Genomic DNA, 72,089 nt, shown 5'->3' on the forward strand with positions numbered 1-72,089 from the left:
TGAAAGTAGAAGTGAAGTTAGTACTGTAAAATTAAAAAAATATTTTTAATCAATGAGCCAAGTTCTTCAAGAAGCAGTTGTAGAAGTAGGCTGTTAATTTAAAACTTTTTATAGAATTTCTTTAAAAACACAATTGTTAATTTGGCGATACAACACTTAAAGAATTGAAGGATTTGTTACGTCAAGCTCTCAGCTATCATAATTTTGATCTAGTTGCGCTTCTATGTCATTTTGATTCATGTTGCTAAATTAACTTTCAAAAAATTCTATGGCTGGCAACAGCATTTTTATTTTTTAAGTTTTTTATTTTCATTTCTTTAAGAACAACTTAAAAGAATAATTTTATTTCTTTAAGTTATTTTTTTAGCAAAATGTTTTTTAACCTAACAGAATTCTTTGCCGACTGTTTTCTCTATTAATGAAGAAAATAAAGCAAATATTTAAGTGTTGTGAAAATAATCTTATTTAGTTGTACAAAGTACTTCAACCAAAATTTGGGAGCCACGTAAGAGAATTATACATATTAGATCAGAAACACATCATTAAAAGGCAGAATGCTTTGGTGTAGAGCCCCTGAATTAGACAGGCCGACTCATCATCTATTTTTGCTCCAAAGAGCTAACATAAGCACAATATTAACATAACGTTAACTTTTGAACTTTTTTGCTCCAATATTGCTTGATAGGTCAGCTCTGATAGTATAGGAGCCTTACTTTGGTGTTTTCAAAACGTAAACAAAACAAAGCAAACGTTGCCACCGGCGGAAAAGAAATACAGCCAACATTTGGGAGCCACGTAAGAGAATTATGTATATTAGATTATAATATAAACGCATAAATTAATATAAAATTGGATATAACAAATATTTCGGACATTCACCAAAGCGAATATGTGATTGTTGACATTCACCGGTGAAAGTCGACATTCTCCAGATTTCGGTCATTCACTGTAACATATATATATTTTTTAATTTATGCTTGGAATTTTTATTGGACTCCATATACTCTTTAAAATAAGACGGTTTCCGTGATGAAAACTCGAATAAAGAGCTTTTTCTTATAATATTAATGGACTCTTAGCAATTTTCTTAAGTTACGAAATTAGACAAGAAAACGTGTTTTCTCAGAATAAACATTCCACTTCTTCGCATTCGGATTAATGTCGTGCAAATATAGGGAGTAGCTTCTATCTAGGAATTATGGTCCGAATATATTGGTCAGGAGGGTAGTCTAAAGGTTGGAATCATTTTGAACGAAATGTATCGAATAATTTTTCAAATTTTAAAAATATGAATTTTTCTAAAATTTGATATTTTGTAAAATATTTGACCCATTTTGCTCAAATTTTTAAGTAATAAAAGTAATTAACATTTCATAAAAACCTACTTTCTGATAAAGGTTTTTCCTAAACGTGAAATTACACAACGTTCAAAATGTCGACACAGAGCATTTCCATTTCTTCACTATGGCAAATATCCTAGCCCAAAAAATGGTTTCCAAATAACGCCTACATTTTTTGGCCTATCGCCTCCCTCCCTCTAAATGTTAACTGCCATCTTACTTAGCTCTATTTTCTATATATTTATTTTTTTAAGAGGATATACATATATTTATTTTAATTGAATGCGTTGATAATTAAAATTTGAAAACTCTATTGTTTAACTTAACAATGAATTTTTTGTGCTTTCAGTTGAATCATGAATTTTCGTCAGTGATCCGCATTCAAGAAGATTCTTTGTTCTATGAGAATCTGGCTGACAGATCTTCACTTAATTTTAATTTGTTTTACATAATTCTTCATCTGAACGATTGGTTTCGTTTAAATTCTCTATTTCTACATTCGCTAACTTTTTATCATTATTTTAATTTATTTCCTTTTTAAAAATCATCGCCCCTAGTTCCTGGCGTGACAACACTGGGGGTGGGGCAGAGGGAACAGTCTGAAAATAAAGTGAGGGGATGAGGAATATATTTCGCCCCTCCTGAAATTTGAACATTAGCTGCGAAAAAAAAAACTTTTTTCTTCTATTTTGAAGTTATTTTCTAAAGAATATCCTTATTTTCTTTTGAAACTTAATTAAAGGGTCAATAATAAGTCTGGCCCCTTCTGAAATTAGAAATAGAGAAAAAAAAAAAGCCTTTTTTTTCCAACTTCAAAGCGATCTTTTATGTAAAAAACTTCATTTTCTTCTGAAATTTAAGTAAGGAAGTGAATAACGTGCTTCGCCGCTTATGAAATTTAGATATTCATTAAAATAATATTAAGTTAAATAGATAATTTCAAAAAAAAAAATATTCAACTTTGAAGTTATTTTTAAAATTTTAAACTTTATTTCACTCGGAACTTTGAATGAGAGGGCGAATAATTGGCTTAGCTCCTTCTGAACTTTAGACATTTGTGAAAATAAAGCAAAATTAAATTGGTTATTTTTTTTTTTTTTTTTAAAAAAAAGAACTTTTTTACTTCAATTTAGAAGCTATTTTTCGACAAGAAATCTTTCTTCTGAAATTTAGTTATGGGCGAATGAAGTATTTTGCTCTTTTTGAAATTTAGACATTAAAACAAATAATATGTCAAGTTTAATTAACAAACTTACTAGAGAAGAAAAGAATTTTCCACTTAGAAGTTCTAAAACTTGACTTTCTTCTGAAATTTAAGTAAGCGGGTGAATAATAGGCTTTGTTATTTCTGAAATAAAGACATTCAAGAAAATAAAGTTAAATTGGTAATTCCAGAAATTTTTTTTTCCAACATTGAAACTTTTTTTTCTTTACATGTGATAAAACTTATTGTTATTAAATGAAAGAAACTCTTTTAAAAACAAATGCGCCCCCCCACGCCCCCATGAGCAATTTAATTTCTTGAAATAAAATATTTGATTGGCATTCATGTTGCCCAAAAAAACAATCATCTAATTTTTACTTCAATTCAAGAGCATTTTAATTTATTGATTTTAAAATGCACTTCTGTATTACGTAATGTGATTAAAAAAAGTCATCACGTTTCCCGAATATTTATATTTTTTCAAATCTATGTTTTGATTTAATACTTACCTCACCTTTTCAAAGTAAGATTTTGGTATTCTTCGGCTTTGAAATACATTTTTTTTTCAGGAATTTTAATTTTAAGCAGCAAACATGTTACTTTAGTTGACTGATAAAAAGTAATGTATCTGAAACATGATTGTTTAATTTAAAATAACCATAATTGCCATCAGTCAAAAAAAATGTTGTGTATCTCTTTTCTCATATCTATAAGAAAAATTTTATTTCAAAGTGGTAAGTGTAAGTCGCACTTTTTCTAAATTCCACCTTTCCGTCGCAACTATTAATTAAATTGATATTAAAATAATTTTAAATAAACTAAAATAGAATTAATGATTTTAAGTACCAGAATGTCATTTTTCTCATATTATTATTTTAAAGAAAAATTTTGTCAGGTTTTACAAATCATTCAAGGGCGCGTCTATGTAAGACACTGATATGGAGGCAAGTAGTAAAAGAGGCCTGCAAGAAGTACGTTCCCATACTAAAATGTATTAACAAGACACCATATTTACTTTAATGTTAACATAGTTTCTTAAAGCAAAATGGGATTTATCTGGCCTCTTAACGGCATACCTATCTGTGATTTAAAGTATAAAATAATTGAAACAAAAAAAAATTTTATTAATTACAATCGGATAGTAAATTTTAAAGGGACATATTTAAAATATTTTTAAATGAATTGTTATTTTAGATGAATAACTGTTATGTGACTGCACAGCAACATTTCATAAATACTCGAGTATTTGATTTTATTTCAATGATTATACTTCAATTATCATTAGTAAATGTAATGAGTAGTATAAGTAAAAGAATGACTACTTTAAATTAATTATTTTTCCAACAACATTCTAAAATTTACATTCTTTAGATATTTTTAGCCTAAATTTCATTCCTATAATAAGGAAATCAATAAGGATAATAAAGAAATCCTTATATAAAGTTCATGCTAAAAAAAATTATAAAGCCGTTTCGGAGTTCTGCTACATAGATTGACAGATAGCGCCACTATAATTGATAGAATAGGCTGTTTCTAAATTAATCGTAAATTGATAAGGAAGCTTTTACAATTGTTTTAATATTTGCTATTATTCTGGCTTGAAAAAACATAGCTAACAACCCTTCAATTAAAAAAAAAAAAAACAATTTTATGCATATAACATGTACAAGCTATTTCGAATTTATTGTATGTTTACTAATAAGATTAGCTATTTTTAAAGATAATTTGATGGCTTCTTTTACATATTATGAAGTCTGCACAGTGAAATGTTTTAAATTTTCACTTTGAAAAAGTGAATTAGCGAAACGTTTTTCTCCTCTTTAAAAACAATTATTTTTTACTCTATTTAATACAATTGCTTGTCCTTAATATCGATTTTTTTCGCTCTATAGTTGATAGTATTTTAATAATCAGATTCTACTGATGTTAAATACAAAATTAAAAAAAATATTTGTTAACGGAAAATTTTCATCAAAATTTTGATTGTGCCATCTAGAACGGTTGATACCCGAAGACTCAATATTGAAATTCATTCAATTATTTAAATGTTAGTCTAGTAAATATGTAAAAAAAAAAGAAAAACATTTACGTTCCTTCACTGGAAGTTATGGATTTCTTGTATATATATATATATATACTATCTGTATTCAAAACCAATCCCGAGACGATCAAACTAAAAGTTAAGAATTAAAATTTTGTGCTTGCACTTATTACGCACAATTTATATTGCTATGCATGTAAGTGAAATACTGTGTCCTTTTAATTTTTTCTCGTTCAAGCGAATGAGTACAGTAATCAAAAGGGCTATTAAATAAATAAAAAAAAACATGGATTGATGATTAAATCGGCAAAAAATAAACCAAATGTCAAAAGTGATGATTAGATTGCCTGGTTAGAAAATTGCGAATCGTTATTATACGGATTAAAAATATCACGTTTTTCGAAGCCCCGGGGAAAAGAATAACAATATCTGTTAAAAGAATAAACCTTTTAGATTTGCTGTAATGTTAGCAAAAATAAAGTCGCACATTTGAGTACAGAATACAAAATAGGATTAAAAAAAATAAAAATATTAACTTGGATTTACAATAAAATTGACACGATAGCACATCAAAAGTACTCGCTTCGAAATAATTATTATAATAAAGTTTGCTTAATTTTTAAAAAAAAAATTTTTTTTTATTGTTTAGCAGAGACTTAGTTTTCAATTCTATATTCATTAATTAAACTTAATGGTTCTGCTCAATAACCATTTACAATTTTTTTAAAATTTTATTTAATTTTCTGTTATTATGAAATTCTTCAAATATTTTTCGTCGTAGAGATTATTCAGCAATAATGCGAAAAGCTGAAATTTATAAATGTTTAAGAGAATTTTTTGCAGCTATTTTGTACTAATTATTTTAATTGAAATGTTCATTATACGCAGTTTTATAATAATAATCGTAAAATTCATTGAACAATTGAGTATTACATTTTAAAATGCCAGTATAATTTAATAATTATTTCATTTTATAACTGCAAAACGGTCGATAAGTAACTTCGTTATAAAGTTTTACATGATACGAGAATATTATACGATTGCTTTATAATGAAAGAACAACAATTTAAGTTTAAAACTTTTTGTGGAAAAAATTTCTACTGTCATCGGTGTTAGCGATTAGAGAGTCTTTTATCGTATAAATATTAAGTCAGAACTGTTCCCTTTTAAATAAAAATTAATTTTGCTCCGGAAAAAAAAATTACTTGAATTTTATCGATAGAAATTCCCTAATTATAGCAGCAAAAACTTTTAAATTTCTAATCAAACTTTCCTTCATTATAATTTTGTGTAAATAATTATTATTAATAATATAAATGACTATTGAAAGGAATTAATTAAGAATGTCCAATTTTAATCAATCAACTGTTTACGCAATCAGATTAATAATTTTTTTCATAATTTACAAATGGAGAAAAAGTCTTTACAGTTTAAAAGCGAAGAGAAAAATATAGTTGAGATTAAATTTATAAAGTAAACACAACCTGAAGGAGATTGAAGTAATGGCATTAAAATCGAAATTTCAAAAGAAAAAAAATCACGTTTTAGTGTAAAATCACGTTTAGCAGTAAACAAAAAATCTAAAACTAACTTTTGATCTAATGATCAGATGTTTACGTTTTAGGAATCAATCTTAATGGATCGAGAGGGTGAATTCAAATATGCCGCTTAATTATAGCAGACAATATATTTTAAGTTCAGAAATCAGACACTAAAACGAGCCTACTTTGAGAAATTTTTTTCCTGCGTATTCGGATTTTTGATCCCCAGTATATAGGGGTTGCCGCAATCTGTAAATATTATCCCAATAGTTTGGTCAGGAAAGCAATGCAATGTTAGGACCCCTTAGTGTTAACTTTACTTTTTGCGCATTTCACCATATCTTGGGAACTTTCAAGTGAATTGAAAATTTTTTACACTCAATGTTTTAATGTTCATTTAATTTAGAATTTCCTTAATTCCCTACCACTATTGTAAGATATTTACTTTTCACCTAACTTGTAAAATTAAAAAGTTTAGAATTCTTTACAAAATCACTCAGGCGAAGTGATTGCATTTTATTTAAATCTTATTTAGAAGGTATTTTTCTAAAAGTATTTCATTTAAAGTTTTTATCTAATTTTTGTTTCTTATTTATCTATAGTTATTGAAAGTTAAGTTGATATATTTTAAGTTGAAATGAATGTCGCCCTGCTTTGCATAGTTCAAAAATTATTTCAAAGGAAACATAACATTAAACACTCAGGACTTACAATTATAAATCAATCACTACATTTATTTATTAAAAAACACTCTTATGAACTGATAATAAATTGATTTAAGTCCTAAATGTGAGTTCTATAATATATAATTTATTTAAACTCAGTATAAACATCTGACCTCTGTTGTCGCCAATGGCTCAATTTTAAAATATAGTTTTTCTTTTACAAACTTTCGGATATTTTCATATGTAGGATAGTATTAAGTTTGAGAATTAAAAATTTTTGTTTAAAAAAGTTGTTAAAAATTATAATTATTATTAATACTTGACAACAGGAAGTTTTTAATTAAAGGCTGAAAATTTTTTTAATTCTGTTATTTTTTTAATTACCTAATTCATATAACAGTATTTAGGAATCTATAAATTTATGCTACGTATGATCGTTGCAGAATAACCTGTACACAATATATGTAAATAAAATGTATTTTTAAAATTGTGCATTTTCTATTTATTGCATTTATTATTCTTATACTGAAAGAGTATCAAGGTATCTATGACCTCCATAATAAATGAAGTATTTACGGACTTTTATATATATTAAGGAATTGAATCAATTTTTCACGAAGTTTAAGATCTCATCCCATTGAAAAAAAAGTTATTTAATAAATATTTTTTTACAATAAATGCTTCTAGTAATAAAACAAACGCGATATAGGTCATTGAAGAAAAATCCCTTCATTTGTACATTTTTCCCTTCCTGAAATTATTTCACATATTTCTTTTTTCACTAGCGAATTTCCGATTACTTTAAAAATATCGATTTTTTCATTTGCAAGAAATTTTTACTTTAAAGCGTGATAGATAACATTCTTGAATACTCCAATTTTTTTTCTAATAAATAATATGTCTTTGTTAATTTCTAAAAAAAAAATGTTCATAAAAAAGTTTACATTATTCTTTTATCAGGATTGATTTAACAGAGAAAATCACTAAAATAAAACAGGTTATGTTTTCTTACAATAAAAGTTAAATAGAATTAATTCTTCAAAATAGCGTTCCAATAAAACATGGTATTAAAATGTTACGTTATTTTTTGTGATTGGTTCATTAATAAATTATTTTTATTTCTTCACAAACACAATTCTTGTAAAAAAAAATTAAATCTGTTATATCAAAAAACTAGATCGTTTTATAAAATACAAATTATTGCGCTTAATAAAATATAAATACAGTTTATTTGTAACGTGATCCTAAGAATAAAAAGGTTATTTTCTTTTTTAATTCTCTACTAAAATGAATTAATGAGCTATTTTTATTCATCATGGCTAGTCGAAGAGGAGAAAAAAAATATCGAATTTCACTGTTAATGCAATTTCGTTCTCCCCCCACATTTACGCGTAATCCATCGCCAATTCCACTTGCAATCTCCTAGTTTATAATCTACGGTATGTTTTGTCAATTAGCAAACCGGCAGCTGGTGAGTCGCTTGTTTTGCAACCATATCATATTCAATCAATATTATTTTTGAACCCTCTTTCCCAAAAAAGTTTAAAATAAAGTCTCCTTATTAATATTATTGTAATTAAATATTTTTGTAATTACCGACCCTGATCGATAATATCACGTGATAGCTCATATCAAGCAAATTAAAAGTCTATAATATGAACATATTCTTTATAAAACTATATGGGTAAATTGAAAATAACTTTTTTGACATGTGTAGAAATGCTAAGAAAACACGTAATAACTTTCCTTACATTTAAAATGTATCTACGAGGATTCGATTTTAAAATTTATGTTTCGAAAGTAAATAAAGACACCAACACCAAATATTATTTTACTTACATCCACAAGTATACGAATAACCTGCAGTAATATTAATGAATAATTACCTGCAGTAATATAAAGAATATCACACTGCCTTTTTTTAAAACTGCAGAATTAGAACCAAGATATTCGGTACAGGGAATAATCAATTCTCTTGAAATACATCATTTTAACAGATAGTCGATTCTTAAATTGATACGGAAAAGTTTGTTCTTTTTGTAGTCCATTTTGAAATCCTCGGAAATGAAGTTGAAGAGCGTTGTTTAATTCGGCTGACAAGTCTGGGGGCACCCCCGATCCCTTGTTGTAGACACTGTAATAAGAAGTACATTATTATTACCTCTTTATAACACATTTTTTACAATAATAGAATGATAACAAAGGCCTTCGCTTCTTGGTTTCGTGTGATAGAGCTATTAAATAATAGCAACAATTTAATAATAAACTAAGAAAAATTGTATAAATTTCCAAAAGTCACAAAAATAAAAAATAAATAGTAATATAAAAATAGAAAGAAAATCAAATTCTAACATTTAAGCAAAATTAATAAATCTATAAACAGAAATAAATAAACAAATAAAATATTTAAATGAAATAAAATAAATTAGAAAAACATTATAACTAAATTAAAAAATGAATAAAAAAAATTAGACTAATATTTTACTAAAATTAATTGCAATAATACAAAACTTAATACAATACAAATCAAAAAATTTACTTCAGGGTCTTGGCATTATACACTTCGTAACAAAGTATATTGAATTAAAATAAGTTTTACGTAAGATAATGGTTTTGGGTTCTAATTTGAAAAATTAATAACTTGTAATTCGTCACAACTTTCTAAAAAGTCAAAATAGTGTAATTTACTTATTTATTTTTTACTGTTTTTATTTAACAGCTGGCAAGTTAAACAATTCCGTCAACAATTGATATCTGAAAAGTCGAATGAAACAATGAAATAAATCTTCCCTTGATTCAAAGTTAAATAGTTAAAAGGTCAATTATTTCGAACAACTTAACATCTTCGCCCTATTCGAAAATTTTGAAAATATATTTTTTATTCTTCGATCCAAAATCTAATTTAGATATGTTTTAAGATATACTTAAGGATATATTATGATAGAGTTTATATTATACTCCCATTAATTTTTTTAAATATTTCTCACTTAAAATTACGCAAGTTATATGATTATATGCAATTCTCATCACTGCTTTTCCTTATCTTTCCTGCCGTCTTAATAAAGTAAAGAAATAAATTTGATTTCCAATAATTTTAATAAGTTAAATTGTTTCTAGCAGTAAATCAATTCCTCCAAAATTATTTCAATTCTGGGGTTAAAAAATTAATTAAACATAAATGATAACACGATGAGCATTAAGAAAACACGATGAACATTAATGAATTAACTCTTTACTGCGAAATAAGAACAATTTCTATTTAAAATTTATGGAAAAGAAAAACGTATATTGAAACTATTGTCTGAACATGATAATTACAGCTACAAAATAATTTAAAATTCAAAAATGTATTCTATACTTTATTTGAGTATTAAGAAAAACCTGAGGTTAGAAAAAGAAAGAATTTTTGATATGACGATTCTAAAATTAGCAAAATTTTGGAATTTTTTTTACAATTTTCCATTTTTAGTGCTTGCTGTTAAACGAAATAAGACCTACCGACCATTTTCCTGCTATAACAATACTTTGTGAGTTGTGCTAAAGTTTAAAAATAATATTACAAGATTCTTTAAAAAAAAAAAATTCATCATTTTTTTTTAAAAAAGGCAACTTTCTTAAAGATAGCGGGCGAGAATAAGTTTGAACGTCAAAATAAAATTTTAACACATTAATTTTTTCTCCATTTAAAAAGAAAAGTAACATGTTGTATTTTTTTTTTTTTTTTGCATTGCGCATATATGCATTTATTTTTCATTATTCTAATAGGAAACAATAAAAAAGATAATTAATAATTTATAATCATTTCTTCGAATAAATAGTAATGCTTACTAAATAGTCAGCTGTTTTGCATCAATTGTAAAGCAGCAGAATGTATTTAATTCCTTAATAAGGTTTAATTTTCAACTAACTGGAAATAATTCTAAGCTTTCTTTTAATAAAAACTAAAAAATAAAAAATTAGTGGCTTTCCTCTCCATGTAACGCAAATGCAGGTTAGTTCAACCAAAAAGCCCTCCATTCGCAACCAAACATTTTTTGTTTCAAATCACTCCTGTTCTCCTCATTCACATCTGGCGAGTCTTGAAAATGGGTGCATATATTTGAGAACGTTAAACATTTGCTTTAAGCACTGGCAATCTCAGAACTTGCTTAACGTAAATGACTAGTGACGTGAATTTTCGAGGTCCCAAAACATTTCAACTTTTATTGACATCTTCATATTTTTTGAAGTTAAATGTCATTCTTCATTTGTTCAATTTAAAGTCTTGGTATTATTCATTTAGTAACAAAGTATATTGAATTGAAATAAGTTTACACGTAAGTTTTACGTAAGATAATGGTTTTGGCTCTTAATTTGAAAAAATAATAACTTATAATTCGTCGAGTCCCTGTGCCGTCGAGCGAATCGAGATAATTTTTCATGGTTTTCCTCTCCATGTAACGCAAATGCAGCTTAGTTCCCCCAGGAAACCCTCCACTAAAGCGAAATCTAGCCCGATACTTGATCCAGGAGTTCCCTTGTCTTCTGGATTGGGTTCAAGTGAGAAATATATTGTAAAATTAATACATTTTATCTGAAAAACGTGTTTTAGTTATAATAGTTAGAATAAAAAGTAATAGTAATAATAAAAAAACAATAATTGTTTTAACTTTTCCTATAAGAAGCTCAGTGCTGTAGGGAAGTGTAAGAGTCCAAAAGCGAGAGTAACATCTCGAAATTTGCATACAATGGCCACAGTACTGACGAGTCCCTGTGCCGTCAGGCTAAACAATGGGGGCGGGGGAGTTTTCATGGTTTTCCTCTCCATGTAACACAAATGCAGGTTAGCTCCATCAAAAAGTATTCCACGAAGTCATGTTTCTCCCAATACTCGATCCAGGAGTTCCCCTGTCTTCTGGATTTGGTTCAAAATTTCAAACGGGGTTGAACATTAGAGGTCGTAAACCCATTGGGTTGGCTGTTAAGCGACGGTTATAAAATATAATAATTAAAAAACGAACGTTTTTTTTAAAGAAAAGCTTAATTTTAATTACTAAAACAATTGATTTGGATATTATTGAAAATATAATCTACTTGATTGCGTGGAGAATAAGATTTTGAAAAATGCGAAACATATAATTTGATAATTTGCAGAATATTTAACTACGAAAACACGCAATTATGAGATTAAGTTTCATAAATATAGGGGTACACACCTTGCGGCACATGCGCCCTAAGCAGCAACCGTAAGTAATTTTAAAAAAAATAAAATAAAACTCAATTTTTTTTTTTTTTTTTTTTTTGAAAAATAAAGAAAGTCTGATATTGCTCGTTTAAGTTTTTGACACACCCAATCTCAATCAATGTAGGTTTTCGATTGTTTTTTCGATGGTTAACACTACGAATTTACGCATAGTCTTGAAAATATCATATTTTTAACACGACATTATTACAATACACGAACGAATTTTGAATTCTAGTTATCACTTTCGTCATTCGCCATGTGTGCCGAATTTATCATAAATTCAATGCTACCCATTTTCACGTAGCTTCTTAAAACACGATTTTTTTAAAGACATTTTACGTCTTGAAAGTTTGGAATGGGGCATTTATATAAATTCGTTTTTGACTAAAGCTTTATTTGCGCAAACTTTATCGCAAATTTAAGTGACTATTGCTACGCATTTCCACGAGATATTTAAAATTTTGATATTTTTAGAGCAGGGGTTTCCAACTTACATGTGGCCGGGGGCCGCAATCAAAATCACCAGTCAAACATCGGGCCACAACTTAAAATTTTATACAGGACTCTTTTATGGTTGAAGGAACATTGAATATTACAGTCAGATTTTTATCAAAGTTTTTTTAATATTAAAAAGCAAAATAACAAGCATTACAAAATACTTGTTACGTATACTAGCATTACGAATACTTGTTACGTATCATTTTGAATCTTCTCTTAATCAGAAACTTAGTGACAAGATTTCTTTTTCTTTTAAATTTAATTCTGCGATCAATTAAAAAATTTTCGACTTATTAGGAATTATGGCAACAACAAAAAATTCTCGATCATATGAAATTAAATTTTTTTCCTTTTCCGCTCATGCGATATTCAATTCAGGGAAGTTAAATAAAATTTGATATTCATTCCCTCTTTCATGCGTTTTAAAATTTACAAATGTAAGTAATTTCATCCAAAATAAATGATTTCAAAAAGCTAAATGGGAGAATTTCTTCGAAACAATTTCTGGTACGCACATGCTAAATTACCTTCACAAAATACAAAAGAAACAAAAAAGAGCAACATGCACGATTATTTTTGTGTTTAAATAAATATTTTCTTGGATGCAAAACCTGAGAAATAATTTTTTTTTGCACCGTTGGTACGTTAAATTTCACAAAAACGAAGAAATTAGGTTTTTTTAAACGGAAGAAAAGTATTTTAAACCCATATAGATTTTTTACAAAAATTGTCCGCTAAGAACGACAACTAATATATTTTAGTTCGCGGGCCACAAAAAATGGCTTAGCGGGCCGCCAGTTGGAAATCACTGTTTTAGAGCGATATTATTACAAATCGCTCGTTTAGATAATCAATTATGACGTGGTTTATTTGTGCCGATTTTGTCGCAAATCAAGTTATTTATAGTCACATGATTTAAAAATCATATATCGCTATTCGTACTTACGCATTTTAAAAATCATACATTTTGATTCTTTTCGCAATTTAAAAATCACACATCGTGATTCGCTAAAAATTACTTTCCGTATTGACATTAACGAGATTTAAAAATCATCCATCGCAATTCGTATTCATGAGCTTTAAAATCGCATATCCCAATTTGTATTCTGGCGTTTAAAAAATCCTTCGCTGTTACACTTCTCGTAATTCAAAAATCATACACCACGATTCGTATTCACACGATTCGTATTCACACGACTTAAATACCACATTGCGATTCATACTCACGCGTTTTAAAAATCAGACCTTGTGAGTCTTCTCGCAATTTAAAATATCAATTTCGATTCGTATTCACGCGATTTAAAAATCACGACATCGTCATTCTTATTTAAGGGATTTAAAACTCAGGAAAGGAAGAGCACCATTTGGGACAAATTTCCAAAACTGATAAAGTTATCTGCCCAAGTTTAATACAGCAGAGAACAATAGCTTCTGTAAAAAGACTGTTTTCCAGAATGAATTGGGCATGTTCAAGATTGTGGAGCAGTCTTTAAACAAAATCATTAAATTTTCACTTAATTGCCCAAAAAAGCTATCAGACAATTACATAGGAAATATTGAAACAAAAAACATTTTATTCACTTTAAAGAGATTTTAAAATGGTTAAAGCATTAAATAAAATTCTTACCAGAACCATTTAAGAAAAATGATGTAACACGCAAAACCTGCAACTCCCCTTCATAGATATAAAGGCTGCAGTTAATCCTGTAAAAATGCAAAGAAAAAAAAGAAATTTTTAAATGAAATACTCAAAATTTCAAATAACACATCAAAATAAAAATTTACTTAGGACACTGATATACAACATAGTGAATATGTCACAAGTGACTAACTGTAAAAAAATAGTAGCTGAAAATAGCTGAATAAATTGTATCCTCTGATAATAAAAGTAGAACACTGGTTGAAAAAAACTTTAGAAAAGTAGAGACTGAATGTTTGATAAAGGCAGACATTAACACATTACTTTTTCTATTGAGGATCATAAATGAAAACAAATTGGGGATCGCAATTATTATTCAACCAGGGGGGGGGACGAAAACACTATCGAAATCTGACAAATCACAGCACAGGAGGGTGTATATAATAAATAACAAGGCAAGTTTGATTGCGTGTGGAAACAAATATAAGTTGAAAAATTGTTGAAAACATGTTAAAGTTTCGACGTCCAATTAAATCGGTTTTGATGATTACTACATTCCTCTTATTCATTATTTTTTCTCTTGAATATTAATTTAGGACTCCTCATGTGTATACTTTTTATTTTCATTTCTTTAAAAGGATTTAAAAAAATACATATTAAGAGCAGACTTTTCGGAACACTCTGCATAAGACAGGATTCTTTATAAACCGCAAATGCTTTTTTTTTTGCTTCTTTTGCCATTTATCTCGTTATTATATTTTAATTCTTAGCAATTTCGACGTCATTTTTGGAGTTTGAAATTTTGCATTTGAGTAATCACTGATTTTTTGTGCACCGACTTCGAAGTCTAAGAAAAAAAGCTTAGAAATTATATTCTCTTTTTCATCGTTATAGTGACCCTCCAGGCAGAATTTTTGTCTGCGACAAACCTCAAGATATTTTTAATAGTAACAAATACATACATTACCTATTTAAACTAACAGACGAGCTTCGTGTTTACAACAACGCCTGTACGCACAGGAAAAAACTGAATGTCAACCGTAATTGTATTTCTAATCATTATTTTTAAATGATTTAATATTTAATAGAAAATGTGATATTTTTTTTCATTTACATATAAAAATATGTCATATTTTAATATTATGGGCAATATTTTCACATTTTGAAAGAGTAAAAAAAAAACGCATGAGCTTATTTCGAGTGAAATGGACCAATGAATGTCGACATATCACAGATGTTACGAGAAAAAAATTTTTCTTTTAGAACAGTTCTTTATAAAAACAGCTGAAGAAAATTATTTCAATGTTTTGAGACCAAAACTATGTTTAGAGATCTACTTTGAAATATGACTCAATGGGAGATTTCGCAAATTTAAGTTAGGTTCCGAACGTTCTCGTACGTAAGGTTTTAAGTGCGAAAGCGCCAGTTTCGGTGAAATGCGCATGCAGAAAAATATTATACAATATAAAATTATATTTATATTTTATTATATAAAATTTTAAGGAAATCGAATGTTTAAGATAATTTATAAAATTCTTCAATCACCTAACTACTCAATTAATGAAAAAAAACTCGTATAAATTACTTGATTTTTGAGATCAAAATGTGTTTTTAAATCCTAAATGTGATGCAATTAGCATTTACATTTTTTAAAGTAAGTTCTATTTTAGTTAATAACATGAGCACGAAAAGAATTATTTACGGTTTGAGTTAAGACATTAAAAATAGCTTATATGATGATATTGACTATTTGTTTATTTATTGACAATTTGGCTTAATGAATAATTACATAATCGGATAAAAATTTTCAACCTTTCACTAATTATCTAAACTAAATTTAATAGAATTAGTGAATATAATTAACTTAATGTGATTATACTTTTAGAAGTAACCTATTTTAAAATTAAATTACGAATTAACAGCCTACAAAAATTCCGGATTTTAAAACTACAAAGCAGTAAAACTTTACACAACCATAAAATATTTCACTATAAAAAATACACATTATTGACATGAACTTTCACAGATTTTGTTTACTCATTATCATGGCGAACAACATGGTTATCTGTGGTTACGCCTAAGGTCTCCAAGACATGTAATTCTTTTGAAGGACTAAAGATCTCTTACATAAACTTGAATCTAACGCTCCTCTCTTCCAAATCTAATTTTTATGATGACTAAGTTTTTTTCATACACACATTTCAACTCTACACGGAAGAAACCTTTTAATCAACTACTGAGCAATACTTAATTTCATTATGGCTCGTAATAGATACGAAAACTAATCATGGAGTATCCAAATTAGGATCATTATCAATTTTTTTTAAAATAGTTATCAAAGCACAAGTAGCTGTCAAAATCATTGCAAGCTTTAGAAAATAATGTTCGATAGTGTGTTCGAGCTTAGATTAAGAATATAGACAAACAGTGACTAGTAGGCAATAAAGGCTTAACAACATTTATCTTGTTAAACTCAGAAAATATTTGGACTCAATAGTATAATAACCTACTCTCAACATTGAAGCTTTTAGAACTCCAAAAACAATTTCAAAAACAAAATCATTTGAACTTATGAAAAAAAAAATACTAAACATATGTATTTTATGTGTACCTAGAAAAAAAATGTCGTAAGTTCTAACACCAACTTTCATTCCTAATTTTGGGATTGCTTTTCTTGTTCTTTTTATTTTGCTTCTGAGCTAAAATCATAAATATTTAATGCCAAACTTAACTAAAACACATTATGTATAAATTGTAAATAAAGGTAAATAGTATTTATTAAATATGTTTATTCATTCGTTTCAATCCTACGTCTAATTTTCGACTACAAGAAACAATCCGTTTTATCATAGTTGTCTCATAGACGTCTACTCAGGTCCAAAGAGTGTTTCATCAAGCATTACATCTGAACTATAGTTTTCCATAAGAAGTCTATACTTAAGCCATCCATAAATAAGCTATAAGAATGCGTCTATCGGTATTTGATCCACGATGTCTAATTCTGGATGAATTGTGTTGCACAAGATTATTAATTTCGTAAAATGATATAAAGCGAAATAAGTATTAATTTATAAAATCAAAATACAAAAATTTTTAAGAGTTACTATTTTATTAATTTATTATTAATGTTATATTTTCATTAATTTATTCTTTATTATTACATATTCCTACGGTTAGACTGACGGTAAGTAGATTCTAACCCATGATCCGTCTACCACTAAGGATATTTTATCAGCGCAAGCCGGGAGGGAGCAGAACTCGAATCGACCAGCCAACACGAGATCCCCTGAACCACCGAGGTTCCACAGTTATCTTTTTTTTTTCTTCGACGGAGGGGATCATTTCCAAATGATTTTTCAAATTCATATATTCTCATTAGTTTTCATGCTACCCGCCTGTTTGTTAACAGTATTTTTTTTCAATAAATAGTTGTCCCTTTTTGAAATGTGTTCCAATATTTCTGAAAATAGTCACATTTTAGCTGTTTTTAAAATAAATAATACAGTTTTTTTGTAAACATAGCACTTTTGTTATTTTAAATTAGTCACATATGTATTTGTTATTATTAAAAGTATCTTGCAGAAAGATATTACTGCTAGAGAGTTTTGTTGCAGATAGCTCGAATTCTGCCACAGGGACTGATTGTAAAAAAAATGCTTGGATTTGGTCACTGATGATGAAAATTGGTTGATGTGCATTGAAATTTCTAAAATCACAGAAAAAATTCCTCTGGCAACGGGAGACTTCCGTTTCTTTTCTGCGATTGGCCACCAGCGATCACCACTAGATTTTTAAATTATACTGTAGATTCAGAATAATTCCAAATCTGACAGGACAATAGTGACGTAACGGAAGTTGCGTTCTTAAGAAACAGCAAATCTTGTTTTTATCCAACAAAGAGACTGGACAACTAGTCATCTTTTCATTCGGTGACGCGATGAAGTTCACTATGAACTAGATGCTCCCTCGATTCCCGGAAATTTGATACTTTAAATAAGTAAAGAAGTATCTTTTTAACTAGAAAGTATTTTTGGGGCCTCGATGGTAGCTGACTGTTAATCTCATTTGAAAGCCAAAAACGTAAATATTTGAAGCAACTATGCTTCAAATCTAAATACATACTGGTTCTGAAACATCTCTCGCTCACAAAGAAACAAGAAGACCTCGATGGTCGGTTGAAATATCTTTCCTGGTTTCGACCTCAGTTGAGACAAATATTTACAGAGAAAACGAAATAGTTCAGAGGCTCCATCCACAGCTAGAGTTGGGCAAAACGAATCAGCTAAGTGATTCGAATCAATAGAATCAGTTCACATTGCTGATTCGAATCACCGAATCAATTCATCGAATCAGTACCCAATTCGACCCACAACAGGCCATCCATCTCAAAAAGGGCAAGCGGAAAAACAGTCCAATCTTGCTGAAAAAAATTTCTCAGGGGAGGGAGAAAAAATAAGACGTCCACAGAGGAAATTAAGGAAATACGAGAATCACACCAACAAGTCATACATAGTATAGTTTGTCTACGGTAAGAACTCCCCCGCCACAAAATCTGAGGCCGTATGCAGCTATGGAAACAAGAATAGCGCATTTCAGGGAGGGTAGTTTCTCTTCACTCTAGGGCTAATCCCTACTTAAAATAGTTATACTTCGTTACCATAGTTACCGCCAAGGGTTCAAACGAATGGCTAAGGGAGTTCTTACATTAGATAAACTATAGACACCATCTTGTGCCCCAAACATTTCGACCAGACGAAACATCGCTGAAGGACACAATACTTAGCACAGTAAGTAGTGATGTTTGTTTCAAAATAGATATGAAATAAATACTCACAAATCGAATATTAAGTAATGGTAACCTTCTTCTTGAATACTGTCATGTAATCGAACTAAAAGAGAAAAGAAAAAAAACTTTCAAAATCCAACATGAAACATAAAATCTGTCTCAGTAATACGAGAACACACACATAGGAAAAATTAGATAAAAAGTATATACACACTACCCTACAATAATGTAAGAACGCGTTCTGTTACAAAGAATTTTTCTCAAAGATTTCAATTCTCTCACTATATATTTACATAGAGACTTAACACAAAGACAGGCCGCGTGGAACATAAATAATCTAATAATGCATCGAAGTTGCCAGGTACAAAAAACAAAAATATATCAAGGTTACAATAAAGTACACAAACAATTAATAAATCTAAGTTAAATAAAAGAATTATATTTCAACTAATTCGATAGGGCTCTGCATTTTATTAATTTATTGTTAATTAACATTCTAACTTATGTAGAGAAGCTCAACTTTAATAAGCCATTTCGCTGATAAAGATTAGCTGACGTCATAGTGTGGGTATGGGAGGTCTTTTCGAACTGCAAGCATCCAATTGGTAATTAAAATGGACTTAAACTTGCCAACAAGTTTTATTTAATTTTCTTAAGCTTAGATGAAATATTTTCGCTATTATAAACTTGTCTTAATATCGAGATCCAAAATTATCTAAGTCATATATATGTAAACTCAAATACATAATTTTTGTACGTTTCGGGCACTTTTGGTACCCAACTTTTCATCTTCCACTTATCGGTTATGCAGATCATATGCTAACAATTGCTTTTTAGAGTAGTTACAAACATAAACATAGCCACTCATGTCAAAGGGGAACAAATTTTAATATCAATATGCATTGTCAAATATATAATGCGATATTTTCTATAATAATCCTATTTCTACATTGGTGTCAATATTTATGTTACCCAAATAGCAACATTGACAATAGTATCGTATTCAATAATTATCGCTCTGTATAATATTTTATTTTTTAAATCTCGTTGAGCAGTCGATCCAATTATTGGCTTTACGACTACTATTGTTCAACTCCGTAGCCTCGTAATTTTGAACCCAATCCAGAAGACAAGGAAACTCCTGGATCAAGTATTGAGAGAAAGTTTTTCCTTCGAGGAAGACTTTTTCATGAAACTAACACGCATTTGCGTTACATGGGGCGTTAAACCTCCCACGATTAGACTGGCGGCAAGGACCCATACCACTGAGGATATTTTTACGTCAGCACTATGGTCGGTGCAAGCCAGATGCAGAATTCGTATGGACCAGCCATTGCTGGGGTTCCAACCCGATTCGTCTCATTGGACATCTATCCCCTGAGCCATCCATCATGGCTCATATTCACGATATTTTATAACCGTCGTTGAACAACCCCACCCAATTTTATGGGTTTACGATTACTAATGCTCAACTCCGTAGCCTCGTAATTTTGAACCCAATCCAGAAGACAAGATTGCTTTCCTTTTTAAAAAAAATTGAGTCAATAAATACATTTTTTATAATTTTCAAGATTTTAGTATTTGAGCACCTGATTTTTTTACATAGCACCATTTGTTTTTTTTAAAGTTGTTTTTAACTTTCTTAAATTTTTTACTAGAACCAAATGTGCATTAATTATTTAGATTATTTACAGAGTTGTAAGGCAAAAAAAATTCTGTAAAAATATAAAGCATCTGGAAGAGATTATAATGCACATTAATAAGGTTTTATATATATAGTTTACGATATTTCTTTTTTCTATTATTGAAAAAATTAGTTAATTATACATGGCATTTTAAAAGCATTGAAATACGAATGTTTAAGAACATTGCATGATTCATTTTTTTAAAAATAGTTTTATTTTGCCAAATATATGAGCTACGTCTTTGTATTTTTTGTCTAAATTGTCTTTTTTTTTCGTTAAAGAAAATTTGTAAATGGCATCCTAATGTTTCTATACATTCTAAAACGAATTTTCTTAAATTTTCCATGAAATGTTGCTCAACATGATCTTTAATTACGATCAGCTGTATTTATCGCTGACCAAATATTGCTACTATAATTTCTTTGCTTAGTTCTTTTTACTTACATTATGATTCTTACATCTGATAATATAGTCTCCCTTTAAACTTGAGTTCGTAAGGTCTTTAAGAAACTCTATAGAGGCAGCAAATGTATTTAATACGCTAAATGCATTTTATTACATTAATATTCACCACAACATTTAATTATCAATTTCAATAATTCGAAGTATCTGAATACAAAATTTTGAAAATTTAATTTAAAACAAAAGATAACTTGAAAAAATAACTTAAAATTAAGATAACTTCTTAATTTTAATGTAGAAGCAAAGGTATTCATAATGTTTTAAGGAGCGCATCTGCTAAAATAATAATATACAGATGTTTGTTTTAGTCAGCTTAAGATTCCATTCAAAATAACGATTGAGACTCGAACATTGTATACTAATGGTAAAACTTCATTGCCTTTAAAAATATGAAAATGGTGATAAAAGTGGACATGTTTGGAAAACTCAGAAAAAGAAGCCCATTCTTAAGAATCGCCATACGTGAGTGAAGAAAACCAAAGTGATTTTAAACAATAAACGTGAAGTTGCCAGAAAAATATGTAAAAGAAAAAAAAAACTGGGAAAAATCACAGTACCCGAGAATGACAGAGTCAACAAAACAAAACAAAAAAAAAAACCCACCAGAAAAACCGCAGTGGCCGAGAGTGGTGGTGTATCAGGGCAAAATGCATTTTGACGTGCTGTGGAGAAATGGTGAGAAACTACAAGAGAAATTAGCATTCGTATGAATAAAATAAGATTCCGGAGTATCAAAATGAGCTGATGACACGCGGGTAGTTATTAACATCATTATCTTTTTAAAAAAAGTCAACCTTCTTAAAGTTAACGGGCAAAAATAAGTTTGAACGTGAAAAAAAAGTTGTAGCTCTGTAATTTTTTGTCCATTTAAAAAACAAAGCAACCTTCTGGATACACATTTTGCGTTGTGCATATGGGTGATTCTCACGAAATATGACAATTTACAGTCTCTTACTCCAAGATCTAATACTATACTACGAGAAGAACTTCTTTCAATTTTAATAAATAGCATTGCTGTTAGCATTTTAAAATGACCTTGTACTAGCATCGACTGTTTTGTATATTTATCGAATTTAACTGAATTTCAAAATATCATGTTTCTGGTATGTCACAAACAATATTTCCAATAATAACTAGTTTCAAAACTTCGCATAAATTTTTCAATATCTAATTTTTTTTTTATCTCCACCGTTTCTAGAATATAAGCAGAGGGTATTATTTACAAAAACGTCGTTTAAAATAATTTTTTCTGTCAACAATTTCTTTGTCACATGAAAATCTGTCATTTTCCTGGCTACTTTTATTTAGTTTTTATGTTGTCATTTTCCTGTCTTCTTGAAATCATTAATAACATAAACTACATAGATTTATCTGAGTTACTTCAAGAAATCCTGTTGTTTTCTGCGGGATGTAAATGTCTTAGGCCGAAATATTAAATTAAAGTTAAATGCTATAAAATGGCAAATTGTCATTATCCTGGCTGTCATTTTCCTATCTTATGACATTGAAGTGTTACCAGAAATTTTTTTTAAATAGTATACAGTAAGGAGAAAAAGCAAATATTAACCTAATACCAAGTGTATGTATGATTTTAATATGCTTGAATGTAATCAAAGTTGTTTATTTATTTAATGATTGATTATTATACACAATTTTATTCTGTACATATCAGCAACAAAAACATTTCTGATTCTTTCAACATTGGATAAAAGGAATTAATTTAAGCAATTTATGGTCCATCTAACATAAAGGCTTAAGTTGAGTTACATACTATTAACTTAAAATGACTTTTTTTAACTTCTAAACTAATATGTCATTTTCCTGGCATTCAAGATTTGGTGAATTTCTATTTTATTTTATTTTTTCTTGAGCAAATGTCAATAAACTGTCCGTAAGATATTAATAAATGTAAGTAAATAAGTATACAAAAAAATTTAGATTATTTTGAAGACTTAAATTTGACGAGAACCCATGTTTCCAAAGAACCCATATATGCATTTACTTTTTATTACTCAAATAACAAAAAAACAAATAAAAAAGAAATCAAATTATTTACATTCATTTTTCGAAAATATAGTCAGCTTATTTAGATCGAGTAATTATAAAGCAGCAGAATATTTTTAATTTCTTAATAAGGTTTAATTTTCAACTAACTGGCAATAATTCTAAGCTTCTTTTATTAAAAACTTGACAATAATTTTTTTAAAAAATTCATGGTTTTCCTCTCCATGTTAAGTAAATGCGGTTTGATTAGTTCCACCAAAAAGCCCTCCACGAAGACAAAATTTCGCTAGATACTTGATAAAGGAGTTCCCTGGTCTTCTGGATTGGGTTCAAAATTTCAACTCTACGGAGTTGAGCGCTGGTAGTCGTAAAGCTGAAAATCGGGTCGGTTGTTTAACGACAGTTATAAAATAAAAAAATTTAAAAACGAAAGTTTAATTTAAAGCAGTGATTCCCAAAATGGTCTACATCTACCTCTAGCGGTCGACAACAAATTGCAAGGGGTCCATGTAAAGTGAAAAAAAATTGGGGGTCTCATATAAGCAGGTCGAGACTTTTAATTTTGGCATTTCATGAATGCAATAATCAACAATCAACAAACTGATTTATTATAAACTAGCAAATGCCTGCAGCTCCGCCAGCGTATGTTTTTATTTTCTTTGCGTGTTAGGTTTTATTTTGTAACAAAAAAGTATTTTTTTGCTGTAAATTGTAGCCTAGCAAGTGTATCAACTCTTTAGCTAGCTAGATCTCCTATTTTATCTGTGTACAAGATCGCGGAGATTTGTTGCTTAGTTTTTACGTAAAAAACGTAATATACAGACAGACAATACACTACTATGGTTTTGTATACAAACTTATTTCCGCTATTATAATATTAGTAACGGGGTACGGGTTTTATAGAGCACTATTTTATTCCATTTACAAATTAATTAAATGAAATTAGCTTGAATTTAATTAATAAATGTATAAAATTAACATGTGTTTTTTCCCTAGGTGTTTCACAGTACACTTCACTACAGTTAGAAATCTTTCACAGTGAGAAACACTCACTATACCAGCTGTCAAAAATACATTTGAAGTTGATGAATTTACAAAAGATCAATATCAGGTAAGCAGGGGGTCCACCCAAAACCGAAAAACATGGCAAGGGGTCTAAGAGACAAAAAAGTTCAGGAACCACTGATTTAAAGAAAAACCTAAATTAAATTACTAAAACAATTTATTGGTATATTATATACGCAGTAGTGTAGAGAATAAGATTTTGAAAATGTAAAAATACAATTAAATAGTTAGTAAAACAGTTAGTGGCTAAAACACGCACGGGCAGGTAATTAAGAGATTACGTTTCATAAATGGGTGCATTTTTAAACAAAAAAAAAAAATGCTTAATTAGTTTTAAAGATATGACTAAAAACTCAAAAAGTAAAATTAACATTAAAGGGTCAAAACTTTCATCCGCTCTCCTGTCTGAACTATTAAGGTCACAATTTCCAGGTATCTCCCATATTTTAAATCCAAATATGAAAAAAAATATATATATTCAGAGAAAGTACGATTTTGTGTCCCATTTCGTAACTTACTTAATACGTAGTATATTTGAGGTCACCCTTAGTAATTATTGAGATTGTCACTAGTACTTGGAAATCCGATCATATAAGAAAGGAAATCATATAGGGGGATATCCATTTTCACCCAATGGCAAAATGGGTCTTGTTTTGAGTTTGATGGCGTCCACACACTTTTCAACTGTGTTCAAGAGTAAACAGCGTTACCATGGCGAATAGGTTACCAGTAATCGTAATAAGAGGATCAGAAATTTTACTTAACATTTAAAAATAATATGGTCAAGAACATGCGTATAACTAAATTTATGACAGCGTTCAATAGCCGAGTGAAATCTCATAGCATTATGAGTATTTATTTATTTTTTCTTCTTTTGTACTTGAACATTACCATAAATTATGAATATAATATATTCCTTGATAAGTTAATTAATTATAGTTTACAAAAAACAAATATTTGTTTAAATTTCGTAAAAACATAAATATTCGTTAAAAATTCTACCACTTAATTCAAATGTTCAATTAAATTATATTCGTTATTTAGAATAAAATACAGGGTTATTCATAATTCCCACCGCCTGTAAACGCCATTTTTCTTTACTACAACTGGCTTCAGTGGTACAGTTCGCAAAAAAAAAAAACGAATCACCCTGAATAACTTTCGTTCTAATGATCGGATTTTCACGAACTAAGTGTCAATCTTAATGGTTCCTGGGGGTGACCTCAAATATGCTAATTAATTAGTGCTAACTATTAATTAAGTTACGAAATCAGACACAAAAACGTACTTTCTCTGAATAAACATGCATTTTTTTTTACATATTTGGATTTCTTATCTTCAAAATATAGGGGGTAGCCGCAATCTGGGAAATCTGGTCCCCATAGTTTGGTCAGGAGAGCGATTCAAAGTTCGTACCCCTTAATGTTAATTTCGCTTTTTGCGTTTTCAGTCATATTTTCAAAACTAATGAAGCAATTCAAAAAAAAATTGCACCCACTCATAAAACTCATTTACCCAAAGATAATTTCATGCAAAAAATAATTTTTAATAATTATTTATTATTTTTTATTATTTAATTAAAGTGAGGATGAAAAAAAGTTGAATTATAAGGTATGAATTTTTTTATACCATTTTAATCAACATATTTTTCAATTGGAAAATCTGAAGTTTCAACTGTTTTTATTTATTAGAAGCTGAGAAAAATTAAAATTAATTATTTTTAAAAAAATAATTTGGCGACAATAAAGAAATAACTAATTGGGGCGATTAATATTAAAATGTGATACACTTGGGAGGAACTTGACTTCGCGCGCGTAGCGTAAAATTTCATTCATATTTTTTTCGCTAATAATCGTTTGCTAATCTTTTTATTTTTATTTCTTTCACACTATAAAATACGATGTTTCTTTTTTAGTCATTTAATAATTTATTTGCAATTTAGTAAAGAATTTTGAATAAAAAACACTTTATTCAACAAATGTCTAGTTTTAAAAAAGCGTGCTTCTGATAGAATACACCAGATTGTGCTTATTTAATGTGATTATTTTTTATTTTTTTTATTTTGTTTTTCAATAACTGATACAATTTCAATAATATACATACGTATGCATAGATTTGGAATAATATATTTATCAATTTCTTGAATATATATTTTATAAATATTAATAAAAATACGTAGTCAACATTTTTAAACATCTCTCACAACATCGCAAATTTCTCAACATCTTATAGGGTAAACTAAACAATGAAGGACCACTTAAGCTTAGCTTGCCTTTAAAAAAAATTCATAAAAATTTCAAAATTTGTAATTTTAGCTAAATGATGGTTTCGACATGTTTGTTATTATGTAAAAAAAGTTATGTAGAAATTATGTAAAATTATGTAAAAAAAGTTAGATAACTTACATAATATTGTTTTAAGCTTTTGGTGGTTTAAATAATAAGTAGTAAGATGACCAAGTGAAGGAACAGTTCTTACCAGTGAATAAACACTAAATTTTCCAGAGAATGAACACTTAATTTTGATAATGTTTGATGCTCGTTAGGAATCCATAGGCCACACAAATGTCTAAAAACAAGATTTTTCTTGGAATTACGACATATAACCATAGTTAATGTGGAAAATTTTACTTTTTTTTCAGTCATGGAATGGAAAGTAAAATATGTTTGAATACATAATTTTAAAAAAATGTTTTTCATTTTTTTCTCACAGTTTAATAGTCCGTTCTAAATTATGATGTTTATCATTGTGTAATCTGATGATGTTTTTATTATTATTATAATTCGATCATTTTTTTGTTTAATCTTTTCCTCATATTTTTTAAGCTTTTTTTTAAATCTTTTTAAGTATTTTTTTTCTCTTCGTCATGAGTAATTTATTTCTTTTTCTTTTGATTTAACCTTCCTCTTTTTTCCAAATTTTTGGCCAATGTAAATGTATCTTCGAAATTTCTTTTGATTTTCCAGTTCCATTTCCAGAATTCCTCACTGGATAATAAATGAGAAAAAGGAGTTTCGAAGTTTGAGTAAAACCCATCTCTCATTGACTTATATCTAGTAGTTACTTATGAAACCAATCGTTTTTGCAACTAACAATGCCTCAAGAGGACTTATCTCAAAATCGGTTTTTAAGATACTTTCATTATTAATGTTAGTTGTCTCAGCTTCAGAGCCAAAATTTGATTATACAATTGTTCTTTTTGAAATAACTTCTTCAATATTGAGAAAAGCGCAGGCTATTGGATATTTGGGAGATTAAACTTTTCTGTCAATGTTCCTTTAAAAATTTGCAACATAACTTGTGAGATTTCCTTCTCAAGCTTCTGAAGAAATAGCGCATCGTTACTCTCGAAGCATGTGTTTTGTTGATAAGTTGTCTTGCTCATTAACTCTTGGTGTCTGTTTTGCATGCATTTGTTACAGTCAACGTTTTCTACATCGAATGAAAAAATATCGCATTTCATAAAAGCATTTTAACTTCATCAGTTGATGCCTCAAATCTTATTTAAAAATGGATGTAAAATTTTCTAGACATATTGTTTTACAATTCTTTTGTTTTCAAGATCTAACGAGATTTCCAAGAATTACGTAGAAAACTAAACCAGAAAATTTGTTTTGAGGAACAAAACTTGCTCCGTTTCAAATTGATATGAGATTTATACCTATCCAGAAGAAGCAAAATTAGGAATTTGATTGCATTTTTAATTAGCCATGGGTAGAAACATTTGCAATATATTTGTAAAATGTTGCTGCGGTCATCGTTTCATTTCATGAATAGCTTTTTCCAATGAAATATGTAGCAGGGACTGATTCTGTAATATCTCTACGAATTCTTCTGTAAGGAAAAACTACCAATGGAGGTACTTTTTCTTTCCTAGGTACTTTAGAATATAAATCCTTATAATTTTTAAGGCCGCAGATTTTTCCCGTTTAAGGGCAGTATTCAACTCTTGTTTCATTCGCATTGTAAATGCAATCACTTTATAAAAGGATGCCAGGGCTACTTCCCTCCTAAAGATTCTCTGAAGTTCTTAAAACCAGTATTTCGAATATTATTCTCTAAGGGAAGATTTGCCTTTTGAAATTATCTTCGCATTGCACTGAGTTATCGGTGGATGTCACCTTAAAAAAACTTCACCCATTTTTCACCTAGATAATTGTCTTTAAATGGATTTTTCCTACCAGTTCCCGTTAGGACATTAAAGACGGCAATAGGATAATAATTTAGCTAATTATTGGCACAAAATCCTGCAAAGATTCCATTCAAGCTTTTATTATATTTAGTTGTTATATTTAGTTAATAAACATAGTTTATTAAGGAGTCTAAGGTATGATGTAATAACTAATCACTACATTTATAAAGATAAATAATAAATTAATTATTATTATAATTCTTTAAATAAATTTAGCAATTAAATTTGCATATTTAAATGAAATAGTTATAGAAACTATTCATACAACATTTAACTGAATTTTAGGAGTCCTCTATGTCGTTGAACTACTAATTATCCAAGTAAAATCATATTTCACACATACTATTCATTCACTGGGAAATCTATTCTCAGTGAAGGAACATGCCTGTTCCTTCACCGGTTAGAAGTTGTTTTTTTTATTTTTAACATAATTTTGATTTATAATATGACAAAAAGTACAAGAAAATTAAAATTTTTATTTTATTTTCATTAACTTGAAAAAATCCCAGTAAAGGAACACTTGTTTATACATTGGTTTTTCATCGTTCTGTAATCCAGTTAATAAACACCCCCTAATCTCAGTACTTGCTTATGTTATGATGCTTAAAATAAATAAAACGTAACTTCAATGACCATATTTTGAATTCTTTTTTTCACAATGAAAAGAAAAAGCATTAATATATGCAATTAATTGTAGTTTAAACGGATAACAACAAACACTGACCTTATAATTTTGTCAAAGAAACAAGGCGTTGAACAGATACTAACAAATTCAAAACTTTTTCCAGAGAAGACTCAAAGACCAGATAACTAAATGCATTGTTAAAGGACTTCCTATTGTTAGGTAGTAAGCTACTCTTACCAATCAATCTAAATTAAAACGTTTAAAATCTTATTTCTAAGAAATATCTATGAAATGCTCCTTCATTTGTTGATTTACCCTATATCATCCTAATCTTAAAAGAAATTTCCGGAAGTGTATCGCAGAACTATTTTTACCAACTATTTAATAAAATTTTAACATTTTAAAATTCTTATTCTTTTCCATTTTACGTTTATTATTTCTGCATTAATATACTAATAATTTTTTTAGAACTTTAATTTAGATTTTCTTTAATTTAGGTTTCCTTTTCAAATTATAGTCAAGTTTTTTTTAAAGAATTATTGTCTGCTAGCTAAGAATAAAACCTTGTTAAGAAATTAAAAACATTCAGCTGTTTAAAATTATTTTTAATGCAAAACAGCTGATTATTTACTTAGCATACTATTTTTTTGAAAAAAGAATATAAATTATTGATTGTCTTTTTTTTTTGTTTCTTGTGACTTCAATTTAGATTATCTAAAATAGTGTTGATGTTTTATAAGTCACTACAAAGAGGATAAAGATACCGAACATAAAAAGCTGTGGAATACGTAGCCAATTTTTTTAGTGTCTTAAAATATCTCAGTATCTTAAATGTCGTCCTACTATCTTAGTTGTGAAATTAAATTTTTAATTATCCGACCACGTGTGATTCACTAATTATTTCATTATATCTTTTACTCTTTATGATACCAAGTAGATTTTTTTTCTGATAATATACTAAACTATTTAGTTTAATTTTTTACTTTAGCATGATTTCCAAGATATGATTGTAGTATAATTTGTTATCAGGAAAATGCCTTATTTTGTTAATCAGGAAATACTAAAAATTGAAATTTGTAAGGATTCCGAAGCTGTGCACACAATACACAATTTCCGACCTTATTTTAATAAAAAAAAAATTTAAAAAAAACGTGGCAAGTAGGCTAACATACTTTTTATAAAAACTGTGAAAACTAATTTTTCCTATATTTCGTCAAAAGAGGATAAGAATGATATTGCTCCAAGGGACCTACTCAATAATTTCGCTATTTCCAGAATGAAATCTGTTTGATCGAAACATATTATTCCTTGAAAATTACACGAGGGAAAAATTAACTTTTATCATTTATCTAAGCTTATTCCATTTATTTAATGATAGCGGTATTAAGGTTAAGGATATGCGTCGGAAGCTCCGTTTATTATTATACTATAAATGCATTAAATCATGTAGCTTGAATAATTTATTTTAAGTAAATTATTTAATAATTTTAAGCAAATAAGGGTGTAAAAATAAACTCGATCGAAATACTCCGAAAGTATACCCTGAAATATATGTAGAATAAACTTTGGAATCGATATATAAAAAATACCTTTTCAAACAACTTAGAGTAGGACGGAAACGCTAACTTGTTTAAAAAAGTTGTCCTTGTTACTATTTAATTTCGATTCCTGGTACTAGGGGACATTCCATTTTCACATTCGACTTTTGAAATTTCAATTGTAAACGGAATTTTTTTGACCCTAAACTAAAATGTTAAGGCTGGCAGCAAAAAAAAAAAAATTTTTTTTTACTGCATTAATTTTTTTACAAAGTAGTGAATTATTATTTTTTCAATCTAAGAACCTGTGCCTATAACATATGTAAAACTTATTTTAATATCGAGTGAAATAATTTAATATGTTGTGTAACTAAATGGATAATCCCAAGAAACTGAATCGAAAATATAAAAACTTCATTGATTTAAAAAAATAATAGATGATAATAAAAATAGACATGTTTTGAGCGTCCAATAATAAAAGTCACAAGTTATCCAAGCCTGACAAGTCTTGAGAATGGGCGATTATATTTGAAAACTCGAAACATGTCGACTTTTACTTCCCTCTTCATATGTTTTGAAGTCAGTTGAGTTTTTATCGTCAGTTATACTGTTTTACATTTGGGTCTTGATCATTATTTTGATAAGGATTTTACACTAGTTAAAGTAAACATATGCATTTTAATATTTTATCAGGATTCATATGGTCTTTAAAAATGTAAGAACATCAATATTGTAAAAGTTATATTTAACTTAAAAATTAACATTTTGACACCAGATATTTTGAGTTAATGAAATTAAATATTTTATCTCTTAAGTTTTTGTGCTCCCATTTCAGTATCTTAAGGATCTTACGAGCTCTGTTTAAAAAGAGATCATCAGATATATATAAGAAAGCAAAAATAACCATAGTAGCAGTATTTGTAGGTAAATGTAGCTTATCGTAATTGAAGAATATGCTGTGCGACATTTTATGGTGAATTTGCGAACGTATAAGTTTCAGAATGTATGGAAACATGAGGATGCTACTTGCTAATCATCTTTATCCAAAGGAAACGATGTAACCTAAATATCTAGTAGAATGAAGCGATTTTTTAAGCAATGAATCCTACAATTTGCAACATATTATTTCAATATCTTATTCTTAAACATAACATATTTCAATCTTTTTAAAATGCCACTAAACATTCAGCAATTCCTTGAGTTATCGAAAAAAGAAATATCGTAAATTATAGAAAGCCTTGTGAATGTGCATTAGAATTATTATACAATCTACATTTTATTTTTCAAGCACTTTTTTTTTCTTCAAATTTTCTTGCCTAGAAGACTCGATTAAAACTGTAAAAATTATTATCCCTAAAATTTTGTAGATAGCTATAATAAGTTATGCTCATTTTATTTTAGTATAAAATCCTGGAATAAATATAGTAAAAACAGTGTAATCTAAACAATATCAGATAAAAAGTTCATGTATTTAAATTCTAAAAACTATCATAAATAATTTATAAATCGATTCAAATTTACTTTTCAAAGGAGATTAAAATAATATTTTTTTGCTTTTTGGACAGAAATCCCCTAAAAAAATTGTTTATGGCCTGGAAACTTCGAGATATTTTCTATTAACAATAAATTAAGCCCCTCCGAGCAATCACTGAACATTATTTCAATTTTTTTTACTATCAGAGTTTGGTTGCGTAGCAACCTAGTAAAATTAAGCACTCCTCTTTTGAATTAGTCAATGGGTTATCTTAAAATATTTATTTGCGCAGGCGACTTTTTTTGGCGGTTTTCTGGACTATCGCCAAATATATAAACATTTATTGCGGCCCAATTTAACACCCAATTTTTTTAAAATTTTGTCTACCCCCACTAATTCAAGGGTCTAGATTCCAAATATGTAAAAAAAATTATATGTTTATTCAGAGAAAGTACGTTTTTGTGTCTGATTTCGTAACTTAATTAATAGTTAGCACTAATTAATTAGCATATTTGAGGTCACCCCCAGGAACCATTAAGATTGACACTTAGTTCGTGAAAATCCGATCATTAGAACGAAAGTTATTCAGGGTGATTCGTTTTTTTTTTTTTTGCGAACTGTACATATTACTGCCATCGACCAGCAACTGCTTAAATTAAAACTTGAATACTTTCGGAATAATTTCATATGTTCTTTTTTGCCATAATCATCTTCTTTTTTTTAAAATAACGCTTCGAAACCCCGGAGGGAATTATGAATAACCCTGTGCATCTAAACAGGTTATTTAGTATGTTTTAACATATCTACATTCTAGTCCGTGCAACTCAGTTTCAATTAAAAGAATATTTCGATCTTATTAAATCAAAACTGAAAAGTAAACTTCGAATATAGTGTTTTATGATAATAGTGTTTTATGGTCATATGCTTTGGGGAAAAGAGTTAAATAAGAGTAACTGAAAAATGGTTTCACACATAATAATGAAAATGATGATTGTTAATCGTTTTTTTACAATATGATTGCTTTTGTACTTTTATTTTCACTTACTGTTTAAAAATTATTAAACTGGATAATAAAATTTGTTTCTAATAAAGAGATTAAAATTTCATAAATAACCTTGGAAACATTAAAACATTTAATTCAATTTAAAGAGATTTTAAGATGGTTAAAGCATGAAAATAAAATTCTTACCAGAAAAGTGGTGTTGTACACAAATTCTTCTCCTTCATAGAGACATAGAGGCTGCAGTTAATACAAAAATATCCTGTAAAATACAAAAAAACCTGTAAAATAATCCTGTCCTGTAAAATACAAAATCATATATAATCCTGTAAAATACAAAAAAAAAGAATATTCAAAATTTCAAATATATTAAAATAAAAATTTATTCAGGGCACTGTGGCTAACTGTAAAAAATAGTAACTAAAAATAGCAGCAGAAATAGTATCCTCAAAAACAAATTATAGTAGACTAAATAGTATTTTGTAACGTATCAAGTTATATAAAGAAACAATTATTTTTTTTAAAAATTTTTTAATAAAAACCTCAAAATCAAAAACTATTCTCTAAAAAATCAACTGCTCTCTATTGCTCCATTAAAATCTCGTGCTTTCAATTTTAATTTATCGCGTTAAATGTTTTGTTTCTTTTATTCATGCCTTTGTTATCCAGATATTTTATAATATTTATAACTCCTTTCCATTTGGAAAAACTTTTCCATAGAAAGCAAAGGAAAAGTCATTTATGAACTTATTTGTGTTCTTTAAACTTTAGGTTGAAACCAATGTATTACGTAATAATCAAAACAATTCCCTTTTAAAACTAAATTTTCTAATTGTCAAATAACATGCATCATTCAATTTTTACATTAGAAGTGATGTACAATATTTAACTTTGAAACTTAAAATTTCTAAATTATTTTTAGACTCTTTTTCGCAGTAAACATTAGTAGACAATTCACTTGTAACTCAATTAAGATATCAAACTAAAATATTCAAAATAAAATTAAAATGTAAATGAATTCGCGATCGCAACGCTCAAGTACGCCGTCTAGCGGGAGCCTGTAAACATCAGACATTAATTTATCACGTTTTCATTTAGTTCCATCGAAATCATTGACTGAATCAGACGCCATTTTTTAGCAGCAAATAAGAAACAAAATTTCCCTAAGGAAAAGGCCGAAGAACTTGAAAAAAATCTCCAGAATATTAGTAAATCTTTCAGGAACAGAACGCGCCAAACATTTGAAGAAAAATTCCTCAATAATTTTTAATTTCTATTATCAACAAACTTGCAACTGATGACTTCCGATTTCGGATACTGTTACAGATGTGTGTATTAAGGTAAAATGCATTTCTTCTGTCTTCAATTCATTACGAATTAAAGTGAAGTCAACATTGCTTTCGCCTTTCCAGTGAATAAATATGAATTCAGAACATACAGAATTGTAATAGTTATAGCAAATTCTTCTTCGTTATAGAATAGTATATATTTCTGTATCCATATAATTCGGAAAACAATAATAAAAAATTATCCAAGTTACTTGAAATAGTGCCATTTGTGCTGATTCTTAATTAATTTTAATCGTTTTCTTGGTAAGTATTTTTTAGTTTTGAAAGAATAAGTTCAACTAGAATTTAGCTATTCTGTTTTTAGCTACATATTCAAATTCATATCAATTATAAAATTTTGCTGTGTAGTATGTTATCTAAAAGTAATGAAGGGATAAACTATGTATCTATTATTTGAGAATAAAGTTTTCAAACAAGGAACTTATCATTTTGGAATTCTCCGGGAATTATAAATCAGGTAAGTGCAATGATTTTTACAATAAAAAATTTGCTTGTAAGTATTTTTTTTTTCATTTGATGATGGTTCTCTACAGAATGGTATTTCACGTCTGATTAAGAGCTATAAGAATAATAAAAAAAGAAACAATATGAAAGTTTTTATTTCAATGTAAAGAATTCTTAAAATCGTTTTTTTATCCTAAGAATTCTTTATTTTCCGTTTTTTAGTTTATAATTTTTTGATAAAAATTGTTCTCAAAATACTTTTTTTGAAAAATTAAATGGTATAACATTATGTGTTTATGTATACTTCTTGTATATTCCAATGTTTGAAGTAATATGATTCAGAAAAGTATGGAATAAAAATTCGTTACTTACGTATTAACGCCACCGCCTCTACAGATTTGGCGGTTTTTAAGTGCCGCTAATCTACACTTAAAATTTTTGCGACAATTCATAAAATAAAACACTTTTTTTAAAATCAAAATAGTCAATCGGATTTCGGTGGAAAATGAGCCGATATAGAGTTTAGCATAGATTAAAAACAATCATATCGCCATATGAACTCTGATAAATAAGATTCCAACTGAAATAACGTTTCCAAAAAGTACGTTTACCAAGATAAAGTTTTATGTTGTGGGAATTGGTACATTTTCGTTTTTACGATAAAATATTTCCCTCCTGAAAAAATAAAATTGCATCTTGTTTTGTTTTTGGCAAATCCCAAAGACGAATTTTTGTGGCACTAAAAATGGCGACAAAAAAGAATTGTTTTTTTGTTTTTGTTTCGTCAGCATTCTTTATTTTACGTTTCTTAGTTTCTAAGTAATGATTTTTATTGAAACTTGAAATTTTTTGATAAAAATTGTTGTCAAAAAACTTTGTTTACAAAATTAAATTTCATAAAATTATGAGGCTTATGTATACTTTTTGTTCATTTTAATTTTTGAAGTAATATGATTCTTAAAACTATAGAATGTGAAGTTTAAATGGGCCTTTCATGTTATATCATTAAATTTAGTAAAACTAGTTCTCGGTCATCAGGTTTTATATCTTATAAGAATACACACATTTTTTTCTGTTAATGTACAAATATTTTTCCGATGTGTTTTGGATATTCCTTCTCTAATAAAAAGAGATACCATTTTGTTTTCGCTTGCATAAGAAAGAATATCAAGCATTTTTCTTTTTTAAATTTAATTAGCCACAATAAAGAAGGAACGTTGCAATGCTACGTGCTACATTAACGACGTCTCTAGAGTAACTGAATGACTGTTCATATGGAATCGCAGGTATTAGTCTCATACAACAACGCCCCCTATAGTTCGTTGCGATCGCGAATACTATAATTTAACTTCACACAAAATAAATACAAAGAAATATAACAATTTACATATTCAATATCTAAAGACTGAAGCTAATCTAGATCTTTTTTTTTTTTTTATCAAAATGCTTTTTTAAGCTTGATGCCACCAGTTTGAAATCCAAACAATATATTTAACTCTTTTTAACTTCACATAATTCGATCGAAACTCAATCTTATTATTATTTAGATACATAATTAAAAAAATAGCATAGTTTAAGAACAGAGTAACACTTTTCTCTAAAATCAAACTCGTTTAACACCTGTTTCATTAAGTATAATCCTTTTAAACTTACTTTTGGCTGGTTAAATTTCACAAACTTCAATAGTAAACTAATCTTTTAATGAGTTCATATTTTCCTTTTTTTTTCAAAGTAAATCATACATATGAATAAGAAAATAAGACTAAATTGTACAAAACATCACAACATACTATTTACAATTAAATAAATAATGTTTAAAACAAACCAAAGGACTAAAGAAATAACAAATAAAATCTTATTACTTAAATAAAAATAATTTGGAGTGATATAATTTACAAAACCTGTCTCGAATAATATTTAAACTCTTTTAGTTTAACAAAAATTAACCTATGTTTTAATTATCGTTATATTTATTTTTGGCCATTAAAGATTATATTTTCATTATCATTTTTACTTTTAACCTGTCGCCAAATTTGGGGTAATTAGCAAATTTCGAGATGCCATGATTTCTGTAGATGTTAATATTCTTTGACCACTTTTTTGCACTATCATAAATGAATGTTTTAGAATCAGGTTCCAGTATATTAGAATGTCCTTTTCTTTATAATGCCAGTGCGACAATTCTTGTAATATTTTACAATAATTTTTATCTTTCAATAAATTTACTTTCCTTATATCATCAATAGTGTGTTGAGTACAAAAAAAAGAAAAAAAATATATCGAGAAAACACAAATTGACTGCTCAAAAGTCAAACTTTTATCTTATTAAATTGACTGCTCAAAAGTCAAACTTTTATCTTATTAAAAAAATTTGGGAATGTAATTGCACAAAAAATAATGGATTTTATTTTTTATTTTTAAAAAAGCATTTCCGCCTCATTATTTAAATGGAAATTTTTTTATTGTGCAAGAAATAAGACACAAAAACAAATGTTTAAAGAAGAACAAATATTATTGCCTCGACAGCAGGTAAACTTCCAGTGCCCGGAAGGCGGACAGGTCCTAGATTAAGAAATTCATTGCAACTACACTCTGCAGATGAATTTCTAAATCGTTACTACGGCCCCGGCAATACAAGCACATAGATCAAGTAATTCTTTTACCGCTAGCGATACAGAATTACTCAATCATATTCCGGACTTTCTGGAAGACATACCCCATCATCAACCAGTGCATCACTCGCACTGGTTGGGGCATAATAACTAGAAAAATCATAGAAAAGAAAAAAAGCAAAATGTTAGAAAAAAGTAAGCATTATTACCTCGACAGCAAGTAAGCTTCCAGTGCCCGGAAGGCGGACAGGTCCTAGATTAAGAAATTCATTGCAACTACACTCTGCAGATGAATTTCTAAATCGTTACTACGGCCCCGGCAATACAAGCACATAGATCAAGTAATTCTTTTACCGCTAGCGATACAGAATTACTCAATCATATTCCGGACTTTCTGGAAGACATACCCCATCATCAACCAGTGCATCACTCGCACTGGTTGGGGCATAATAACTAGAAAAATCATAGAAAAGAAAAAAAGCAAAACAAAGAAAATGTTAGAAAAAAGTAAGCATTATTACCTCGACAGCAAGTAAGCTTCCAGTGCCCGGAAGGCGGACAGGTCCTAGATTAAGAAATTCATTGCAACTACACTCTGCAGATGAATTTCTAAATCGTTACTACGGCCCCGGCAATACAAGCACATAGATCAAGTAATTCTTTTACCGCTAGCGATACAGAATTACTCAATCATATTCCGGACTTTCTGGAAGACATACCCCATCATCAACCAGTGCATCACTCGCACTGGTTGGGGCATAATAACTAGAAAAATCATAGAAAAGAAAAAAAGCAAAACAAAGAAAATGTTAGAAAAAAGTAAGCATTATTACCTCGACAGCAAGTAAGCTTCCAGTGCCCGGAAGGCGGACAGGTCCTAGATTAAGAAATTCATTGCAACTACACTCTGCAGATGAATTTCTAAATCGTTACTACGGCCCCGGCAATACAAGCACATAGATCAAGTAATTCTTTTACCGCTAGCGATACAGAATTACTCAATCATATTCCGGACTTTCTGGAAGACATACCCCATCATCAACCAGTGCATCACTCGCACTGGTTGGGGCATAATAACTAGAAAAATCATAGAAAAGAAAAAAAGCAAAATGTTAGAAAAAAGTAAGCATTATTACCTCGACAGCAAGTAAGCTTCCAGTGCCCGGAAGGCGGACAGGTCCTAGATTAAGAAATTCATTGCAACTACACTCTGCAGATGAATTTCTAAATCGTTACTACGGCCCCGGCAATACAAGCACATAGATCAAGTAATTCTTTTACCGCTAGCGATACAGAATTACTCAATCATATTCCGGACTTTCTGGAAGACATACCCCATCATCAACCAGTGCATCACTCGCACTGGTTGGGGCATAATAACTAGAAAAATCATAGAAAAGAAAAAAAGCAAAACAAAGAAAATGTTAGAAAAAAGTAAGCATTATTACCTCGACAGCAAGTAAGCTTCCAGTGCCCGGAAGGCGGACAGGTCCTAGATTAAGAAATTCATTGCAACTACACTCTGCAGATGAATTTCTAAATCGTTACTACGGCCCCGGCAATACAAGCACATAGATCAAGTAATTCTTTTACCGCTAGCGATACAGAATTACTCAATCATATTCCGGACTTTCTGGAAGACATACCCCATCATCAACCAGTGCATCACTCGCACTGGTTGGGGCATAATAACTAGAAAAATCATAGAAAAGAAAAAAAGCAAAACAAAGAAAATGTTAGAAAAAAGTAAGCATTATTACCTCGACAGCAAGTAAGCTTCCAGTGCCCGGAAGGCGGACAGGTCCTAGATTAAGAAATTCATTGCAACTACACTCTGCAGATGAATTTCTAAATCGTTACTACGGCCCCGGCAATACAAGCACATAGATCAAGTAATTCTTTTACCGCTAGCGATACAGAATTACTCAATCATATTCCGGACTTTCTGGAAGACATACCCCATCATCAACCAGTGCATCACTCGCACTGGTTGGGGCATAATAACTAGAAAAATCATAGAAAAGAAAAAAAGCAAAATGTTAGAAAAAAGTAAGCATTATTACCTCGACAGCAAGTAAGCTTCCAGTGCCCGGAAGGCGGACAGGTCCTAGATTAAGAAATTCATTGCAACTACACTCTGCAGATGAATTTCTAAATCGTTACTACGGCCCCGGCAATACAAGCACATAGATCAAGTAATTCTTTTACCGCTAGCGATACAGAATTACTCAATCATATTCCGAACTTTCTGGAAGACATACCCCATCATCAACCAGTGCATCACTCGCACTGGTTGGGGCATAATAACTAGAAAAATCATAGAAAATAAAAAAAGCAAAACAAAGAAAAATGTTAGAAAAAAGTAAGCATTATTACCTCGACAGCAAGTAAGCTTCCAGTGCCCGGAAGGCGGACAGGTCCTAGATTAAGAAATTCATTGCAACTACACTCTGCAGATGAATTTCTAAATCGTTACTACGGCCCCGGCAATACAAGCACATAGATCAAGTAATTCTTTAACCACTAGCGATACAGAATTACTCAATCATATTCCGGACTTTCTGGAAGACATACCCCATCATCAACCAGTGCATCACTCGCACTGGTTGGGGCATAATAACTAGAAAAATCATAGAAAAGAAAAAAAGCAAAACAAAGAAAATGTTAGAAAAAAGTAAGCATTATTACCTCGACAGCAAGTAAGCTTCCAGTGCCCGGAAGGCGGACAGGTCCTAGATTAAGAAATTCATTGCAACTACACTCTGCAGATGAATTTCTAAATCGTTACTACGGCCCCGGCAATACAAGCACATAGATCAAGTAATTCTTTTACCGCTAGCGATACAGAATTACTCAATCATATTCCGGACTTTCTGGAAGACATACCCCATCATCAACCAGTGCATCACTCGCACTGGTTGGGGCATAATGACTCAAAAGAAAGTGAAATGATATCGAACTGGCAGGAACATAATCGTATATAAAAATATTAGTAGAAAAAAAGAAAAACAAAGGAGAATAGTTATTAAAAAAATATTTACTATCACAATAGCAGCCGTACCGATAACGACACATAATTTCTGAATCATAATCAGGACATAATATAATTTATATCGAGAGTATTATTAATTAATTTAGCTTGACCTTCTGATCAAGAGAAATAATGATAAAGTTATTGTATGCAAATTAGTTTCCAGATTCAAAATTTAAATACTTAAAAAAATATAAATTAAAGTAATATGAGACTTACTAACATTCTATAAGGGGCGTGCAAAATAATTTGATAGTTAATAAACCTTTCGCTACTATATCCACCTTTTCTATTTAGTTTTGTTTATTTAAATGGAAATTCTTCAGAACTTAATAAACACATGTCTTGGTATATAAATAATAAATCAATTCTGTGAAGAAAAATACAGAATAGTGTTTTTTTAATGTTGCATGTTCTAAACTAATTTAATATTTAACTGAGAAATTAAGGCTTTGTTTTTCCAAATTTATAAAAGCATTCTCTTTTTCTCTTTTTGTTTTAATTGTGCTTATATACAATTATATTTATAAATGAAGTAATATATATATATATATATATATATATATATATATATATATATATATATATATATATATATATATATATATATATATATATATATATATATATATATATATATATATATATATATATATATATATATAAATGAGAGAAAGAGAAATGAAATCAAGCTATAAAATCGGTACTTATCATTTTTTTCATCAAAATTCTTCGAGCTTATGCTCCGATTTCCTTAGTTTCATGACCTTGAAAGAGAAATTGGATAATATTAATATCAATATTTCACACATCAAAATAGCAAGCAGATAATCTATAGGAGATAGCAATCAGCAAGTGGCACGAAGGGACTGTATATATGCTGTTTAACCGAGCGGTTGTGAAAAAATCAAAAACGTTCAATGTTACTTGCTAAATTAGAAATACAGTATTTATTTCTTTTGTTTTTTTATTTCTGTGTAGAACATGAAAAAAGTAATTAAATTGCTTTGAATTATTCTTATTATAGTGTTACAGTTCTTTGGATAAGCTTTATGGCCCAAATAGTAAAAAATAAAAATAAAAAATAATAAAAAAAAAACGTTGAAAAAAATTCATCAATATCAAAAAAGAATTGTTCTAAGAAGGGATCAACTGAGCTGGAGAGTTGGAATTAAATGTAATTCTTATCAGGGGTCTGTCCAGACATTTTGTAAAAGGTTCGTTTTCGTAAAATTGTGAAAAAATTACTCGTAATTAGTGAATGTAAAATAAACGTTAAGTCACATTCTTTCAATCGGGGTCCGCTTTTGTGAATTTGTGCAAATAGGGTCCGTTATTGCAAAACTTTTTCAAGGAGTTTTTAAATTGTAAAGACATACAAGATTATGCTCAACACTGTAAATATATAATTAAAAAAATTAAATTTTAAAAAATAAACAGCAATTACAGCTACTAATTTAGCGATGCAACACATAAAACAATAATGAAGATAAACAAATTTGTGAAGGGTCCGATTAAAAGAAATTATTTTGTGAAGGGTCCGTAATTTCTTCTAAACAGACCCCTGCTTATGAATCACAAAAATATTGATTGCTGAAACCGGGGTTTGCTCTTTAAAAGCGAGCTAAGTTCCAATTGGCCCTACCAACCAAGTATTTTTGAATTCTTCGTTAAATCCGGCTCCTCATTAAATCCCGGTTCATTATAAACAATTTCGACTCTACTAGAGGGAAACGGTTAAATATCGCGCATTCGTACTATGACTGACAAAGCGTAAGGAGAAAAAATTATTACATTTTATGAAATAATAAATCTATTGTGTAAAGTATAAAAAAATTTACCACACATAGAATTTTTTAAACAATCAATAAGTACAGTAAAAGTTAGATTTAATCTCTACCTTTGCGATTTCTAATCCATTTTGATATTTTCTATCCATTTTGAGTTATTGATATCTAATAAATGACGAGAGGTAAGACAAATAAATATTGCCAAATTAATAAGATTTTAAATATACGAGTATATCTGGCAGCCCTTTAATTTTTCTCAACTTTATACGTTTTTGTATAAAAGTTGACTAACAAGCTAATCAGTTTCCTTTTAAGCAGTTTAATTAGCTGGCTTCGTAACTTTTTAAAAAAAAAACATAAAACAGTCAATTTAAGCCCAATAAATTCTAAATTGGCAAGCTAAAGTGACCAAAAAATATTATATTGAAATTAATTATTAAAAGCAGAGACTAGCTAGCAAAAAAGACTGAATAAAAAATAACAAAACCAGTTTGATAGCCTGATAATAACTTTCCAATGATCGCAGTTGAACTCCTTTTTTCTCCGGCAACTAAACAGGTTTTGATTCTTTGTCCCTCTTTCCCTAGATTTCTTAAATTTCAATAACTTTTTTTTTAAAACTTTTAATAATTTTTTTTCAATGTTTCACTATTAATTTTCAAACCTTAATGCTCATACTGTTTTCACTTAAGTTTTGAGGGTTCTGAGAAACGGCGATCAATATTATATATCCTGTATATTTGATTTCTTTTTGTGGCAGATGAGTAACGACCTGATATTTTGAAACTTGTATTTTATCATAATTGCGAACATTACCCATTCTTTGTATTCTAATTTTTATTTAAAATTACTTTAGTACTTTTTTGTTCACAAAAAATGTAATCGAGACATAAACAGACCAGTGAAAATGTAAAGAGATTATTACTCACTATATAGCGCCTAATTTTCGTAATTTCTATCCTTGTATCAAATTGTGCAAAATTTGGAGGCATAAAAATGCTGATAGCGGTTGTTTTATTTTATAATCATAGTTGAACAGCGGACCAAATTTTGTGTTTATGAAACTAACGTTCAACTCCATAGATTTGTAACTTTGAATCCAAACCAAAAGACAAGGAAACTCCTGGATTGAGAGAAATTTGCCTTTGTGGACATTTTGATAGAACTAGCACGCATTTGCGTTACATGAGGAGAAAAACCCCGAAAACCTTCCACAGTTAAAATGACGGCGAAGAATCTCTATCCCATGATTCGTTTAACACTGGGGTTATTTTACTCTAGCACTCTAGTCGTTACGAAATTTATTTCGACCCGCCATCGCTGGGATTCGAACCCAGGTTACCTTACTGGGAGGCAAGTGCTTTATCCCCTGAACCCCAGAGATCAATAATCAGAAGTACAATAACACAGAAATATATTCAGTTAACCTTAACAAAATTCAAACTCAATTATATACTACATCATTTTGTATTGGTATATAACATTCATAAAACTATGCATAAATTTACTATTGAATAAAAACATAATATTTAGATAAACGATATAGAAGATATCCTAACCTAATCCTATATCTAGATATAGATATAGGATTTAAATATATCTAAATTAAAAATTAAACAACACTGAAATTTGATATTTATGTAAAATGATGAAATAAGATTGACTTCTAGAAATCAATGTTTTAATTTTTGGGAAAAGTTAGTACTAGAATTCTTTATAATTTTGTATTTGAAGCACTAAAAATATCTGTTCAGAGCATTTTCAGAATTAGGTTTATGTTTTCTTGCTTTTTTGATAAAGGAGTGAAGATAAAATTTCAAAATAGTCCGTTAAAAGAGGATAAATAAAAGTTCTTGGCTTTTTTTAAATTTGATATTTCTATAAAATCCTTTACACTTCTTTTTCATTGTCTTTATATTTGTTAGAAGAGTAAAAAAAAAAAAAAAGATTAGTAAATGAGTTCGGGAGAACAGAATTTCATAATTCTAGGTAGTTATGAGGAAAAAACGTATGTTTAGCAAATTAGTATGGAAATTATCAAAATCCGTAATTTTTTTTACTCAATTTTAGACCGTAATTTTGATCATGACATCGTAATAACTACGGATAAATCAAAATTGTTTGCTATACTATACATATGAAATGTTAATGCACTTTTAGATTTTGACATGGAAATATTGACAGTTTATTAAAAAAAAAACTTTTTTTGTTTTACATTTTCTTTTTTTTTTCTACTGTAATCTAAAAAGGCATTCAATAAAATTAAAGAAAAATTTTGAAGCAATTTAAAATTTGGAAGAAAAAAAATCATTAAAAACTCCACATGCTATGCGTATTTTAAGTAGTTCTTTTATGCTGTGCATAAGCAGAGAAATTTAAAAAAAAAAATCATACTATTTATTTTTATCATATTTGTCAAATATATAAATAAAAAAGTACGATTCTAAAATCATAAAAATGTTATAAGTTTGAAGCACTTTTCTAAGTAGTTTATGTACTTTTTAAAAGAAAACTCAAAACTAGCAGCGGTTTTCTACAAATGTCAATTTTGTAGTATTGCAAATAACATAATACAAATTCATACAAAATGAAATTTGCGGAAAACTTTTTATCGTTTTGAGCCTTTTTTTAAAACAAAATAAATGCAAAAGTTACTTAGTTAAGTGCTTAAAACTTTTAAATTTTAACAATGTAAAAGTCAGACTTTTTTTCATTAGTTACCAATTACAATTCACTACAAAATTATAATAATTAAATTTTTTCTGTGCATGCGCAGTATAAAAGAGCTTCTTTAAATACTCATATCATGCACAGTTTATTTATTTATTTTTTCAAATTTTAAAACAATAATTTAGTAATTAATTTTAAATTGCTCCTAAATATAATTGAATCTCATTAAATTCGGGTTCAATGATCCCAAACGATGTTGTAGTTCATTTACGTCGCACTAGAGACGCACAATGGGCTATTGGCGACGGTTTGGGAAACATCCCTGAGAATGATAATCTGCAGAGGGAATGGCACCCCCGCTTCGGTAGCCTGACGACCTGCACGCGAAGTCCAGCACTTTACGGTAGAACAGTTAAACGAGGACCAATACCGCACACCCTCAGTCCCTATGCAGACTAATCCAAGCGGTCACCCACCCGTATATTGAATGCAGCCAGTGATGCTTAACTTCGGTGACCGGCTAGGAACCGCGTCTTAACGATCAGTCCACTACGGGACTGATCCCAAACGTTAAATTTGTACACAAAAATAAAAAAGGTGTAATATTCGGTACTTTTTAACACTAAAAAGACTGTATATACCTATATTGCCCAAAAGCCAATGGACTGGACTGCAAAAGAATAAATAATGTGTAAAGAAATTTGTTTAAAATTAATTTTTAATATTTTTTTTATATTATTTACAGTTATATAACAAGTTATTATAAGTAAATATTAACAATAAAAAAATTATATGTTGTGCAAAATTCTAATTGTGTCATTATATAAAACATTGTTTTTCTAACTGAAATTAAAAGCAGTCAAAATGACTTCCTTATGCAATCTAATGTTAACCGTAATGTTTTTTTTTTTTTTCTTATATGATTCCGATGCATTAATTTGATAACAGTTTGTGAGTATACAGAATAATACATTAAACATGCACAATGAAACATTTGACCATAATAGTTCAACTTTAAAAAAATCTTTTTTTTTTCTCCATAATGAAATATTTTTTAAACGTATTTTTTTCCTAAATTGTATTATTAAATACTATCAAGTACTGAAAGTCCTTAAAATTATTACTTTTTCAAAAAAAAAATTTTTTTTCATTTTAAAGACAATAACTAAAAGTTAACTGTGTGGTCTAACAGCTAACGACTTCAAAAAATTTTTATAATATTTCTTAAACTCTTAGTATGTCCTTTAATGTCATGTTTGAGACTCAGATAAGAAAAATAAAATATTCTATAGATTCGCATATGATCAATCAAATGTTTTATCACGCAAATTATGAATTAAATCAACTGAGAAAAAAAAAATATTTTTTAATACATGTATTTTTGTTTATTTTTATGTGTGAGATTTATTTTCGATTTTTCCTTTTTGTTTATGGAGTATTTATACATGATAAGAACTTTAAATAAGTAGTAAATAGTAAGTTTTGAATTAATGCAACATTTAAAATAAATTAGAATTTCCTCCAGTTAATTCCAATTGATTTTTTTATTTATATAAATAATTAAAAACGTTAATTTTGTTTTCTCAACAAATTTCTATCATATCGCTTTAAAAAAAAATAGATTTTGAAATTTTATATTTACTAAAGTATGCTAATTTTAAATTAAGAGGCATTACTTAACAATAATTTAAATGTTTTCATAAGAAAAAAAAAAGTAAATTATTAATTTTTATTACTATTTCTATAATAAGCCAACAAATTTTTTTTAGTGTGTTAAATGAAGCTGAAAAATAATGTATTACATTCTTAAAATTCTAAACTTGATCATTTTAACTAATTAACTAAAAACAATACCCGAAATAACATCTATACAGTCTCTGATATTAAACCGAACACATATCTTTAAATCACATTTGTCATGCCCTTATTTATTAGTAAAAAAAATATTATCTGAACACATTAAATTTAAATATTGAATAAAAAATACAATTCAAAAGTATTTCGAACGTAAAGAGAGCTCCTGTCTGAAGGAACTGTTTGGTAAAAGCGTCTAAAGATACACAAAATTTTTCTTTCGATGTGGAAAGAAAATCCATACAAAGGTTTTAATATAAATATAAGTAAATGGAAATTATTTAGCAAACAAAATGTATCTTGAATAAAAAGTATATTAAAATTCTTTATTACCTCTATCACAAAAACAATTGCCAATCACGAAAAGTCACCATCGCTTAAACAGGGCACTTACCATTCTATAAATTTTTACCCTGATGGATATGAATTCATTTTCTCCTTCTTACTTACTTGATAGCCAATCAAATAGCAGAACGGCTCAAAGAAACTTTGCATATGCCCAACTTTTCTACTCTTTTTAGGGTTGCTTTAAGTTCATTTCTTACAGATGAACGACGGCAGATCGCCAAGTCAAGGCGGGAAAGAGAATCGAAATTTTCAACAGTACATAACATTTTTAATTGAATTATTTAAATCCTCTTTCTTTTTAAAATGAATGATATTAATTTATTGTTACACATGCATATGCAGGTTTGTGAGCTCATTATGAAATGCAACTTTTATTGTAGAAAAGTAGTTGTTTTTAAGTGGAAAAGTAGTATTTTGAAAAATTCTAATTTGCCTCATTTCTTTCCATTTATTCTCCAAACGTTTAAAAGCTGGGAAATAGTAATGACTAATGACTGAATTACAAGTGTACGTTTATGCAGTATGGTGAGATGGGGGGGGAGGATTGTGACAAAGGAGAGTCAGAGCCTGACTAAGGCAAGGGCATACGGGGCAGTTGCCCTGGGCCCCACATCAGAGGGGGTCCCCGAAACGAATTGAGAGTTTATTTTAGGTTTCTTTCTTAATTAAACATTTTTTTAAAACAAAATATCAGTACTGTGTAAAATCCGTCAGTTTTATGTTAGCTTCTTCATTAATCTATCATATGAACACATGCCGGTATATTTTAAAAACGAATCTCCACTGAGGAAGAAATATAAAAACCTGTTTGATTGTTCCTTGAAGTTCGCGGGTGTTTTAAAAAATTACCTTTAAACTACACTCGACAATGAGAAGAAAGTATGGTCAAAACTTTCAGAATATGGTAAAATTTACCATGTTCCTAGCTCTATGTTAACACCAAAAAGCTCAATAATTTTTACAAAAGTTAAGAATGATTTTGACAATTTACAATAAAATATGGTTTTACAATGTATGCTAAAATAAGATAAATGTGGTAAAGTTAGATCATTTTATCACGATACTTAGAGAATGGCATAAAAACCGTTTATTCGGTTAAATTTACTTTTCAGTTCTGCATATTTTTCTAAATGTGTTGCAGCAAAATCTTTAATTTTAAAAACCAGAATTTCCGGTAAATCATTACCATATGAACGGAAAAATTACCACCAACTGAAAGGTTTAAATGCCTAATATTTTGGTTTTTATTACCAGAATAAAGTTTTTCCCTGACTAGAAATGTCATTACTAATTACTTAATTTGCATAACATTATTTGTTAACAATTGTTTTTTTCTCCTCTTGTTTTTTCCGGGCCGACCTGCCTGTGTAGAGGGCAGGGAACTGCCCTTGCATCAGAAAGGTTCTGGGTTCGAATCCCGTGCAAGGCATGCATGTCTTTCCTTCTCTCTGAACTATCTGTTTTCACTGAGGGAGCGACGTTGGCCCACCTAATATAGTGCCCCTGAAAGAGAGACCAACAAAATCGCCCTGTATATGCCTGAATTGACGGATGTTAACACAGGTGGGCATTGGAAAAGAAAAAAAAAATGCTTTTTTTCCGGTAATTGAAACAAGTTTTAATTTATTCAAACCCACCTACACGATCGTGATCGATAGTGTGTTTGATTTCCCTTTACTCACTGAAATGTTATTTTGTTAATCAGAATCTGTTAACTTTTATCATTTTTTTTAAATAAGGAATATAAGAATATACAATTCTGAATCTTGAGAAAGTGTGATAATTCATAAGTAGTAAACATGATTAATGAAGTACTTTTTTCGATAATGATAGTAATAGGAAATCTAGTTCACACTCTATTGACACCCTAATGAAACATACTCTGGTAAACCGCATTGCAAATGTTTGAAGAAGCATATAACTTTTGTATTAATTAAGGAAACAGCCGGCCGAAGACTCCCCGTGTAGTAAATGGTGAGTGGTGCACACTAAATATGTAGGGTCACAAAATCCCCCATGTTCCCATAACAAACCGGTACCTCTGGGTGTACTGAATCGGAGATGGATCGTTCTCTGCCTTAAGTCAAAATTATTAAATTATGACGAATTAATGGGTCTGCCAAATAAACGGGTGCGACGTATGGGTGTGGCAGAAGTCGAATTCTTAGCCATAGATCGCGCCACTGGGACGACAACAAGAACAACATTAATTAAGGAAAGGAAAACATATTTTTAAGAGGTAGAAGTGACATAGTATTTAACCAAAAACTATTTAAGCGTAATAAAAAAGTTTTTTTGTTTTGTTTAAATAAACCTTTCGAAAACTGATTAATTATGAAATCTAAACAAATGTATTAAAATAAACTTACTTATAAAAGGTAGAAGTAATAAAGACGTATGAAAATATTCTTTCCCTTAAGCTAGTTTAGTTGCAAACAAGTTGAGATTTTATTCTGAAAATTTACCAGATTTCACAGTAATGTAAAAAAGAAAGGAGTAATACTAATTATTTATTCATATTTTATTCAAACAGTTGCCTTCTTAGTGACCAATTTAATTATACACTTATCATGAGTAACAACAGAGATAACTAAACTAAGGGACAGCTTATTCTGATTGAATGTGAAAATATATATAAAATCAAGCAAAAAATACTATAGTCTTAAAAGTAAAGTTAGTTTGATGACTACAATCATGTTGTTGGACACGAAATTGAGGATCATTAATCAATATGGACTCTCTCCTCTGACTCAGAACAGGCTGTTGAGTCATGTTCTACTTTTAAGGGAAAATATGATACACATTTTTAACAACTTAAGCATTTAACGAAAAAAAAAAACACACACACACACACATATTGAGCATTTGTTATAATATCGATGCCTGTTCGTGGATTCAATACCCGCTGGCCGAAGACTCCCCGTGTAGTAAATGGTAACTGATGCTCGTTAAATCTGTGGGGTCGCAAAGTCCTCCATGTTCCCATAACAAATCAATACCTCGTGGGGTACTGATTCAGGAGTTCCCTTGTCTTCTGGATAAGTTCAAAATTACAAAGCTACGGAGCTGAACATTAGTAGTCGTAAACTCAAAATTGGGTTGGAATGCTGGGTTGGCATCAATATATATGGTATATATATTGATGCCTTTATGTTGATGCCTTTATGTTGTATGCCAAAATGTTTCTTGAAAGAAAGCATAATTCTGCAAAATTAAGTAAGAATTAAGAAGATGCCACTTTGTCCAATTATAGATAAATTACCATTATAACACCGTAAAAAATTTGGAATTAAATTACGATTAAAAGTACTGAACGTTTGGGTGCATTATATGTAAAACCATGCCCACTGTAAAATCAATTTTTGCCGTAAAATTTTATACCGTAATTTTTAAAGAAATATTTATACCTCTATTTACTCTCTAATATTTTCCCTCTCTTTGATATTGATTTGCAACCGCTTATGGGCAACTACTTCTGTTTATTTCCTATTTAGAAAAATTTCTTCAAATATACAGGGTGTTTATAAAGTCACGGACCCATTCTGATGTTCAATAACTCATAAAATAATAAAGATAGAGTAAAATTAATAACGTAACCCTTGTCAATGAACTTCCACGTGTTCTCCCTTGGTCGCGCGGAGAATATCAAGTCGATAGTCAATTGCAAGCCAGGTAGCGGCAAGCATGTCGGCATCCACCATTAATTCTGTGCTTTATCTTGTGGTGTATGAATTCTCCCTAATATCCGCTCGAATAAAACATCACATAGAAAAGTACTACATAGAACAAACACATCAAAAGTAAACATAACATTGCAATAGTTGCAAAAAGCAAAAGAGAAAAAAATGCAATTAATAAATAGACGATATTTAGAAAAGTACAGATATTTAGACTGGAAAATGAAATTATCTGAAATTAACCACACGCGCAGACGATATTTACAAAAGTAAAGATACTCAAACCTGAAAAGGAAAATATATGAGTTATCCCATCAATAAATGCCATAAGTTTGTTTATATCTTCATTATTTTATGAGTTATTAAACATCAAAATGGGTCCGGCAATTTATAAACAAACTGTATATTAAAAAGGTAATTTCCAAATACCCTCTATTTAGAAGCTATTAATAAATATTGAGTTAAATTATTATTTTAAATTGAAGTATAACATTGATTGATAATTATTTTTCATTTTTAAAATAAAACAGAAAAGAAACATTTGTTTTCCTGAAATACACCTTCCCCTAAAACAATTATTGTTATCATTAAAATTTTTGAAACCCTATTTACATACTTTCCTGCCCTTTTTAAATCCTATTTTTATATAATTTTTATTTTACGTTTAGAACTGTAAACAATAACACTATTAGAATCATTAAAAATGATTTTGAAAGCTCTTAAGCGAAAAAAATATATTACTTCGAAGCGTTGGTTTCGCCAAACTAATTAAAAGAAAGATTCTGTCATAAATATGGAAACCTGAAGGAAAAAAATCCCATCTGTTGATTTTAAACAAGAGAAAGAAAAATAAAATAAATAAGAAAAAACTTTCTTCCCTCACCTTTCACAAGTTTAAAAAGTTGGCATGCAGCCAAAGAAGTACTAAACTATGAATTTGAAAACGATAACTTGATATTTAAGCTCAAATTTTATTCAATCTTTTTTAGACGTTTTCAATTTTTTTATTTCTTTCTTTTAGCCATAACGTGTTACAAAATCAATATAACTTCTGTTCAAAGCTTAAAGAATAGATATTCTAATTTTAAAGAAAAATAGTACTTTCTTGGTAGAGAGGGATTTAAAAAAAGTCTGGATAAAAAAAGGCTTAAAAGATCATTCACTGCATTTGAAATTAAATATAATTTTTAGTACTTTTCAATCAGTGGGTCAAAAATGCTCTAAAACAGCCATGTTTGGAGAGAAAGGAAGAGGTAATATCAAATAAAACACCACACATTTTGGTTAAAATAAAAATATTTAAAACTATTTAATAGCTTTAAAATTATTTAATATATTCAAAATTATTTAACGTATTTGAAATTATTTAGCATATTTATACTTTTTTTTTATCTCGTATAACAAAATAAAGGCTTATCTATATTCAGATCACAAATGTAATTAAAAAAAAAACGCTTTAAAATTAAAGAGTAAAATTTTAGATGTGATCTATAACATGTATTTTGTTTCCGAACTGCTAACATTCGTTTGTTTAGAATCGTGTAACATGCGTCAAGGTTAGGGGGGATTGTGAAATGGGATACTTTGTGACAAAGGGTATGGGGTGTCAAAAAATGTTGCAAAAAAAAGTGTAAATTAAAGTTATTCATTTATATATATATATTGGAGTCGTGGTGGCTCAACGGATAGTGCGCCGGTCACCTCCCGATGATGCGATCCGAATTCGAATCTTAACGATGACCCGTCGGAACGATTTCCACACCCGGCTCGAGCCGACAACTGTGCTGACGTAAAACATTCTCAGTGGTGGACTGATCATGGTTAAAAATCAACGTGCAGGCAGGCTAGCTGAGGAATATTTTCGTGGTTTTCCTCTCCATGTAACGCAAATGCGGATTAGTTCCATCAAAAAGTCCTCCACAATAGCAAAATTTCTCCGCATACTTGATCCAGAAGTTCCCTTGCCTTCTGGATTGTGTTCAAAATTACAAAACAACGGAGTTGAACATTGGTAGTTGTAAACTCCAATTTAGTTCGACTGTTCAACGACGATTATAAAATATGTAAATAATATGTATCGGTTACTTTAAAGAAAAGTTTACATTTTTACTCATGGAGTCACATCTCTCCGGTTCTCAACCTTCTCCCTTCATATATGACAAGGCGTATTACTATTTATGAGTATCAGTACATATCCAAAAAGTGTACTTCTCTTTTTAAAATCTTTTCCTCTTCAAGAACAGGGTAACAACACCTTCCAGCAGGCCAGGGATCGTTCAGAATACTCCCCCCCCCCGTCCCGTCTTTCATCTTGTTCAATTTTCTACCGCATATAGGGGATATCTATGTCTGGTAGTATGAATGAAACCAAAAAATAATAACAAGCCTATATTTAAAAAAAGAAAGGGGAGATACTATACAGAATAGTCATAAAATATACCTTTAATATACTTTACCAGGCCGGGATAGCCTAGTTGGTAGGACACTGGGGCCATGTCCAAGTGATCGTGGGTTCGATCCCTGCCTGCCGAAGACTATATGGTGACTGATGCATGTTAAATCTGTGGAGTCGCAAAGTCCTCCATTTTCCCATAACAAATCAATACCTCTGGGGGTACTGAATTGGAGATTGATCGTTCTCTGATTCAGGTCAAAAATTAAGATCTGTGGATGAATGAATGGATATATGAATGGGTCCACCCTACAAACGGGTGTGACGTATGGGTGTGGCAGAAGTCGAATTCTTGGTCATATATGGCGCAACTGGAAAACTAGAACAATCGCTCCCCCTCTGCCTTCATGGCATACGTCCACAACATATATATATATATATATATATATATATATATATATATATATATATATATATATATATATATATATATATATATATATATGTGCCTCTTTCAACAGGTATAAATAATAATAAAAAGTTTTTTTTTTTTTTTTTTTTTGCATTCATCTTATGTTTAATTAGTGGACTGTTGTACAATGCATCGGTATCCTTATGGTGCCCTCCCGGCTTATGCTTTACTATCACCTGAAAACGAGCTAAAGCTCAACGCTATAGCATAGCATTCCGAGGTGCGTAATTTGAGATCTTCATGCGAAAGAAATCCCTTTGGTGATTCCTTGAAGATATGACAAGATAAAGAGGCGATTAAAAACATTTTACGCGTGCTCTCTATTGTTTTAAAGATAGACGCAGAAAAAAAAGCGAGTGCTTTGAGGTGAATTAATTCCATTTTTTTAAGCTGCACAGAATATGCAAAAAAGTACACCTGAACAGTTGGTGTGGAGGGCGAATCTAAGATGTTGCAAATTTCGAAAAAGAATTTTCAAAAGTTTTTACATCTCACTGGATTGTATGGAATCAAAAGTTAAACCCTCATACATCTATTAGGTTTTTCTTATCGTAATTAATTTTTATGTTTTTCAAATAAAATGTTCTATATCTACAGAAAAAAATACCTAATTTATATGCTTGAAAAGTTCCTCCCATTTGTTTTAATATCAATAACTCCTATTAGACATATAAACAAATACAACTTCCAAATATAAATAAGGAAGTGCTTTTTTTTTCTCTTTTAATCTACCAGAATTTATTATTGAGTTTTAGTTTCATTTGACTTTCTAACAGATTGTAATCGATGCAGAGAAATCAGCTTTTTGTTGTGTTTAAATGTTAACGATTATTAAATCGTATTATATAGTTAACAAAAAAATGATGTAATCTTTATTTATATATTGTCGTGCTTTCAAAATATTTATCCAATTAAATTTTGAAAGTAAAACATTTTTTTACAATGTTTAAATCACAAAGAAGATTGTTTTAATTAAATTTAAAACTACCTTCTACGTCGTGCCTTTGAAAGCTTTTCCCCAGAATTGTAAATTATTTATTATTTTTCGACCATAATTTTTTTATTCACTAACTCACTAACTTGATTTTATTATGATTGCCAAATAGTAATTTAAATTTTAGGAGTTTGTTATGCACGCTATTGTTCTTTGTTTATTACAGGGTTTTACACAACAGTCACCCTTAATATTTTTTCTTCTAAAGGCAGGCACTGAACTTTTACGTCCTTCGAATGTGAAGTTGCCGGAAGTATTACTCATTTAACTTTACCCAGTGGGTACCTGTGAACCTAAGTCACGGAGACGATCAACATGCCACACTGCCACAGATACCCGTTTATAGGGTGGGCCACATTCACACAATAGAGAACAACACACACAGATAAACATTCATGTCCTGAGCTGGATTCGAACCCGGAGTCAGGCACGCTAACCGCTCAACCATCTAGCCGGCCCTTTGATATATTTATGCCCTGTTTGTCGAAAATGAAGTTAAATATAAATGAGAGATCTCAAAATCATATTAAATCGGGTAAATAAAAACGTTATCAAAATTATGCAAACGTTCATGATGAAGGTGGATTGAAAAACATCTAAATTAATTAAAAATCATTGTCTAATGAAAGTTGGAAGTGTATACTATAATAATCACCTTTCAAAAGTTTTCTGTTTTCTTCAAATTACCTAATAAGTTTCGTTGCTTTGAGTCCTGCGTTCCACAATAGTGATTCGACCACAATAGTCGATTTCAATAACTTTTTTTAGTTCAAATTTTATTTTGCATTTTAAACATTATGCATATTATTTTTTATCCATTTTTTACCCATTTTATCCAAGATTTCTTAAACATTATTTTTTACTCTTTGTGTCAGGCACCACATCTTCTAAAACCAGGATTTATGATCATTCACAGCAGCATAAAAAAGAAATTGAATAAAATATAAATGCTAACTGCAAGGCAAAACTGAGCATTTTTATCTAGAAAATTACGAAAACAACGTAACCAAATTTTTAAAATTTGCTATCCCATTGCCGGGGTAAATGAAAAAATAAATTCTCAATTCAGATCATATATCAACTGCAGAATTTTTAAAAATGCGAAGAGTAAATGATAATCTCACATTTTTCAATAATTGTTTGTCATATTTTGATTACGTTTTTTATTTATTTATTCATTTTTTCTTTATTGGATTAATTTTTTCTTTATTGGATTATTTATTTCCTGCTTTTAAAGTTGTTTACTGGGTTTCTTTAATTCTGAAAAAAAGATAAAGAAAATGATGGTGGAACATTTTTTATTGAATCAACTATTTTAGATTGTGCACGATTTCAATTATTGATAATAATAAAGTTAATTTAGTGTTAAGTAAGGTTAAATAAATGGAAGGTAAACAAAATATCAGTTAGCGTTTTTGATTGATCAGAATTCAAAAAGTAATAAGAGATAAAAATAAACACTATTTTGTGCGTTGGAAATTTTCGTAATTAAAATTTCGTTGGATTGTCTGAATTCCATGATTTTTTTTAAGAAAAGAAAAAAAGATCTAAATCAAAAGTAAAAATAGCAAAACGTAGGCACATCAACCTATCTCTAGTCAAAATACATTGATTAGAGTGTGCATTTTTGAATCCAACAGCTTTCAAAGGAAAACGTAATTTGACCTCCAGGCCATAAATTATTTTAAATGAAAGTTGGAATCATAATCTCTAAAGTTTTCTTTTTACTGTTTATTTTTGAAGTGAAGAATTCTGAAAAAGAAAAATACAATACCTACATTGAATAAAATAAATTGTTTGAGTGTAACATTGATTTTAAAGTATTCAATAAAAAGACTTACTACTAATTACTCAAGACAGTGTAAATATAAGATTAACTTAATGTATAGTATGTGTAAATATAAGATTAACTTAAATTTATATTTATTTATGTAGCTATAGGTACGATTTACGTAAAGAAAATGTTAAATTTCATATTTCTAAAGAAAGGCAAAAAGCAAAATTATTTAAAATTAAAAGTTTAATAACACTTACATATTAAAAACGGGTCAGTATTTCTGTAAGACAATTCATTTCTTCAATGTTAACCACTTTTTTGCTCTATGTTACGGCTTTCGAAATATCGTAACACGCTCAGTTTTCCATCTATGTAACTTAATTGCGCCAAGTTGCCAATAGGTTTGTTTTCATGATGATTTCAAATTACTCTACCCCGGCAGATAGTCGTTCCCTTTCACCGTATAATTGGGGATACCACGGCTTCATATCACCTCCAACGATAATACTCGTTATAAATTCTGTCCCATGTCAACAAAATCTTCAACACACGCAAATTACATCTGGCAAAACTCCTCAGAAAGTATTACCATCCTGTAAATCAGTCTATCTTGCAACAATGTGTAAAGTTTTGGAGGATTGTTTGGTTAGACAAAAAAATTCCAAGAGCTTAAATCACATATATTTATTACCTGTTCTTAATCATTATATTAAATGTAATAATAACATATATACAGAAGAAAGCAATGCTTAAAACCGAAAAAAAGAAAAAGCTACATTCAATGTTGCTAAAAAGAATTTTTTTAACTAGTGTCCTTTCATATTTGCTTCAATTGCGATTATAACGAAACCTGTGGAGGCTATATTAAATCGCAAAGACAGAAAAAAACATTTTTTTGAAAAGAGCTTATACCTATCTCACACCTAGCCTTTTCGCTAGGTATTAATATCAAAGTACTCTCTTTCAGACAAATGAATATAAAAAATTAGTCAGTTGTCCGCCAAATGACCCCCTAAAATGCAGCAATTGATGATAATAAGTAAATAAAAGAAAACAATGCATGAAACAGTAAATGATAGTCCTTTAAACATGGCTATACAACTAAAAATTATCCCAGCTATCCAGAATAATTTACAGAATCTCAGATTTAAGCGACAACAGCAGGAGGAGAATTGAAGGAGGAGACAATTTTTAAAAAATGCTTTATACATATTTCTCAGCATATGTATATATTTTTCGTAATTTTGACACCTCTCCTTTGATCTGGTATTAGTATCAAAGTTGTCATTTGAACCCAAAATTTATAAAAAAATTACTAAAGTGTCCACCAAATTATCCCCATATAACCGGCTATTAATAATAATTTGAATGCAAAGGAGAGGAATGCCTATAAGTGAAGTAGGCAACAGTATACATTAATTGTAGGCCATACAGAATTTTTTTTCCTCCTCATATCGTAACTTACACCATCATCGATCTTAGTGACACCTGTGCTAACTATTATAAATCGAGTGACATGGACAGAATAAAATAATTTAAAAAAATGCTTTATACAGATTTCTCAGCATATGTATATATTTTTCGAAATTTTGACACCTCTCCTTTGATCTGGTATTAGTATCAAAGTTGTCATTTGAACCCAAAAATTATAAAAAATTGCTAAAGTGTCCACCAAATTATCCCCTTATAATTGGATATTAATAATAATTTGAATGCAATGGAGAGGAATGGCCCCAGTCGAAGTGAACGATAGTATACTTTAAATGTATACTATACAGAAATTGTTTTTCTCCTCATATCGTATTTTAGACCATCATCGATCTAACGACACCTGTGCTAACTATTATAAATCGAGTGACATGGACAGAATAAAATATTTTTATAAAATGCTTTATACAGATTTCTCAGCATATGTATATATTTTTCGAAATTTTGACACCTCTCCTTTGATCTATCTGGTTTTAGTATCAAAGTTGTCATTTGAACCTAAAAATTATAAAAAATTTACTAAAGTGTCCACCAAATTATCCCCTTAAAACCAGCTATTAATAATATTTCGAAAGCAATGGAGAGAAATGCCTATAAGTGAAGTAGACAATAGTATACATTAATTGTAGGCCATACAGAATTTTTTTTCTCCTCATATCGTATTTTAGACCATCATCGATCCTAGCGACACCTGTGCTAATTATTGTAAATCGAGTGACATGGATAGAATGAAATATTTTTAAAAAATGCTTTATACAGATTTCTCAATATATGTATATATTTTTCGAAATTTTGACACCTCTCCTTTGATCTGGTATTAGTATCAAAGTTGTCATTTGAACCCAAAAATTATTAAAAATTACTAAAGTGTCCACCAAATCTACCCCTTATAACCGGCTTTTAATAATAATTTGAATGCAATGGAGAGGAATGCCTATAGGTGAAGTAGACAATAGTATACATTAAATGTAGGCCATACATAATTTTTCTTCTTCTTTATATCGTAACTTACACCATCATCGATCTTAGCAACACCTGTGCCAACTATTATAAATCAAGTGACATGGACAGAATAAAATATTTTTAAAAAATGCTTTATACAGATTTTTCAGCATATGTATTGACACCTCTCCTTTGATATGGTATTAGTATCAAAGTCGTCATTTGAGCCCAAAAATTTTAAAAAATTGCTGAAGTGTCCACCAAATTAACCCCTTATAACCGGCTATTAATAATAATTTGAATGCAATGGAGAGGAATGCCCCCAGTCAAAGTAGACGATAGTGTACTTTAAATGTATTCTATACAGACATTGTTTTCCTCCTCATATCGTATTTTAGCCCATCATCGATCCTAGCGACACCTGTGCTAGTTATTGTAAATCGAGTGACATGGAAAGAATGAAATATTTTAAAAAAATGCTTTTTACAGATTTTTCAGCATATGTATATATTTTTCGAAATTTTGACACCTCTCCTTCGATCTGGTTTTAGTATCAAAGTTGTCATTTGAACCTAAAAATTATAAAAAATTTACTTAAGTGTCCACCAAATTATCCCCTTATAACCGGCTATTAATAATATTTAGAAAGCAATGGAGAGAAACGCCTATAAGTGAAGTAGACAATAGTATACATTAATTGTAGGCCATACAGAATTTTTTTCTTCCTTATATCGTAACTTACACCATCATCGATCTTAGCGACACCTGTGCTAGCTATTATAAATCGAGTGACATGGACAGAATAAAATAGTTTTAAAAAATGCTTTATACAGATTTCTCAGCATATGTATATATTTTTCGAAATTTTGACACCTCTCCTTTGATCTGGTATTACCATCAAAGTTGTCATTTGAACCCAAAAATTATAAAAAATTACTAAAGTGTCCATGAAATTATCCCCTTATAATTGGCTATTAATAATAATTTGAATGCAATGGAGAGGAATGCCTATAGGTGAAGTAGACAATAGTATACATTAAATGTAGGCCATACAGAATTTTTCTTCTTCTTTATATCGTAACTTACACCATCATCGATCTTAGCAACACCTGTGCCAACTATTATAAATCAAGTGACATGGACAGAATAAAATATTTTTAAAAAATGCTTTATACAGATTTTTCAGCATATGTATTGACACCTCTCCTTTGATATGGTATTAGTATCAAAGTCGTCATTTGAGCCTAAAAATTTTAAAAAATTGCTGAAGTGTCCACCAAATTAACCCCTTATAACCGGCTATTAATAATAATTTGAATGCAATGGAGAGGAATGCCCCCAGTCAAAGTAGACGATAGTGTACTTTAAATGTATTCTATACAGACATTGTTTTCCTCCTCATATCGTATTTTAGCCCATCATCGATCCTAGCGACACCTGTGCTAATTATTGTAAATCGAGTGACATGGAAAGAATGAAATATTTTTAAAAAATGCTTTTTACAGATTTTTTAGCATATGTATATATTTTTCGAAATTTTGACACCTCTCCTTCGATCTGGTTTTAGTATCAAAGTTGTCATTTGAACCTAAAAATTATAAAAAATTTACTAAAGTGTCCACCAAATTATCCCCTTAAAACCAGCTATTAATAATATTTAGAAAGCAATGGAGAGAAACGCCTATAAGTGAAGTAGACAATAGTATACATTAATTGTAGGCCATACAGAATTTTTTTCTTCCTTATATCGTAACTTACACCATCATCGATCTTAGCGACACCTGTGCTAGCTATTATAAATCGAGTGACATGGACAGAATAAAATAGTTTTAAAAAATGCTTTATACAGATTTCTCAGCATATGTATATATTTTTCGAAATTTTGACACCTCTCCTTTGATCTGGTATTACCATCAAAGTTGTCATTTGAACCCAAAAATTATAAAAAATTACTAAAGTGTCCATGAAATTATCCCCTTATAATTGGCTATTAATAATAATTTGAATACAATGGAGAGGAATGCCCCCAGTCGAAGTAGACGATAGTATACTTTAAATGTATACTATACAGAAATTGTTTTTCTCCTCATATCGTATTTTAGACCATCATCGATCCTAGCGACACCTGTGCTAATTATTGTAAATCGAGTGACATGGATAGAATGAAATATTTTTAAAAAATGCTTTATACAGATTTCTCAATATATGTATATATTTTTCGAAATTTTGACACCTCTCCTTTGATCTGGTATTAGTATCAAAGTTGTCATTTGAACCCAAAAATTACTAAAGTGACCATGAAATTATCCCCTTATAATTGGCTATTAATAATAATTTGAATGCAATGGAGAGGAATGCCCCCAGTCGAAGTAGACGATAGTATACTTTAAATGTATACTATACAGAAATTTTTTTTCTCCTCATATCGTATTTTAGACCATCATCGATCCTAGCGACACCTGTGCTAATTATTGTAAATCGAGTGACATGGATAGAATAAAATATTCTTAAAAAATGCTTTATACAGAGTTCTCAGCATATGTATATATTTTTCGAAATTTTGACACCTCTCCTTTGATATGGTATTAGTATCAAAGTCGTCATTTGAACCCAAAAATTATAAAAAATTACTAAAGTGTCCACTAAAGTATCTCCTTATAATTGGCTATTAATAATAATTTGAATGCGATGGAGAGGGATGCCCCCAGTCGAAGTAGACGCTAGTATATTTTAAATGTATACTATACTTGTTTTACTCCTCATATAGTATTTTAGACCATCATCGATCCTAGCGACACCTGTGCTAACTATTATAAATCGAGTGACATGGACAGAATAAAATCTTTAAAAAAAATTTTATACGTATTTCTTAGCGTATGTATATGTTTTTCGGATATCTGTATGGGTGATTCTTACGAAATATGACTATTCACTGTCCTTTGCTCCAAGATCTAATACTATAATATTAAAAGAATTTTTTTAAAAAAAATTATAAATTGCATTGCTATTAGCATTTTAAAATGACTTAGCACTAGCATTGACTGTTTTGTATTGTTAAAAAATTTAATTGAACTTCAAAATGTCATTTTCCAGGCATGTCCCAAACAATGTTTCCAATAATAACTAGCTTCAAAATTTCCCATAACATTTTCAATATCTAATTTTTTTTACCTCAACCGATGTAAGCATTTCTAGAATATACGCAGAGGGTATTATTTACAAAAACTTCGTTTAAAATAATTTTTTCTGTCAGTAATTTGTTTGTCCCAAGAAAATCTGTCATTTTCCTGGCTACTCTTATTTAGTGGTTTATAACCAAAATAGATAGAGTCAGCAATCAATATCTTAAGTTAATAGATTTATTATGGACCCTCCTATATGAACACGTCTTGTTGCAGGAATAAAGAATCAATTTTCCGGTTCAAAACCTATTTCAAAATTTTTTTTCAAGATGAGTAGGTTTTTGTGTTGTCATTTTCCTGGCTTCTTGAAATCATTAATAACATAAACTACATAGATTTATCTGAGTTATTTCAAGAAATCCTGTTGTTTTCTGCAGAATGTAAACGTCTTAGGCCAAAATATTATATTAAAGTAAAGTTATATGCTACAAAATGGCTAATTTGTCATTGTCCTGGCTGTCATTTTCCTGTCTTATGAAATCCAGGATATTGAAGTGTTACCAAATTTTTTTAACTGCTAATACTGTAAGGCGGAAAAGCAAATATTAACCTAATACCAAGTTTATGTATGATTGTAATATGGTTGGATGTAATCAAAGTTATTTATTTATTTAATGATTGATTATTATACACAAATTTATTCTGTACATATTAGCAACAAAAAAAAATTGATTCTTTCCACAGCGGATAAAAATAATTAATTTAAGCAATTTATGGTCCATCTAACATAAGGCTCAAGTTGAGTTACTATTAACTTAAAATTACTATTTTTAAAACTTCTAAGCTAATATGTCATTTTCCTGGCATTCAATATTTGGCGAATTTCTATTTTTTTTTCTCGAGTTAATGTCAATATTATTAGAATTATTCAACATTATTAGAATTATTCAACATTATTAGAATTATTCAATTATTATTATTAGAATTATTCAACATTATTAGAATTATTGTGCTAATTTAGTTAAGTAATTTAATATACTTAGTAATTTAATATTTTAGATGAATATTATCCTTTTTGTTGATTCCATGTGAAAAAATTTTTAAACCAAGTAAAATAGGAACCAATTAAGTATATAGGATAAAATTTAAAAATTAATTTGAATTAGTTTGTTTTGAACGGGATTCAACGTCATCTTAAAGGGTTACCAAAAACTAAAAAAATTACGCCAATTTCAGGAAAATTAGAGCCTGAGCAAGTTTTACTCTTATTTAATATTTAAAAAAATAATGCATAGATTTTGTTGTAAATTTACACGTAACAACGGTGATAGAATTCTGTTTATTTCCCCCTGGTTTCAATTAAACTTACACTTTTAATAAAAAAATAATAATAAAGTTTTTATTTATTAAAATATAGAACTTTGCAATGATTATGATTGTTAGAATTTAACTGAACTGTATGTAAAAATGCTATGTTTATTTTATCATCGGCGTTGACCATAAATTCGTGGCAACCAATGTTTAACACTTTCCAATTTTGATTACAACGAAGAAAAGAAAAGTTACTGTTTTTTTCCATTGGAAAACTTGCAATGGCAGCATAATAATGAAGAAAACCCTCTATGGTTCGACCGATCTCATAATCCATATACAACATTTGCAATGAATTTTGTAGCCGAACATTAGATATAATTCTACTCCTGGGTTAGGGACAAACTATAAATCTACAATAATTTACTGCTGAAAATAAATATTAAATACAATAAAGAATAAAATGTGTGAATAAAATTTTATTTCTCTTAAAAAAAAATATTCTGCTAAAGCAAAAAGTAAGGAAATAAAAATAAGGAATATTTTTGGGATTCATCAATTTTATCTTTTTTTTTAAAAAAAAAATAGAGCACTAAAAATGAAATTTTTAAAAGAATCACCGGATAACCTAAAAATCTGGAGTTAAAGACATTTTAAATCTAACATAAAATAAATTTAACGTGAAATAAAATAAATTGTCATTTAAAACGATATTCTAAAAATTAAAAAGTAGAATTGATTGTTTTTTGTAATACCAACGTTGAATAGAAAACTAAAAAGAAGATTTTCGATTTTAATGATAAATTCTGTAATTCGATTTTAATGTAAAATTAGAAACCTTTCTGATGGTGCAATTTCTTATCAATGAGAAACTATTTCAGTAAAGCCATCTTGTACCTTGTTATGAAGAGAAAAAAATCACGAAAACTTTCTCAGTTAGACCAACGATTTAGGAAATATATAACCTGACAAGTTGAAAATTGAATTTATGAAACTTAAGAGTAAAAAAAACACACACACACACACACTTTATACAAAACATTCCATTTATACTTACCGCTTACTTATTGCATTCATACGTGCTTCAGTTTAATTGTAAGCGTGAATGAATTTAAAATATATTTAAATATTCTCAAATGAGCTTGTTTTTAAGTAATGAAACCTTTATACTGGTTTTAACAGCTTTATAGGTGTGTGTTCTTTCGTAAAAATAGTAAGATTTTTAGAACTTGATGAGAGTGTGTTTCTTATTTGTGGAATCCAATGAATTATTTAATGTATTAAGTGTTTCAAAAAGTTTTTTTGGGTTTGCAACTAGCACATTGTAAAAAATTGCTATAATTTTGGCAGAAAATTTCCATGCATTTTTTTTACAGTACCGGTGTTGTAACGATGAATGAACCTGGTTGGCAGGATGCTGCACCCACATTCATGAGAACGGGAGTTCGAATGTAGCCATCCGAAAACTCCCTTTGTAGTAAATGGTGCAAATTAAATCTATCGAGTCGTAAAGTCCTCCATGTTCCCATAAAAAATTATACCTCTGAGGGTACTGAATTGGAGATTGATCGTTCTCTGGCTCAGGTGAAAATTACGATGTGTGGAAGAATGAATGAATTCACCCTGTAAACGGGTGGGACGTATGGGTATGGACGAAGTCAAATTCTTGGCCATAAATGGCGCCACTGAAAAACAATAACAATCGCACCATTTGCCTACGACAACAGCATCAACGAAAAATGAAAACGCTTTTTGCTGCAAAATCGATTGTTTTCATTACATATGCCAGATAATCAGTGCCGACTGAAATCATTTGACGCCATTTTCAGGTGGCTGAAGAACATTCGATGTGCACTTGTCTTTCTTTTCATACTATTAATTAAATTTTATTTTATTTTCTTAAAATGTTTTACGACGAAATACGCAAAATTAGCAATAAGGAGATCCCCATACCAAACTTTGGGACTCTATTTTCCAGCAATCCCCTTTATTCTGGAAGTCAATAATCATAATCCGTAGAAAAATTGTTATTCAGAGAAAATACTTTTTTGTATCTGATTTCGTAACTCATCTGCACTAACTAATTAACAGATTTAAGATCACCCCCAGCCCCTTGAACTATTAAGTACAAGAACTTAAAAATGCTGTCATTAGATTAAAAGTTATTCTAGGTGTTTTGCTTATTTTTTTTTCCGCACTGTTCATTACTTTAGTTCTACTATAATCTATCACAAGAAGTTCAAAAATAACAGTGAAAACGTGTAAAACCAAAAAACGTAACAGCAACTTGTTTCTTCTGCATGAAAAAAGCTTCCTAGTCTTTTCCGCTAGAGCGCTTTGTTTAAAATACTTCTATAGAAAAGTTCGATCTGGGAGAGGTCGTCAACTTTATCTCAATGCAGCTATTATAAAAATATTTATCTATTAGAATTGATAGATAAATATTTTATGTATTGTTGCTGTAGTCAGCTATATAGGCAGAGGGGGTAGGATCGTTCTTGTTTTCTAGTGGCGCCAACTGTGGCCAAGAGTTTGACTTCTACCTCACCCGTTTAGAGGACGGACCCATTCATACAAACACAGATCATAATTTTGACCTGAACCGGAGAACCATCAATCTCCAATTGAGTACCCCCAGAGGTTTTGATTTTTTATGAGAGCATGGAGTACTTCGTGATCCAACAGATTTAACGTGTAACAGTCACCATTTTACTTCACCGGCCGGCTGGTTTCGAACTCCCGTTTTCATAAAACTGAGTCCAGCACCTAACATACCAAGCTATCCCGGTCTTATCTAATATGTATCTACTATTGGTATGAAAAGCTCCCCAATCGGTGCTCGGGGGTAATTTTAAAGTTGACAGTTTGGTCCGGCGGGAATGTCTCCTAACGTTTGAACAAATTTGAAGTGGATTGGTTCATAACAGCAAAAATTGGTGCAAATTATCGGAATTCTCCTAACACTGTTTTGAGCCGTGATGGCTCACCGGCTAAGGCAGTCATTCAGAAGAGCTAAGGTTCGATTCCCAGAGGCGGTTTGAAACCCCCTCAGTTTCAGATCGATAGATATCAGATGGTGTGTAAAGTAAAGGGGGCATGTGCGTAGTGTCTACCACATTGCCACAATCATGACGTTGGTCACGAAATTGTGCAGTCTTATCCCCCATGACCCACTACGGGCTGTAGCGGGAATTCTTTACTTGACCACTGATTAATTTTTATACCGCATTGCGACCATCGATCTTGAGAATTTTAATTGAACGATGCATTTAAAATATAATATAAAACTTTGCGTAAAATTAAAAAAAAATAAGCACTGTAAAACTATTAATATTTGAACTATCGGTAGTTTTAAGCAATGCAGATGCGGAAATAATGACATTTTCCACACAAGGTAATGGAAAAAAAAATCCAATTCGAATGTGCTTAAAATTTCAAAAGTAATTGATAAATAGTAAAATATTTTTCTGAAATTATTTAAAAAGGCTTTGAACAAAGAAAGAATCATCTTCCAATATAAGACGATTCGTGAAAATTGTAATATATATATTTTATCTGACAAGACAAAAATGTTTAAATTAATATTAAATTTAGTAAATAACCAAAACTATTTTTTAATTCTTCGAAAATATATTCTGATTCGATGCAATGAAAAAGGGATGCAAAGAATAAAATTAACAATTCGCAGCTCAAGGTCTCAAATTAACAAACTTGTTGGACCGTATTTTTAAAATTGTGGTTATTCCTTATAATTTGAGTCAAAAATTCGTCGGAAAAAAGGCGTGTTCCGTGGAAGGTCGAGAGTTAAGACAATTCGATTAAATTGAGTCGTGATTCGTCAGGGGATAGAGCCTTCCCATGAGAGAACCGGGTTCGAATCCCATCAATGGCTGGTCGATACGAATTCAACATTCTGCTTGCTGACGTAAAATATCCTCAATGGTAGACGGGTCATGGGTTAGACTCCCCTTGCAGTCAGGCTAACTGTGGGAGGTTTTCCTCTCCATGTAACGCAAATGTGGTTTAGTTCCATAGAAAAGTCCTATATGAAGGCAAATTTCTCCCAATACTTGATCCAGGAGTTCACTTGTCTTCTGGATTGGGTTCAAAATTACAAGGCTACGGAGTTGAGCATTAGAAGTGAGGTACAAATAGGTCGGCTATTCAACGACGGTTATAAAATAAAATTCAATTAAAGTAGTAACAATTTTAGAAACCTAATATTATATTTATATCGAATCATTATTTATTTCATATTTTAATTATTTCCACTGAATTATTCAAGCAAAATGTCACTGAAAAAATCGCAGTTTTAAAAAATAACTCGAAAATAAAAAATAGCTTTCAGTTTTGTTTCCCACTTTTATTATTCCATTTTACGTGGGACCCGTAACGTTTCATAATTCAAATTGCCTTTGTTTCGTATCATTTACGTCTGGCAAGTCTTGAAAATGAGCGCCAATTTTGAGTGCGGGAAACTGTTATTTCAAATCAGTATAATTTTGTTGTTGTTGTTGATGATTCCCATCTGGTCTGACGGGGTCAGACCAGATCAATAAATCCGTTGACATTAAGAAAATCCGAAACCAGAATGGGAGAGGAATGAATGTCGTTCCAGTCCAGCCCTAAACAGTTCAAGATGTGCTCAGGTGATGCCTGGTGGTTTTGTTGGCATTTTGGGCAAAGAGGAAAGATCTTTTGATTAGCAGAAAATGTGAGACTTTTCAGGTGTCCACTGGCCAGTCGGGATAAGAGTATAATTTTAAAGCAATGAAGTGTTTTTATTCAAATAATAATCTTACCAACTCAGTCTCTTGCAATCGTTTTTTTTCTTGTTTTTTTTTTATAATAAACACAATAATATTTTCCAATAAACCTTTAACACTAAAAATATATTTTTTTAATTGTAAAGAAAAGTGTTTCTCTAATAGCCATTTTCAATGTTTGTATTATTTGTTTATTTTTTCCTGAAATTCAGCTTATTATATTCATTTTTAGTTTATGCATAATTTTAAAATTATTATTGTTTGAACGATAACAAAAATCAATTCTTCACTTTAAAACTACTTTTTTGTTTTTTAAATCGGTGTTCCGCCACATCAATCACTTAAAAGTTCTGTAGCCGGAAAAAATTGGGAAACGCAGCTCTAGGGAAAATATGTTTTCTTATGATTTTATATCCTTTATGACATCTGCAGCGTTTAATAAAAATATATAGTAATTCAATCTGCAATATAATGCCCATCTTTTTATCAAAAAAGTTTTTGTTTATTCTATATGTACATATATTTTTAATCTTTGGAATTTCTATTGGGCTCCATATACCCTTTAAAAAACCGCAGTTTCCATGATGAAAAGCCGAAAACAAGTGTTTTCTTATAATATTAATAGACTCTTAGCAATTTTCTTAAGTTACAAAATTAGACAAGAAAACGTATTTTCTCAGAATAAACATTCTACTTTTTCGCATTCGGATTAATATCGTTCAAATATAGGGAGTAGCTTCAATCTAGGAATTATGGTCCGAATATATTGGTCAGGAGGGCAGTCTATAGGTTGGAATCTTTTTGAACGAAATTCATCGAATAATTCTTCTAATTTTAAAAATACGAATTTTTCTAAAATTTGATATTTTGAAAAATATTTGACCCCTTTTGCTTAAATTTTTAAGTAATAAAAATAATTAACTTTTGATAAAAACTACTTCCTGATAAAGGTATTTCCTGAACGAGAAATATTAGCCAAATAACGCCTACATTTTTTGGCTTATCGCCACCCTCCCTCTAAATGTTGACTGCCATCTTTCTTCCCTCTCTATTGAATTTATTCTTAACTCTATATTATATTATTAATTCTATATTATATTATTCTCAATTCTTCTTATTATCTTATATTTATTTTTTTAAAAAGTAATAGATATATTTATTTTAATTGAATGCGTTCATAATTAAAATTTGAAAACTCTATTATTTGTTTTAACAATGAATTCTTTGTGCTTTTAGTTTAATATGAATTTTCGTCAGAGATCGGCATTCAAGAAAATTCTTTGTTCTGAGAGAATCTGGCTGACAGATCTTCTTTTAACCCAAAATATGCGAGTAAGTTCAGACATTTTAATTTATTTTATACAATTCATAATTCTTCATCTGAATGATTGGTTTCGCATAAATTTTCTATTTCTATTTTCGCTTACTTTTTATCCTTATTTTAATTTATTTCCTTTTTAATACTCATTGCCCTATTGAGGATAGAATTCGCCTCCAGTTTGTGAACCACTGCCTTAATGCATGCGCTGGGCATCATTATTATTAGGAGAATAAAGGCTTTATTGTTCGGTTTATACTTGTCTGCCATGACCAACACTTCATGAAGTGACAGAGGGAACAGTCTGAAAATTAAGTGAGGGAATGAAGAACATATTTCGTTCCTCCTGAAATTTGAACATTAGCTGCTAAAATAGTCTCCTAAAATTGGTAATTTTAAAAAATAATTTTTTTTTACAATTTTGAAGTTATTTTCAAAAAAATAACTTTATTTTCTTTTGAAACTTAATTAAAGGGTCAATATTGAGTTTGGCCCCGTCTGAAATTAGAAATACAGGGAAAAAATGTTTTTTTTTTCTTCTAACTTTAAAACTATTTTTTTTTCCAATGCCCACCTGTGTTAACATACGTCAATTCAGGCATACACAGAGCGATTTTGTTGGCCTCTCTTTCAGGGGCACCATATTAGGTGGGCCAACGTCGCTCCCACAGTGACGACAGATAGTACAGAGAAGGAAAGAACATTCATGCCTTGCCCGGGATTCGAACCCAGAACCTTTATGATGCAAGGACAGTTCCCTGCCCCCTACACAGGCCGGTCGGCGCGTGTTTTTATGTAAAAAAACTTTATTTTCCTCTGAAATTAGCGAATGACGTGCTTCGCCGCTTCTGAAATTTAGACATTCATGGAAACAATGTAAAGTTAAATTGATCAAAAGAATATGAATCATATTAAATCGGGTAAATAAAAAGGTTATCAAAATTTTCTAATCGTTCATGATGAAGGTGGATTGAAAAACATCAAAATTAATTGAAAATCACTGTCTAATGAAACTTAAAAGTGTATATTATAATCGCCTTTCAAAAGTTTTCTGTTTTCTTCGAATTGCCTAACAAGTTATGTTGCTTTGAGTCCTGCGTTACACAATAGTGATTCGCTCGATTTCAATAGCTTTTTTTAGTTCAAATTTTATCTTGAATTTTTTACATTACGTGTTTTTTTTTAATCCATTTTTAACAAGATTTTTCAAACATTATTTTTTACTCTTTATGTCAGACACATATTTTATAAAACCTGGATTTATTATCATTCACAACGACATAACAAAAATTGAATGAAATATAAATGCTAACTGCAAAGCAAAACTGAACATTTTTACTAAGAAATTTGCGAAAACAGCGTTAACAAATTTTTAAAATCTGCTAACCTATTGCCGGGTAAATTAAAAAATCAATTCTCAATTCAGATCATACATCAACTGCAGAATCTTTAAAAATGCGAAGAGTAAATGATAATCTCACATTTTTCAATAATGATTTTGATAAAGTTTTTTCTTTCTTTATTTATTTTTTCTTTATTGGATTATTGTTTTTCTGCTTTTAAAGTTGTTTACTTGGTTTCTTTAATTCTGAAAAAGATAAAAGATGGTGGAACATTGTTTATTAAATCAACTATTTTAGATTGTATGCGATTATTATTAATAATAATAAAGTTAATTTGGAGTGAAGTAAGGTTAAATAAATGGAAGGTAAACAAAATCTCAGTTAGAGTTTTGGATTGATCGGAATTCAAAAAGTAATAAACGTTAAAAGAAACAGTATTTTTTGCATTAGAAATTTTCGTAATTACAATTTCTTTAAAAAAAATCGTAATTTAAATTGAATGAATTCCATGATTTTTTTCAGAAAAGAAAAAAGATCTAAATCAAAAGTAAAAATAGCAAAACATGTGTATATATTTTCATATGTGTATTCTCAGCATGTGTATATATTTTTCGAAATTTCGACACCTATCCTTTAATTTGGTATTAGTATCAAAATTGTCATTTGAACTCAAAAATTATAAAAATTATTAAAGTGTCCACCAAATGATTCCCTCCTAAAAACCAGTTATTAATAATAATTAGAAAGCAATGTAGTGGAATGCCTATAAGCAAAGTAGACAATACTATACATTAAATGTAGGCCATACAGAAATTTCTTTCCGTCCTCATATCGTATTTTACACTATCATCGATCTTAGCGACACCTGTGCTATCTATATATAGAGAGTAACAAGGACAGAATAAAATATTTTTTACGTATTTCTTATCATATGTATATGTTTTTCGAATATATGTTTGGAAGGGGGCTACAATCCTGTTGCCGGTGCTTTTAGGCCTGTTTAACAGATTTTTGCGATACACATTGTCCAAAAGGTGTGTTTGGCATCTCCTGCGAGGATGACATTTGCTGAGAGTGAGAATAATTTAGAAAAATCTCTGGCCGGAAAAGGTATCATAGCCTTTTAAGTTCGGAACGCCTTATACTTTTGCGTTTCTAGATTGGAGTACTCTTTTTAGGAAAGTATAGAATTTTATAAACCTCCCTATGGTTTTTAATTTCTTCTAATTCGCGCTCGATTGGGTTTTCAATAGAATTGACTTCCTTTACTTGACTTCCAGCAGGTTTGGATACTGGCAAGTGGCATTAGAGACAACAACAACAAGACTTCTATAGTTTCATTAAAATCGGAAGTATCTTTTTTAAAATAAAATTATACTTATTATTCAATTCATAATTTTATTTTT

General features: G+C 29.5%; 1 long non-coding RNA gene across 1 annotated transcript; it reads right to left on the bottom strand.

The window, feature by feature from the left end:
* Positions 1-8,388: 8,388 nt before the first annotated feature.
* LOC147806826 (uncharacterized) lies at positions 8,389-36,075 on the bottom strand. The gene is made up of 4 exons (XR_015435747.1): positions 33,173-36,075; positions 18,987-19,041; positions 14,141-14,217; positions 8,389-8,925 (listed from the first exon to the last, which is right to left on the bottom strand). It is a non-coding gene; the product is annotated as an uncharacterized LOC147806826 (long non-coding RNA).
* Between the last annotated feature and the right edge of the window lie 36,014 nt (positions 36,076-72,089).

This window comes from Parasteatoda tepidariorum, chromosome 7, assembly GCF_982258835.1.
Source record: "Parasteatoda tepidariorum strain Cologne lab strain chromosome 7, Ptep-v5.0, whole genome shotgun sequence".
In the NCBI taxonomy this organism is placed as follows: Eukaryota; Metazoa; Arthropoda; class Arachnida; order Araneae; family Theridiidae; genus Parasteatoda; species Parasteatoda tepidariorum.